This window comes from Rutidosis leptorrhynchoides, chromosome 11 (assembly GCF_046630445.1).
Source record: "Rutidosis leptorrhynchoides isolate AG116_Rl617_1_P2 chromosome 11, CSIRO_AGI_Rlap_v1, whole genome shotgun sequence".
In the NCBI taxonomy this organism is placed as follows: domain Eukaryota; kingdom Viridiplantae; phylum Streptophyta; class Magnoliopsida; order Asterales; family Asteraceae; genus Rutidosis; species Rutidosis leptorrhynchoides.
Window position 1 is genome coordinate 207,093,776 of NC_092343.1, and position 72,089 is coordinate 207,165,864.

General features: G+C 32.0%; 2 protein-coding genes across 3 annotated transcripts; both read right to left on the reverse strand.

Annotated features, from left to right (window-relative positions):
• Nucleotides 1-26,568: 26,568 nt before the first annotated feature.
• Nucleotides 26,569-33,647, reverse strand: LOC139877827 (uncharacterized). 2 transcript variants are annotated; one of them, XM_071865235.1, is made up of 14 exons: nucleotides 33,571-33,627; nucleotides 32,896-32,949; nucleotides 32,579-32,819; nucleotides 32,374-32,500; nucleotides 32,091-32,218; nucleotides 31,940-32,009; nucleotides 31,735-31,837; nucleotides 30,650-30,767; nucleotides 29,893-29,974; nucleotides 29,689-29,750; nucleotides 29,365-29,437; nucleotides 29,182-29,265; nucleotides 28,305-28,385; nucleotides 26,569-27,845 (listed from the first exon to the last, which is right to left on the reverse strand). In XM_071865235.1, exons 3-14 carry the CDS (start codon nucleotides 32,779-32,781, stop codon nucleotides 27,669-27,671), a joined length of 1,308 nt encoding a protein of 435 aa, XP_071721336.1. In that variant the 5' UTR covers nucleotides 32,782-32,819; nucleotides 32,896-32,949; nucleotides 33,571-33,627; the 3' UTR covers nucleotides 26,569-27,668. The 2 variants fall into 2 exon arrangements, with proteins under 2 accessions (XP_071721336.1, XP_071721335.1); XM_071865234.1 differs by lacking the exon at nucleotides 32,896-32,949 and having other exon boundaries at nucleotides 33,571-33,647.
• A 2,483-nt stretch (nucleotides 33,648-36,130) lies between these two features.
• LOC139877113 (uncharacterized) lies at nucleotides 36,131-43,257 on the reverse strand. Its single transcript, XM_071864531.1, has 12 exons — nucleotides 43,226-43,257; nucleotides 42,760-43,102; nucleotides 40,783-40,954; nucleotides 40,660-40,709; nucleotides 40,149-40,241; nucleotides 39,980-40,068; nucleotides 39,485-39,563; nucleotides 39,285-39,367; nucleotides 39,115-39,193; nucleotides 37,975-38,641; nucleotides 37,072-37,399; nucleotides 36,131-36,489 (listed from the first exon to the last, which is right to left on the reverse strand). Exons 1-12 carry the CDS (start codon nucleotides 43,255-43,257, stop codon nucleotides 36,357-36,359), a joined length of 2,148 nt encoding a protein of 715 aa, XP_071720632.1. The 3' UTR covers nucleotides 36,131-36,356.
• Between the last annotated feature and the right edge of the window lie 28,832 nt (nucleotides 43,258-72,089).

The following is a 72,089-nucleotide window of genomic DNA, read 5'->3' on the forward strand; positions in this document are numbered from 1 at the left end:
GGTGGATGTAAGTAGAATATTAAATGACTGTTGAATCAGATTTGAAGAATGTACAGTGTAACTTATTAATGTGAAATCTAAATATTCCTCGGGTATTACCTACCCGTTAAAATATTTTCACCAATAATAATTTGTACGAAATAATTTTTCAATTACAATCTTTATGAAAATATATATACATATATATTTTCTTCAGGTGTAATCATGGATTTAATGAGTTAATATGATATTAATCTCATTTGCTTTACCGTTAGAACTAGAATATATAATCTCTAAAACAATTAGAAATTACATAATCGTCATGTAGAACGAAGATAAATGATGTAGAACAATTCGTAGAACGATGATTAAACTCGAGGTACAGAATGAGACGTTGAGGCGTGTGATGTTGAAACTTGAGTTGTTGTGGTACTGGTATTGATGTTGCTGAAGCTGGTAAGTTTTGCACCATATTTTTCAAGGCTATAACTCAGGTGCGAAGCTCATTGACTTATTACTCCGGGATGATTATCGGTAGGAACGAGCGAATGAATAGGGTTTAGAATCTGAGTTATGATATAGTCGTGGCGAGATACTCTGGAAATGAGAGAGAGAATGATGTTTCGAATAGGTTCGCCGGTAAGGGCTGCAAGTTCATCGCCAAGAGGTGAATTCGGTTGGTGGAAAGGATCTCCTTCTTCTTGTCTCCATTGATTAAGTCGACTACGAACCCATCAGATGAATTGGTTGATTCATTCTGGTGGAAAGACAAACTTTCATTTCATCGAAAGTTGACGGCATGCATACCATTTCATAATATATCCAACTATAATTGACTTAATAATAATCTTGAAGAACTCAATGACTCGAATGCAACGTCTTTTGAAATATGTCATGAATGACTCCAAGTAATATCTCTAATATGAGTAAATGCACAGCGGAAGATTTCTTTCGTACCTGAGAATAAACATGCTTTAAAGTATCAACCAAAAGGTTGGTGAGTTCATTAGTTTATCATAATTGATCATTTCCATCATTTTAATAGACCACAAGATTTTCATTTCCATTTCTCATAAATATACGTCCCATACATAGAGACAAAAACAATCATTCATATGGATTGAACACCTGGTAACCGACATTAACAAGATGCATATAAGAATATCCCCATCATTCCGGGACATCCATCGGACATGATAAAAAAACATTGAAGTACTAAAGCATCCGCTACAACGGATGGGGTTTGTTGGGCCCAATAGATCTATCTTTAGGATTCGCGTCAATTAGGGGTGCACTAATTCTCAAAATTATTGATGTTCCCTAATTCTTAGATTACCAGGCTAAAAGGGACATATTCGGCTTCGATCCATTCAACCATATAATATATTTTCGATTACTTGTGTCTATTTTGTAAAACATTTAAAAAGCGCATGTATTCTCAGTCCCAAAAATATATATTGCAAAAGCATTTAAAAAGAGAGTAATGAAACTCACAATACTGTATTTTGTAGTAAAAATACATATGACGATATTGAACAAGTGCAGGGTTGGCCTCGGATTCACGAACCTATATCAATTGTATATATATATTAAAACATATAATCGTAACTGAACAAATTTATTTATTATATCTTAAATTATATATCTTGTATATTTAGTTTGTATATTTTTAAATTAGTTAATATTTATATAGTTTAATATTATATTAAAAATCAATAATTTGTTATATGTAAATATTTATGTAAACAATGTTATTAGGTTTAATATATAATGTATATGTAATATTAATATAGTTATAGTATATGTAATAAGTATATTTTTTATATACAAAATATTTATTTGTTAAAATGATAGTTTTGAAAATAATGATTTACTACTAATAATAATAATAATAATAATAATAATAATAATAATAATAATAATAATAATAATAATAATAATAATAATAATAATAATAATAATAATAATAATAATAACTTTATTAATAATGATAAAATGATATTATTAATAATGATATTTATGTTAATAATAATAATAATAATAATAATAATAATAATACTATTAATAATAAAAATGATACTAACACTAATGTTAATGAAAATGATAATAATTTGTATATTTTTCAAAATAATATTATTAATAATAATCGTAATCATAATAATGATCATAATACCTATGTTAATAATAATATTAATAATACTCCTAATACTTAATGATAATACTTAGTAATAACAATAATGATAATAATATTTAATTAAGTTAATGATGGTAACAATAATAATTATCTTATCCCTAATAACAATGATTAATAATAATAATAATAATAATAATAATAATAATAATAATAATAATAATAATAATAATAATAATAATAATAATAATAATAATAATAATAATAATAATAATAATAATAATAATAATAATAATAATAATAATAATAATAAGGTTAGAAAGGCTACCTTAATGTATAAGCCTTTTTAAAAAAAATAAACGCCTTTGTCCGGGCTCGAACCCACAACCTCCCGCTCTCCCACAAACACCTTTAACCATTGATCCATTTCTATCTTTCTGAATAAATCAAACCTTAATTACATATAACCCGTATGTAATCTGTTACACTTTCATTTTCTAAAACTATTTTCTTCATCCTAATCCATACATCTCGGCCCAACAACTTAAAACAAGTTTACGGCCCAATAGATCTAGTTCTCACGGCCCAATAAACCTACACTTCTAAGACAGCTTTAAAAGGAAAAAAAACTTGCAGAGTCCTTGTTTCGAACCCATGACCTCCTGTCTAGCAACCCACTACCAAACCAATGAACTATTCTATTTTTCCTGTTCTAATACACAACATAATTATATATAATCCGTTTTAAACTGTTTCTATTTCTTCTAAATTAAAACCCAGAACTATTCATTGTCTTTCTTACATATGAAGTGTTCATTATCATCATAACAAACCACCATCGACTCATCATCATAATCGAATCATTTTCATAATTATCGTTCTTATTCACTATCATATATCCTTATCAAAATCATAATTATTTCTAATCTCATTTATATATTATCACTATATCGAAATCATGTTATTGTTTAGCGATTACCATCTTCATAATCAATATCTAATTCACCTCGTTATCACAGTAATATCATAACAACAACATGATCTTATTATCATCGTTATAATAATGATCTTATCATACCCTCATCTTTTTCTGTTACCTTAAATACATGTATTGTTTGTCTTGACAAGCACCGAAGTAGGAGTACACTCACACCATTAGCGTATCGTCATTAATCATTGTAGTAATCTGAAAATAGGAATAAGGTATCGCTGTAGCAGCCGTAATAAAAAGTAGTTGCAGTTTCGTTTGAACCCAAAATAAAAGCAACACATATGGCGTATTAGCAGATAAAAGAGAAGATGTTTAGTGGTGATTAAGATGGGTTTGTGGTGGTTGCATTTTTCAACAACCGAAATGAAACAGAATAGGAGATAATTAACAATATGATGGTGGTTCGTGATGATTAAACTACAATCAAAAGGTTAGCTGCACATCAAGAAATCGAGGTTTTGTTGCAGGTGGTTTTTACGAAGAAGAAGAAGAATAAAGTGGAGAGAGAGGAGAGATGACGGATGGGGGTGGATTGGGGTGGTGAAGGGTGGTTGCCGGCGATGATGAGTGGCCGTGAGGTGAGTTGAGATTGAGGGTGAGGATGAAGAAATGTGATGGGTTTCATAATATGTAAGTATATGTATATATATTATAGATTAGGATAAAGGAACATAAATAGTACTCCTAAAATAATTCACATTCACTCACGGATTATTTACATAATATCCTGCCGACACTTTAACACGGGTATCATATCATGGTCCATTACTAAACATTTAATACATAAAAGTGTTCCTAAAAATCCCCAAATTTTTAAATTAAGTCCATTTATTTATTTTGGTTATTAAATGTTTGGAACCTGATCAAAAAGGTTCGTCTATATTTATTTTTAGTTCCAAGTAATGTGTACGGAGTATTAAAACTTAGCTCGAGGTATTTAAATATGTTTTTAGCAAACTTAGGATTGATAAAACTAAATTATGGACCAACGTTTAATTTCAACTTCTCATAAATTCGAGTTTAAACTTGTTTAATATTGATCATAAAAATTGACATGTCATTCGAGCTCAATCCCAACTCAAAATTAAATATTTTTAAAATTAATCAAATAGATTCTAAATATATTTTTAAATAAAACTAAAATTTATATGACTCATTTTCGGATCACCGTTTATTTTAAAAATCGTATAAGTTTGAATTTAACTTGCTTAATTAATCCTCGAATGATAAACGAGTGTTACAATTGTTTACTAAATGAATTCGAAATCAAGTTTATATATTCAATACACTTTATTTATGACACATTTTATTATATCATAAATCGTTTACATTTTTAATTCTATTAATTAAATTGTATTTTTTATTTTTTCAAAATATTATATATATACACTTATATTTATCAACAACAACAACAACAACAAAACCCAATACCACATCGGTGATGTATGGGAGAGGTGAGATGTAGACAATCATTCCTCTAACTGATAGAGAGATTGCTTCCGAGTGGACCTCCGACCAAAAAGTAGAAAATTTTTATTTTAAGAAATAAAATAGAATTAAAAAATTAAATTAAACAAAGAAATTAAATAAAATTGAATAAAAATAAAATAAAATAAAATAAAGACGCCATGAAAATGGTAAAAATCAAATTTTTATGGGTTTTAAATCCTGCCTGAAATACACTTATATATATATATATATATATATATATATATATATATATATATATATATATATATATATATATATATATATATATATATATATATATATATATATATATATATATATATATATATACACATATTTATTTATACACAATTGTTCGTGAATCGTTGGGAATAGTCGAAGGGTAATTGAGCATATGAACATAGTTTCAAAATTTTTGAGACTCAACATTACAGACTTTGCTTATCGTGTCGGATCATAATAAGATTGAGTTTAAATTTGGTCAGAAATTTTCGGGTCATCACATTAGATGAGTAATCTTAAGTTTCATACATGTCCAATGACTTAAAATGAACTTAAAACAAGAATTTTATTGACTAAAACACATAGATACAACTTAGGTTGAATCTGTCCAAAACAGATACTAAATGATCACGAGTTAAAAACTCACTTAGACTTTGAATATGAACTTAATAAATTGAACATATGTAAATATATATGTTATAAGCTTCCTGTAAAGTTTTCATAATTTTCATAAAGAAAAAGGTATTTTTCATTTTTATTTACTCACTATAAGTCTAGATTTCTATGAATTTGACATATGTCTAGTTTGGTTTGTATAAATAAAAAACTAGATAGATTCTAGAAATATATATTTGCATTCTTAAAAGGTACAAGTAAAGGAGTAATCAAGATTTTATTCACTAAAATCCATGTATTATTTTGGAAGAAAAAGCCATTTAGATTTGACCTAAAAAACTGTTGTAGTCAGATTTTGGTCTAAAACATCATCTCTAAAAACTAAGTAAATGGAAAGCTGGAGGTGAATCCTCTTAAACATGTGTTCATTTATGTCTTATAAAATTTATGTAAAAGCCCAAAGTCAAACAAATGAAATTTTCTATTTTTAAACATGCATGGAAGCTTACAAGGTAAATCTGGACAGTTCAGAGTACTTGTAAGAGATCATAATTTTGACCAACGTTTATTTCGAATCTAGAAGCTAACCTTATATGGTTGGAAACTAGACTCAATAACCTTTTCAGAGGTGGTAATCTCAAGTTAATTGAATGTCTAGATTGATAAAAACACATAGGCCAAAGTGATGGTAAAAATGGTCAAAACTGTCAACACTTAAACTATGAACTATATAATATTTGAAACCGAGAATCGAAATGGACATGTAAGATCACTTGAAACTGATCTTAGACCTAACCTAATTACTATATTAGATAGTATGACCTCTGACCTTATAATATTCATTAGTTCTCAAGCCCAGAACACAGCACACTATCTAAACCGACTACCGTGTACGCTTTGCACCACGTCATTTGTGAGTTCGAGTCCCATTTTTAATCAATCTTTTATACATATGGGATGAGAAAATAGTTGTTTACTATTTAACGTATTGGACTCGAGTACATATAACTATATTTTATGTTTGAGTAACAAAGGTCAATTTTTAGAAAGTCCGATTTTGATATCGTTAATTACTGGTTTGGTGAACGCGAATAATATGAATAGATCTATTTGAGAGTGACTCCTCACATCGGGATAGGCCTTTTAGGCTATCAGATGCATAATCTTCGACTATATGCACTTAGACCTTAAGTGATGCTTGTTTTCGGGTACTATTACGTCAACGTTCGATATCAAAAGCTCATAAACTAGAATAACTTTTCAACTGTTTTAAACTGAAATCTTGAGGTCCATTAACTTATGCATTATAACTAAACCTATGAACTCACCAATATTTACATTGACGTTTTTAAGTATTTTCTCAGGTACTTAGCTTTTTGGAGCATTTCAGGTCGGGCATCGTGGAGTATAAAAATTTATACGTCTTTTGTTTAAATCGTGTATTGATAGGCTAGGTTATGATGTATTTCTATTCGTACTATGGTTGTATTTGTACTTTTGTAACCATGATGTACCAAAACTAAAAACAGAGACCGTGATGTAATAAAATTTATGTTTCCGATGTTGACATTAACTATAACCTAGGACACTCTGTTAAAGTTCACACCACATCTTGGGAAATCGAGACGGGGGTCGTGACACATAGGATGATGATAAAGATAGTATCAGCCTCAAATCTTTATCTTCATTATCAACTTTGACTCAATAGCCTCCAGTTCTGAAACGATACCATTAAGAAATACTCAGATGATCTGAAGTTTTTGTACCACCATCCATACGCAAAGTATGACTTGTTCCTTGAGATACAACCGATTTGAGATGTCTTTGCCCTGGTACAACTGCTCCAGCTTATCCCAAAGCTCCCTAGACCTTGATAACTCGTGCACATTTGCAAATACATTCTTCGCAAGGCAGAACGAATCGCATTTTCCGTTCTCAGGACCATATCATCCCATTCTTCTTCATCGAACTTGCTGCAAGAATCATTCCTAGAAACAAAGGTGGGTTTACCTTTCAATGCCTTGTGTAACCCGGACTGAATCAACATATTCTTGACTTGAACTTGCCACATGCCAAAATTAATTCTCTCATCAAAATTCTTTACATCAAACCTCATTGGTCTGAACTTCGACATCGTATTCGTACCTTATAAAACAGTATTGTATACTAGAAGAATAATTCAATCGTATACAAACCAACCAACAGAAAATTCATTCCTGATGTGGAAGCTCGTATAAAGCCGCGACCACAGAGCATACTCTAAACCACTGAAACTCAAATACGTAATACGATCAATAAAAGTAATTTTTGATGTGGAAGCTCAGATAAAGCCACGACCACATAGCATACTCCGACCTTCTATAACTGAGACCCCCGCCAAACCTTACGCTCTGATACCAGTTTTTGAGAAAAATAGTATCACTAATTCTCAACACATGACCAATGAAAAAACAATAAAGAAATAAAGACATGGGAATGTAACGTAGAAACTCCAAGACTAGAGAAAAACTATGGCTCTCAAAAAGAGAAATTCATTATATCACACATTGAAACAGTGACATATACAACTCTTTTAAGCTAACTAACTCACTAAAGATCGATTTGATTAATACAACTCTCAAACAAAAGTAAGAAAGAAGTTAAAAAATAATTAAATACTTAAAGTATATTCATTGATACAATTTGAAAGTGAGACTTAGCCCTTCTTTTATAACTAGAAATTCACCTACAACTTCTTCCACTTACCTATGTGAGATAACTTTATTTTAAAAAAAAAAAAAATTCTCCTCATTTTTTCCATCCATAATCAACAATACCAATTTCTCTATCAAAAACTAAACCAACAGATATCAAAACTCAAAATAAAAACACAAAATCAGATTTAGAAGATTACAATACATATTTAAAACAACCAATTATTTAGATATGTTCCACTTCATCATTGTATACTGCAATATAAGAACGTAACATAATCAGTAGCTTCAAACTCTAAAAAACAAAAAATTACAATTAACAAAGTGTTAATTTGTAACAAAGTTAATAACTATATGTTAACTATTCACAAAAATTTACGAGATACCAAAGTCATTGTGTTTGACTTTGTTGAGTGAAACGGCTAAGAACGGCTCTGGAGTTCGATTGGCGGTAAGAACAACATATCTAGATTGTCGTAAGCAACCACCAAACACGCTGTCAAAATTAATTTCATCCGAACAATATCTAAAGTTCAATTTCCGGAACTTGATACTCTGGTGGTACCATACAAGAACGGGGTTGTTTTTTTTAATTATTTTTTCATACTATTTAATAGTTTTCAATATCATTTTTTTCAAGTCATTAAAAAAAATTAAAAAAAATGTTACAAAATAATTTTTACGGGCCTAACACGTAATCAATCACATATTGTATACATTAAGAGACATTTAAAAATTTATTATCAACAATAGTAATTTTTTTTTTTTTTAAGTATATAACTTACATCGTAGGTTTAACCAGTAAAAATTCTACAACTAAAGTTGGATTGTTCTCACTGTATGTACATTGTGCACCAAGACTTGTACAATGATCTTGTTAATGAAGCTCAAACTGTGACTACCCAAGTTTTTCACTTAAGGTTTGTATGTATGTATTTTTTTTATAGTTGGTATCCTATTCGCTTCTTGAGCTGTGTTTATGTATTTTATTTTATATATTCGCTATGCAAGCCATTTATATACGTAAATTTTATTTTATATGTAATTGAGTACGGTAAAACCTCTATAATTTAATACTCGATAAATTAATAATCTCAATAAAATTAATAATTTGTCCGGTCTCAATTTGGGACCAGTACAAAATTGGACCCCAATCGATAAAATAATAAGATAATAATTTTTTGAAATCTCAATGTAAATATATTGATCCCAACAAAATTATAAATTAATAATTACTAAAATATTCTAAAATTCTAGAATTTTCTAGTAAAAAATGGATCCATAATTGATGTGATTTTAAAAATTATCATTAAACATTTTATAGTTGAGACGACCCGTCCTAATCCATAAGGACGAATACAATAACATTTGGTTACATCGCGAGGTACTTGACCTCTATATGATACATTTTACAAACTTTGCATTCGTTTTTAAAAGACAAACTTTCATAGTTTCATTGCATCGAAAGTTGACAGGCATGCATACCATTTCATAATATATCAAACTATAATTGACTTAATAATAATCTTGATGGACTCAACGACTCGAATGCAACGTCTTTTGAAATATGTCATGAATGACTCCAAGTAATATCTCTAATATGAGCAAATGCACAGCGGAAGATTTCTTTCATACCTAAGAGTAAACATGCTTTAAAGTGTCAACCAAAAGGTTGGTGAGTTCATTAGTTTATCATAATCGATCATTTTCATCATTTTAATAGACCACAAGATCCTCATTTTTCATAAATATCATTACACTCGCAAGTGTATAAAATCCATTCGTATGATGAACACCTGGTAACCGACATTAACATAATGCATATAGAATATCCCCCGCATACTCGCAATTATGCCATAAATATTGGCAATCGTAATTACCATTTAAATCGAAGTACTAAAGCATTCCAAATTCCAGAATGGAGTTTGTTAGGCCCATAGATCTATCTTTAGGATTCTCGTCAATTAAGGGTCATTTCCCTAATTCTTAGGTTACCAGACTTGAAGGGGCGATATTCGGTATAGTAATCCAACCATACAATGTAGTTTCAAGTACTTGTGTCTATTTCGTCAAACATTTATAAAACAGCGCATGTATTCTCAGTCCCAAAAATGTATATTGCAAAAGCATTTAAAAAGGGATCAAATGAAACTCACTATAATGTATTTTGTAGTAAAAATACATATGACGACATTGAACAATGCAGGGTTGGCCTCGGATTCACGAACCTATATCATTTGTATATATATTAATACGTATAGTCGTAATCGAATAAACATATATTATTATTAGTGACGTAATTTATATATTTAATAATTTATAGGTTTCATTATTTATATATTTTCATTTTATATATATAATTGTTAGTATAGTTAAGTTATGTGTATTATATATATATATATATATATATATATATATATATATATATATATATATATATATATATATATATATATATATATAACCTTATTAATGTCCTTAAAACCTTTATTTTCATAATCAATATTATTTTAATAAATGACCTAGATATTACTTGTTAATACAAATAATGTTAGTTTTGATGATAATTAATAATTTTTGTAAAAATGATAATAATAATAATAAGATATTAGTAATGATCATAATAATAATATTATTAATAATAATATTTATTACCATCTTAAGAACTTAACGGTGTTATATCTATACTTACATATGTATAACTATTTTGTTTACGATATGCACGATCATAGTTATATCCTAATCAATATAAATCTTATATTTATCTACATACTTATCTTATTCAAGATCATAAGAGTTTTCATAATTTCCAAGTTTAGTTCATAAACGTATAGTACTTATTAATAATCATAATCATAATTGTACGACAATAATAATAATAACAATCTTAATACTAATGTTAATATTAACAATACTGCTACTTAATAATAATGCTATTAATAATAATAATAATATTAATAATAACAATAATAATAATAACAATCATATTTGTAATTATAATTTTTATAATAATAATAAATATCAACTAATACCTATATTTGTAATACTAATACTAATAATAATTATAATACTAATAATAATAATGATGTTAATACTAATAATATTAGAAATGATAACAATATAACTATCTTAATGATAATAAGTTTAATGACCATGTTATTAATAATAATGATAATAATTATTAATACAATATTACTAGTAAGTAATAATAATAACATAACAATAACAATAATAAAAATAATAATAATAACAATAATAATAATAATAATAGTAATAATAATAATAATAATAATAATAATAATAATAATAATAATAATAATAATAATAATAATAATAATTAATATTAATACATAATAATAATAATAATAATAATAATAATAATAATAGATAAATAAGACTACCTCAAAAAGTGCTTTTAAAAAAAAAGATGTCGCGAACCGGACTCGAACACCCGACCACTCCAACACCCACACTATCCTTAACCGTTGGGCCGTTGCCTGATTATCTGATTTATACCTCAGCTTAATTTATATAACCCGTATGATATTTATTCTATTTTCTTCTTCTTCTCCAAAAACAAATCAACGACCAGAGGTATTTCAATCATAGCAGCGAATTCATTAATTTGATTTAAGGCTTTTAAATTGAAACAGAATACTCGGTTGTGGTTTATATTGATTAAAAGAACAGAAAAAAAAATGTAACAGCATAGCAGAAGCTGTACGCGAGGAAGAAATTAAAATAAATTAAAACTCAACTTATGATTTCGATTTTTAGAGTGTTTTAAAAAAACTTCCTACATGAAAAAGATTAAAAAACCTTCCTAGAACCTTTCTGAGTCGTTAATTTAATTTAAAACATCAAAATAATTACGAATTTTGCTGAAGAACAATGGTTGAATTTTTTAGAACGAAACTTTGACTCAACAATTCTTGCTTGATATTAAAAATTGAGATACGATACTTTCCAGAAAGTTTATATAGAATATTTGGAATAGAACTACATTAATAGATTTTGAAATAAAGCAAAATTTCAGAGTTTTTGAAAAGTGATACAAGAACAGAGGTCACGAGCTGTAAACTTTAAATTAATTTTTGATTTTTGTTGTTTAAGATCGAATTGCACTATTAGAGCATTATATAGGTACTAATAGATATAATTACAGTTAATGGAGTGAAATTAACATTGGTTTGATAGCTTGATTGCTCGACACCATATATTCCCTCAGTACATAAATATATTAGAAAATAAAAAGGGGAAAATTATATCTAATAGAATTTGGAGTTGTTCAGTGATTGATTCCCTGATTGTACGAATTTAAAGACACAAAACATAATTTAATCCAGCTTGAAAACGATCGTAAACAGTCTACATAATTTTTCTGTATTTATTTATGCTTTTAATTGTATTTATAATTTCTTTTATATATTTAAAAATCTGTATCTATATTTAATTATATCAATATCTGTATTCAGTATCTATATAGGTATTTAATTATAACCTTTATATATATATATATATATATATATATATATATATATATATATATATATATATATATATATATATATATATATATAAGTGTTTATATATATTTGTATTTATAACCCTAATTGTATATCTCTTATTATTATTAATTATATGTATGGATTTATAATTTAATCTTACAAATGTAAATATAATAAGAATACTCTTTAATATAATAGTAATACAAATATAATAATAATAATAATAATAATAATAATAATAATAATAATAATAATAATAATAATAATAATAATAATAATAATATTACTAATGATAATGATAATAATTATTATGAAGTATATAACACTAATGTTAATTATAGCAATAATACTAAATATACTAATATTGATAATAATAACATTAATACTATTAATAATAATAATATACCTAACATTGACTTTAATAATGATAATAAACAAAATAGTTTTATTATTAATGATACTAATAATATTATTAGTTAACTTTACTGATAATATTAACAATAATAATATAATCATTTATGTTTATCTACTTTCATATATATATATATATATATATATATATATATATATATATATATATATATATATATACTTTATATAATAATAGTGATGATGCAAACATTAATATTAATATTAATATTAAATGAGAGTAAGGTTAATAATATTAATATAGCATTTACACTAAAAAAATTTAATTGAATTTAATATGTTATAATTTCAACTATATCATCTTTACCAAAATTATAATATATTGAATCTTTAGTATTTATTTACTATTTATATTTAACATTTCTCATGTATAGATTTTATATATATATATATATATATATATATATATATATATATATATATATATATATATATTCCTATGTGTATATATTTACATATTTATTTACACACAAATCGTTCGTGAATCGTCGGGCACAGTCAAAGGTCAATTGATTACATAAACATAAATTTCAAAATTTTTGAGACTTAACGTTACAGACTTTGCTTATCGTGTCGAATTCATATAAAGATTAAGTTTAAATTTGATCAAAAATTTCCGGGTCGTCACAATAGTGATCAATCACGATCTATGTATATTACAAGCTCATTAATGTGAATGTACATGGAAATTTTGAAGGTCTTTGTTCATGTTTTATTTAAATAGGTAAAGTGAACGTACATGTCAATTTCGAATATCGATCCATTAATTTCAGAATTGCTCACATGTATAATCCAATTTTTTAAATTAATAATTTATTAATTTATCGATATAATAATATTTTGCTAAATTAATAAAATATTTCAGTTCAAATATTATTAATTTATAGAGGTTTTAATGTATTTGGTTTGTGAGCCCTCTCTGTATGTATATTGATATACATAAATAATAAAAATAGATATAATTGTTGTGGGGATGTAATTCCAATTTGGTCATAAAGAAAATGACATCGAAAGGCTAAGTAAAAGTAATTTTTTTTTTTTAATCTATCGTGACTCAATTTAAAGTGGGGAGCCCTTTGAGATCCCAAATCTTTCATCATCCACTTGAAGTTATTATTGTCTTTGTCTTTTGTAGTTCAAATAGAATAAGAAGAATCTTCTCTTTTGTCTACCCTTGACCATTGACCACAAAGAAATCATATCATTGACTGCATTTGGGCATGAAATTGCATATGCTTGCCCTTGAGTTGGCCAACATGTGCTCTTAGTCCTTTATCTTTTCTAATCATGATTATATATATATTCTAGATGAAGCACTTTGTCTCCAGCAAAGTCCTTTAGAACATAACGAGTGGGAGTAAATTGCCTCGACGTGGTTCAGAACCCCGGAACCTGATATGTTGCCCCGTTCATGTCAGCGTTTCGATTAGAGTTTTGGCTCGACGTTTTTCCTCAAACGTTGTACATGATTACCCTGTGTTGTGTCATTTGTGTGTCATTGTATATTTTGTGAGTTATTGCGGCGTGTGGTTTTGTGTCTATCGAAAGGAATAAAAACAAAATAATAATAATAAACTAAGTTTAAATTTGGTTTTGACTTATTGAGTTCAGAAATGGGTATCCAAGATTTTAGTTAGGTTTAAGTATTTTTAATAAATTTAACAATCGAGTTAAATTTTCTAAAAATTAAAGAAAATAATACTCCGTAATATTTTAATAGTAACTTATATAAAAAGGTAACATACTTTTCATGTTTTTCTATTTTAGGTAATCTATTTTATTTGGATACAAAAAATGAGTCTTTTTCAAAAGTTAATCAAAAAGAGGGGTGTTCGTTAACTTTTGTTAACTTTCTCAGTTAACTATCAACTTCGCATAACATGTCAAGTCCTTTATCGACCAACATTTTTAACTCGAGATTTCGACGCGCGATTCCTACATGCGTTTCGATGCGCGTTTTTTGAGACGCGTTTTTACCAGAGTTTTCGACCAGCGTTCTGGAGACGCGTTTTCAACTCGTGCTTTTGAGGCACATTTTCGACTTTATTGCTACGTTGGTCTCTCTATTATACCCAATTTCGCTAACAACGTCCCTTGCTTTCTAATTTTAATTTTCGCATCCTTTGTTTTTCCTAATTTGGCAATCCACATCCCTCCGTCAATTTTATGTTAAAAAAGTCCGTTTACACTTGTCATGTGAAGGAAAATTCGTATTTTTACTCTTTTCTTCACTAAAAACAAAAACGAGAAACCACCGACGCAAAAAATTAAAAAATCTTTTAATGTACATATTTTTTATTTATATATTTATGATATAATTTTATTATTTTAAATACAAAAGAATATGTATCATCTTCATCAGTGATCCAATTTAAAAACCCAATATCAAATATCAAATAAGAAAATTAAAACAAACAAATCAGATTCTTCGGCTTAGCAATTAACCATCATCATAACTAAATAAATTATCATACAATATGTATACCCACACTAGTACACTATCACTTTTACTCAATCGGAGCTAACTAGATCAATCGGTACCAATTCTCAATTACAAAGATTCAAAAAAGAAAATAAATTACACACTAGATTCGGATCCACATCAGAAAGTAGAGGAAGGTGACGGTGGCGGCCGGATGTTACTGGAAACCACCACTCGATTTCCGATAAGGGTTTCGGACTATGTTCATAATGATTTTTGTTACCGGAAACCAGATTCAGTGTGGCTGCCGTTATCAGATTCAGGTTTGCTTGTTTTTAGATGCAAGTCGTCTTTAGAAGAAAACTCTGTATAACATATATTACAACTCCGTTTTTTGCTATGGAACTCCGACAACATGATACGAAATAAACTTGCAGTTTCCGGTGAAAGAACCCGATTTTTTACTGATTTCGTATTCTCTAGTGTAACATCCCAAAAATTGTTCCGGGTCCGAGCCGCGCTGCAGACCTCTGAGCCGCGCCGGGTTAACATGTGAACTGATGGTGAACTCTTTAGAAACTGTCGACATCACACGCCACGGGCCTCCTAGCCGCGCCGCGGGCTATAACTGCAACTAATGATTTTTCAGCATTTTAATAGGGGTTAAATGAGGGGCATTTGAGTCATTTCACATATGGACGGGTTTTGAGCCTCAAAACTGATACCAACCCCATCTTATCTTCATTTCACCTCATCTTATTCCACTCAAACACTCTCTTCTCATCTTAGAGAGAGAAACTCACTTCTAGAGAGAGGAAGCTCGATTTGGAGAAAAAGGAGCTTGATTCGGGTGAAAGCTCAAGTGTTAAAGTTGTTCATCTCGCTTCTAGCTACGTTTTGAGGGTAGTGGTAAGTCTCGAATTCGAGTTTCATTGTTTATGATTATTGTTCAATTTAGGGTTTTGAACTTGCATGTTCTTGAGAAAACCCATTTAGCTCTTTAATGGAAGTTTAAAGCTAGTAATTGGTGTTGCTGACCCTTGTTGGTGAATTTTGGGTTGGTTGATGATTTAACCATGTTTAAGACTTGTAATTGGGTTTAATCACTGGGTTTAGTGATTTTGAAAGTATTGGAACCCATTTGAGTGTATTTGGAAGACTAATTTTGAAATGGGTCAAAATTAGGGTTTATGAGTCAAATTGGGGAAAGACAAGTATTAATGCTTGTGTTTTGATTTAATTAGCATATTAGGACCATTTTTACTAGTGTTAGTGATTATTGGATAGTTTGGGCACGGTTTGTGCTTGGAAGTGCAATCGGGTCAAAATTGCACTAAGTGTCAATTTCGGTTGGTTTGTAATCCACCCTAATTGTGTTGTTTATTATGTGATAATTGGAATAGGTACTTTCCATTGACGTGTTGTGGATTATTCGGTTGCATTCATCAAGGCGCTAAGGTGAGTGTAATTGTATTATATGCGTATGTATGCATAGGATGGGTGCGGGTGGGGTAGGGTGAACCTCGGGCGTTCGGGTTCACTTTACATGTGTATGAGATGATGGACTCTATGAGTTTTGGGTCCATGTGGCACGTTTGTGTGTTTTGGGTTACCACCCTTGGGGTAGTGAATCTCGGGCGATACGGATTCACATTGACAAGTAGGTCAACCCTGTTGATGTTGATGACGTTGATGAGGCGTGTTGGGATGGTGAATCTTGTGTAGTTCAGATTCACGATGTCGTGTGTAGCTCCGACATTCCCATTTGTGTTGTCATGACTTAGGGCGTGCGTCTTGTGTAGTCCAGATCCACTCGGGCGTGTGTAGTTCCTCCGACCCTATAGTCATTTAGTTGAGGTGTGAGTCTTGTGTAGTTCAGATGAAACGTCCCGTTCATATTGATTATAAACGTTCCATATTAATTGATTTCGTCACGAGGTTTTGACCTCTATATGAGACGTTTTTCAAAGACTGCATTCATTTTTAAAACAACCATAACCTTTATTTTATCTATAAAGGTTTAAAAGCATTACGTAGATTATCAAATAATGATAATCTAAAATATACCGTTTACACATTACCATTACTTAATGGTTTACAATAAGAATATATTACATCAAAAATAAGTTTCTTGAATGCAGTTTTTATATAATATCATACAAGCATGGACTCCAAATCTTGTCCTTATTTTAGTATGCAACAGCGGAAGCTCTTAATAATCACCTGAGAATAAACATGCTTAAAACGTCAACAAAAATTTTGGTGAGTTATAGGTTTAACCTATATATTATCAAATCATAATATTAGACCACAAGATTTCATATTTCAATATACATCCCATACATAGAGATAAAAATCATTCATATGGTGAACACCTGGTAACCGACATTAACAAGATGCATATAAGAATATCCCCTATCATTCCGGAAAATCCTTCGGACATGATAAAAACGAATTCGAAGTACTAAAGCATCCAGTACTTTGGATGGGGTTCGTTAGGCCCAATAGATCTATCTTTAGGATTCGCGTCAATTAGTAGATAGGTTTACTAATTCTTAGGCTACCAAGCAAAAGGGGCATATTCGGCTTCGATCATTCACCCATATAATGTAGTTTCATTTACTTGTGTCTATTTCGTAAAACATTTATAAAACTGCATGTATTCTCATCCCAAAATATTAGATTTTAAAAATGGGACTATAACTCACTTTCACAGATTTTTACTTCGTTGGAAAGTAAGACTTGGCCACTGATCGATTCACGAACCTATCACAAATATGTACATATATATCAAAGTATGTTCAAAATATATTTACAACACTTTTAATACATTTTGATGTTTTAATTTTATTAAGTCAGATGTCCTCGTTAGTAACCTACAATTAGTTGTCCATAGTTAGATGTACAGAAATAAATTGATATATATTATCTTGAATCAATCCACGACCTAGTGTATACACGTCTCAGGCTAGATCACAACTCAAAGTATATATATATTTTTGGAATCAACCTCAACCCTGTATAGCTAACTCCAACATTACTGCATATAGAGTGTCTATGGTTGTTCCAAATAATATATATAGATAGGCCGATATGATATGTCAAAACATTTGCATACGTGTCTATGGTATCCCAAGATTACATAATATATTAGAATACATGTATAATACAATATAAGTTAGCTAGGATATGATTAATATAGATTTGTTACCAATTTTCACGTAGCTACAACAAGCAAAAATATCCAATCTTGTTTTACCCATAACTTCTTCGTTTTAAATCCGTTCTGAGTGTTTCAAGTTGCTATGGTTTCATATTGAACTTAAGTTTATGAATCTAAACAGAAAAAGTATAAGTATATAGTCGGAATTACAGGTTACAAGTCATTTTTGTAAAGGTAGTCATTTCAGTCGAAAGAACGACGTCTAGATGACTATTTTGGAAAACATACTTCCACTTTGAGTTTAACCATGATTTTTGGATATAGTTTCATGTTTATAAGAAAAATCATTTTCCCAGAAGAACAACTTTTAAATCAAAGTTTATCATAGTTTTTAATTAACTAACCCAAAACAACCCGCGGTGTTACTACGCCGGCGTATATCCGGTTTTACGGTATTTTTCGTGTTTTCAGGTTTTAAATTATTAAGTTAGCATATCATATAGATATAGAACATGTGTCTAGTTGATTTTAAAATTCAAGTTAGAAGGATTAACTTTTGTTTGCGAACAAGTTTAGAATTAACTAAACTATGTTCTAGTGATTTCAAGTTTAAACCTTCGAATAAGGTAGTTTTATATATATGCATCGAATGATGTTATGAACATCATTACTACCTCAAGTTTTGTGGATAAACCTACTGGAAATGTGAAAAATAGATCTAGCTTCAAAGGATCCTTGGATGGCTTGAAAGTTCTTGAAGTAGATTCATGACACGAAAACAAATTCAAGTAAGATTTCCACTCGAAATAAGATTGTTATAGTTATAGAAATTGAAACAAAGTTTGAATATGAGTATTATATTGTATTAGAAAGATATCTTACTGTAAATAAGAAAGATTTCTTGAGGTTGGATGATCACTTTACAAGATTGTAAGTAAGCTAGCAAACTTGGAAGTATTCTTGATTTTATGAAACTAGAACTTATAGAATTTATGAAGAACACTTAGAACTTGAAGATAGAACTTGAGAGAGATCAATTAGATGAATAAAATTGAAGAATGAAAGTGTTTGTAGGTATTTTTGATCGTTGGTATATGGATTAGATATAAAGGATGTGTAATTTTGTTTACATGTAAATAAGTCATGAATGATTACTAATATTTTTGTAATTTTATGAGATATTTCATGCTAGTTGCCAAATGATGGTTCCCACATGTGTTAGGTGACTCACATGGGCTGCTAAGAGCTGATCATTGGAGTGTATATACCAATAGTACATACATCTAAAAGCTGTCTATTGTACGAGTACGAATACAGGTGCATACGAGTAGAATTGTTGATGAAACTGAACGAGGATGTAATTGTAAGAATTTTTGTTAAGTAGAAGTATTTTGATAAGTGTCTTGAAGTCTTTCAAAAGTGTATGAATACATATTAAAACACTACATGTATATACATTTTAACTGAGTCGTTAAGTCATCGTTAGTCGTTACAAGTAAATGTTGTTTTGAAACCTTTAGGTTAACGATCTTGTTAAATGTTGTTAACCCATTGTTTATTATATCTAAAGAGATGTTAAATTATTACATTATTATGATATTATGATATATTAATATATCTTACTATGATATATATATATATACAGTTAAATGTTGTTACAACGATAATCGTTACATATATGTCTCGTTTCGAAATCATTAAGTTAGTAGTCTTGTTTTTACATATGTAGTTCATTGTTAATACACTTAATGACATGTTTACTTATCATTTATCATGATTAAACATAGTGTATCAATATCTTAATATGATTCATATGTATTTAGTAAGACGTTGTTATAACGATAATCGTTATATATATCGTTTCGAGTTTCTTAATTCAATAAACTCAATTTTATGTATATAACTCATTGTTAAAATACCTAATGAGATACTTACTTATCATAATATCATGTTAAATATATATATATAATCATATATATGTCATCATATAGTTTTTACAAGTTTTAACGTTCGTGAATCACCGGTCAACTTGGGTGGTCAATTGTCTATATGAAACCTATTTCAATTAATCAAGTCTTAACAAGTTTGATTGCTTAACATGTTGGAAACACTTAATCATGTAAATAACAATTTCATTTAATATATATAAACATGGAAAAGTTCGGGTCACTACATCAGATTCATAAGCATGTGTAGTTCGGCCATCCTCAGTCGTAGTCGGGAGGAAGGTAGTGAATCTCGTGAAGTTCAGATTCACTTAGGCATGTGTAGTTCAGCTAACCTTCATATGTTTAAGGTTAAGGGGTTAACCTTGTGTTTGGCTATATATCCGTGCATGTATATATATATATATATATATATATATATATATATATATATATATATATATATATATATATATATATATATATATATATATTGTTGTGTTGTAGCTAATCTTGCGGTTTTGGCATGGTGGTACGTTATGTATAGTTTTGCTTAGTTATACTTGAATTGTGGCATGTGTTTATTACTTGTGTTAGTGATCCGTGTTTATTTTATGCATATGTATGTATATAATACTGTTGCACTCACTAAGCGAGTAGCTTACTCTCTCGTTGTTTACATTTTTATAGATTTGCAAGACGGACATGGCAAGGGTAAGCGTGGGGACTAGTGGATTACCGCGTATGCTTTAGAAGACTTGCTTTTAGGTTGAAGACTTGCTTTTAGGTTGGACTTAGGATTGGGTAGTGCAATCACAATCACCATGCTCGGTTTTATGTAGAGTTAAACACCTTAGGTCGAAAGTGTCTTTTGGGTCACATTTAAACGGGTGGTTGTGCCCGCATCGTTGATTTAAAGCAAATTAAATTATGTATTATGTCGTTAAAATTAATTTGGGTCAATTGGCATTTGTGGTTGTTAAAAGTTGGGACTTGTATAATTATATTGGAATTTAGCATCAGGCCAAGGCCTAAGCTGCGCCGCCGCCCATGGGGGCGCGCCGCGGGTTAAAGAAGAAAAAGGGACCCGAGAGCATTTCAGTTCTTGACCATCAGCCACAGGTCTAAGCCGCGTCGCGGCTAGACTCCTCGCGCCGCGAGTCAATGCTTACAGGTCTGGTTAGCTTTATTAAAAAAAAATGTTTTGCGTTGTACATCGGGTTGGGGTCGTTTCATCTAGATCTTAACCGTGTTCTTCATATTTTTATTATTGATTTTTATTAGTAACAAAGAGAAATGGAACTCCATGTTCTTTAGATTTGAACAAATTGATGGCATATTCTTTAGATATGCACCAATGATTTCGTGTTCTTCACGGCATCAATTTCACAATAAATTCCGGCGTCGGTTTCATCATCATCGTTAAACAAAAATTAAAGATAAACTCAAATTTGATTTTCATTGGTTTTCATTTTTGAGACTCCTTCGAACCTCAATGTGGGTACTGAATTAGTCTTGTTTGTAAGTAAACATTTATTTATATAATTTATTATTTAGATTTAGAATTAAAAAATTGGTTAAAAATATATATTCGAGATCGTGTTTCAGATATTCTAAAATTGTAAAAATGCATAAGCGGATACATATGTATTTATAAGAATGAAGATGAAGATGATGGAGTTTTTAATTTATATGTATAATTAAAAATGAATAATATATAAATTATAAGAATTTTTGCACCAGTGGTCCCTCGCTTAGTCGCTTTTAGTGAAGATAAGAGTAAAAAACACGAATTTACCCTCACATTCAAGGCACATGACAAGGGTTAACAGACCTTTTTAACAGAAAGTTGACGGAGGGATGCAGATTGTCAAATTAGGAAAAACAAAGGATTCTGAAATCCAAATTAGAAAGCAAGGGATGCCATTAGCAAAATTGAGTATAATGAAGGGACCAACGGAGCAATAAAGTCCACATCTTCGAGGCGCATTTTCGCGCCGAAAAACACGCCTCGTAGACACACCTCATATATGCGCCTCGAAAACACACGCCGAAAAGCACGCCTCGTAAACCGCCTCGTAAACCGCCTCGAAAACGCGCGCTGAAATTCCGAGTTGAAAACACGCCTCCAGAACGCTAGTCGAAAACTCTGGTAAAAAACGCGCCTCGAAAACACGCCTCAAAAAACGCGCGTCAAAAACGCATGTAGGAATCGCGTGTCGGAAACGTGTATCGAAATCGCGAGTTGAAATTGTTGGTCGATAAAGGACATGACATGTTAAGCGAAGTTGACACTTAACTGAGAAAGTTAACGTCACCCCTCTTTTTGATTAACTTTTGAAAAAAGACTCATTTTTGTATATCCGAATGAAATATATTACCTAGAATATGAAAACAAGGAAAATATGTTACCTTTTTTATTTAATTTGCCCTATAATATAATCTCGTAAATATAACAAGCACTACCTGATAGTATACAACCAACGATCCTTCCTTAAAAGGTATGGGTGAAAGAATAGAGTTCTTTACGCTCATAATGACGTTGATAAAATACGTTGTGCTTTCCGGGAAACATCTGATCAAGCAGTGGCGGAGCTTGAACAGTTGTTTCGGAGGGGCCAAACATGATATATTATATCGAAATACTAACCGATTTTAGTGAAGAATATTAATTTTGAGTATGTTGGTGATATCTCCGAGAGGAATTGGCCTCTCCGGGACCAATGTCTCTTAATTTCAGGTAACAATCAAAATTAAATTTGTAGTCCTTTGAGTTACGAGCGTTTGAGTTTTTAAATCGACTAAATCCGAGTCCGTTTGAAGGAAATATAACAAAAACGTTGGCAATTCCCAAAGACTATTTTGGTCGTATCTCCCTCATACGGACTCCGTTTCAGTTGATTCAAAAGCCCAAACGTCCGTAACTCAGAGGGCTACAAATCTTCACTAGCTCCTCAAAATTTTGGAGGGGCGAGGGCCCCCTCCTTCCCTAAGAAAGCTCCGCCCCTGGAACCAAGCATGGACACCTTTTAAATCTAGGAATATGCTTCCCATTGGAGGTTTTAAACATTCGTATAGGGTATAAATTTATTTATTCTCGATTTTCACATGCCCTGAACTTGTTCTAAAAGAGTTGGAATCACTCCGGTTAAACTTTATTGGGGTGTTATTGAGGAGTCAAGAAAAATGTATTGGGTGAAATAGTCTATTCTAGCTTCTTATGTTAATGGAGGGCTAAACGTCGGGAGTATAAAAGCACTAAATTTGGCACTACGGCACTACTTGTTAAATGAAAATGGCGTTATTTATCGAGTCCTAATTCATTTTGGGTAATGGCTGTTAAAGCTCATGGCCATGTGTTTGAAGACACTAGCTACAGTGGAGTATGGGATAATATTGTAAAAAATAACAAATTGTTGATTGACAAGCAATATATGCCTCGTGATGCCTTCAAATTAAAGATTGGGAATGGAAGATCGACATCGTTTTGGCATGACCCATGGCTCGGTAATGATACTTTGTGCTCACGCTTCAATAGGTTGTACCACCAAGATGTGCGCAAGAGCGCAATGGTGGCAGATAAATATGTTGATGGTTCGTGGCATTGGATTTGGCAACGAGACAGCATCGGAGCTCGAAACTATGCGGCCTAATTAAATATATTGAATGGGGAGCTTCGAGACATATATGTTTCAGATGTGGAAGATTACTGGAAATGGACGTATTCTTCTGATGGTATTTTTTACATGAACAAAGCGCGTTCTTTGCTTGATGGTAAGCTTTTACCTTTGTCATCTATTAGTACATCGTGGTGTGGGTAAAGTAAACGTCTTTCTATGGCAATTTAATTTAGATAGTATTCGTCATCGGTTGAACTTATCGAAATGAGGATTGGAGATTGAGTCGATTGCTTGCGTATGTCATAACCATGGTGTAACAACCCAACCCGTAATCCATACGATAATAATTTTTTTTTATACAACACAATTACACGCCAAATGAATATGTAACCCATTTCACGAGTTCCATTTAAAACGCACAACAATTAATTGTTTACAAAAGGCACGAGGGCCACGAATAAAGTTTAGTACAAGTTTGACCCATTACAAATGATAGTTTATAAACCAAATGACGTTCCGAGCATGGTTTGGGACTAAACTACCCAAAACTAGGCCAACTTCCAAAAGCTCCAACATAACAACAACAAGGGACACCTAGTGCCCAACGACCCCCTTGCCCTTGTCCGCGCCTGCATCTAAAAAGGTAAACAACGAGAGGGGTAAGCAAAGCTTAGTGAGTAGAATAAATATATACATGCATATAAGACTTACCCACACGCATCCACGATATCATATAACGCACACAATCGCATAACATCTCAATAAATAAGCTAGTATCGTCAAACCGTACAACTAGCCACATTAATAGCATAAATATCATAATCATAAATCAAATGCTAGCATCATCAACTATAAACCATGGTTAACCAAAATTCTTCGCAAGGGGAATGACTTCGCGAAACAAGTCATCGATGTTCATAACAACCGTTAGCTCCCAAACCCGGCTATGGTATACTAACCCCCGAGGTGTTCCAAAAACGGCTATGGCATCACCCCCAAGTGTTCCCAAAAACGGCTATGGCATCACTTGATCAACATGTGAGTAAAACACGGCTATTACTCACAATCTTGTACACAAACACGGCTATGTGCACAAATAACACGGATAACAACGTGGGAGTAAAACATGGCTATTACTCGCCACTATATGCACAAACACGGCTATGTGCATAAGTAACAAACGTAGACAAAAACGACTATGTCTCGCAACTATGTCACAAAACGGCTATGTGACACCATCAATACGGCACATAAATCATATACATACATATATAGATATTCCACTCACCTCAAGTCTCTTGTGAAAGCTAACCGAGCTTGCAACCCTTCAATGTAACGTACCTATTACATTATGCATTTATTAACATACAATCTAGTTGAATTAAATGCCAACTTCTAACCCTTGAGCATTTAATGACCCGATTGCATTAAATGACTCAACTACTCAAAATCGCCCATTAATGACCATTCCTTGTCATAAATCACTAAAAGCTAGTGATTAGGGTCTATTAACATCAACTAACACAAACTTGGTGTATTTCATACCCATTTTACCCAATTAGGTCAACTTTGACTCATATGACCCATTTTAACTCTTACACTTGCAAGCTTAGTCAAACATGACCCAATTAACATCATTCAACTTTAAACAAGTGTTTTAATGATTACAACACCATTAACACTTACAAACCTCATTTCATTAGACCAAACCCTAGATTATGGTAATTAGGGTTTCCTTTCAACAATCTAACCCAAAATCCACCCATTTAACCCTCAAATGGGTCACACAAGTTCCATATGAACCAAACCCTAGCTTAAACTAATTAAAACTCAAAACTTAAAGTTGAGACTTACCAAAACTATCCTCTTGTAGCTAATAGCAAGGAGAACAACTTTAATTCTTGCTCCTAGGATTGATTCACAAAACTTCTTCTTCAAATCTCAAGTTTAAACCAAGTGGATTTTAAGTTTTGAGAGGAAATTATGAAAGAAAATGGAAAAGAAATGAGAAATATAGGATAAGTGGCTGATATTAAAAGCTCCCATCAGATCTACACGCAAAAAGACCAAATTGCCCCTAAAACCCTTTTTAATTTGAGCAGAAATCGGAGTCAGAACTGCAGAGGCGCCGCGGCGCGGCCCTTTTGTCGCGGCGCGACGTATAGAAGGAAAAACAACCCTTCTTAACTCAAGTTCTGATCTGGATTTGCTTTCTGTGTCGCGGCGCGATCCCGTTTGCCGCAGCGTTTGCCTTTTCCTGGTCACTTCGAAAGTTTAACATAAAACAAAGGTTCAAAAAACAAGCACATCATCTTTCACCCTTCCTGTGCACGTCTAAACCTCAGCCTTAAGTCTCACACGACTCGACGCCATCGCGACACATTCATAAACACGTTCACACACGCATTCAAACATATATATATATATATATATATATATATATATATATATATATATATATATATATATATATATATATATATATATATATATATATATATATATATATATATATATATATATACACATATACACTTATACGACAACTAACACCGTAGCTCATTTAATCACATAACGAACAAGTTTTAAGCGTACTATTGATTAAGTACGTACCTTTATACGCGCACGGGAAAACGGGGTGTTACACAATGGTGTTGAAAGTTCGCCTCGCGCCTTCTTTCAATGTCCGATGGTGTTGAAAGTCGATTGCTTGCGTATGTTATAACCATGGTGTTGAAAGTTCGCCTCGCGTCTTCTTGGGCCGAAATATTGAGTTGGGTTTGATACTGATTTCAGGGATCCGAAAACGAAGATGTGTGCGGACCATAGTTGCAGCAACCCTATGGGTCATTTGGCCATTCCGTAATTGTGTTACTGAACGATAAGTCTATAAAAAATTGTATGATCTTCAATTTTATTAGATTTTAATGTAATTTCAAATTGGAATTCTTGACTCATTTGCCCTTGGTAATGCTCTTCTAGCACTTTGCTATAGAGCTCGTTGTTTGTTAATATAATTTTTCCTTCAAAAAAAAATAAAAAAAAAATGAGTAAAGTTCACATTCATTCGACTCGTAAAGCTATCCCGTCCACATTAGCCTTTTCAAGCAAAACATCCGATCTTAACAAACTGTCTTATAATCATTATCTAACAACATTTATGTAACTTACCATATTTGCAAGTGCTAACAGTTATCATGTTAGTATAGTTTTCTGCATAGGTATTCACAGGATAAAGGAATTGTCTCATGAGCAAAAATACGTACTCAATCCCACAAAAGTAAAGTATGGGGAGGTAACATAGAACAAAGAGAAGTCATTTCTCCACCCAAAGTGAAACACCCCAAGTATAGAGAAAGTCATCTCTCTCAATGTTCTATGGATAGAGAGATTGCTTCCGAATGGACCTCCGGCCAATAAAGAAGTTAAAAAAAAATTAACAAAAAATAAAAGTGCGAGACGTCATGAAAACGGTATAATCAAATTTCCATAGGTTTTAGACCTGACTGAAAGTTTAATTTAGGCTCTAAACGACAGTCAAGTCGCCAATAAATCAACGCTTGCTGTTGACTCGATTAATAAAAATTACATTCCATTTTAGATAATTTCATGAGATTATGGGATTTACTTACCAAAAGAATATCACCTAGGGCACAAATATGAGGTTTAAGTAACTAATAATACTATATATAGGTCAAAATTTATAATGTGATAACAAACTAAGCATATAACAGCTCTTCTTCTTGTTCTTTATTAATTGTATAAGGCGACGGTAGCAGACTCTTTGAATCGGCAAATTTGTCTATGCAACTACTTAAATACGCATCACCAATGGTTGCGTCCAGAACTCTATCCGGTATTGCCATTAACGTCTCATCTATGAAAGATTCAAGAGTCTACAAAGATAACGAAACGCATAACTATATCAGATATACTTTCGGCCTGGTTTTGTTGATGCTAATTCCCGTGTTCATAGGTGAACGGGTCAAAAAATTTTGAATACATAAACAGAAACATAATTATAACTCATCATGTGCACTAGAGCGGCTCTAAGAGTAGATGTCACATGGGAACACATCAATCAGGATTATATATATGCCTTAAAGAAAATAAAATAAAAAATAAAAAACGGGTTTATATCAGTGGCGGATTATAGTGTATACCAAAGGGGGTATCCGCCCACCTGGATTTAACGGGGAAAAAAATTTTAAACTAAATTTTTTTTTTTTTACTAAAATATAAGGGTTTTTTTAGTGTTCACCCCTGCTGACAATGAAAAATTTATTAAATTTTTACATTCGCTCCATCTGTATCCGGGTTCAAGTTCCGCCACTAGTTTATATATTCTTTTTTACCTTGCAATGATGAAAAGCAGCATCAGCTTTGCGCTTCCAGACGCCATTTCCAGTCTCTCCCCAAAAAAGACCAAATAAAGGCTGCATCACCATGAAAGATCATTTGTGTATAGTATTTCAAAGATTAATAAATAGAGCGTGATTAAGTTCTCTGATGATATAAAGAGTATAAAGGTCTATCAATTACTAGCCTAATAGCGTTACAGCACAAATGTGAAACATGCATTTATATCACGGAGTATTACTATATCCATAACTGGAAATACTACTAAGTTAAGAATTTATTTTCTTGCCTTGACAACCCAGAATAAGTAACAAATGACAAAAGCAACATGAGTTAATATTGTCATTTTTGCCACAATGAAAATAGTGTTTTTAGGTATATTTCTTATTGATTAACTGTTCCCCATGCTTACTATTTTATACTTTTCACTAAGGTTGTAAAAGTCACGAGTCGGTCGGGACATTGGAGCGACGAGTTGATCGAGTCAGGTACAAGTCGGGGACGAATTCGGGTTGACCAACGTTGACTTTTAGTAATAAAAAAACTTAACATGTATATGTTACACATAAATATATCAAACACATAACATAAATATTTCAAACATAGATATATGGTACAAACTCTAATTCTAAAAAATATAAAAATATTTACCAAAATTTGACTTTGAACGACTTTGGCCGACTCAACCCGACTCGGACTGATTGAGCCCGAATTTGACCCGACTTTTTGTGTTGACCGAGCTTTAAGGCGTTTTGGGCAAGCCATGACGGCTAGTCCCGAAACCGACACGTTTACAACAGTGTTTTTCACCAACAATAAATAGTGATATAAACCCTTTTACCGAAAAGAATAAATAAATAATGATAGTCGTACCCGAACGAAATCCCGGAGACCTGGTTTACCATTTCTGTATGTTCCTAGGGCTGAATCAGCATAAACCTTGTACTTTTCAAGCACCTACAAATTATCGGGAAACAACTCAAACAAGTTCATAGGCATATGAATAAAAACAAAAAATAAAAATTACATCTATTGTAATACAATACTGCCACAAACCTGACGGCGAGTTATGCCACTAGGCGGTGCACCATAAATTACGGTATCAACATTTGCTAACATGGACCATGAACTGTCAAAGAATTGTACACAATTCAGTCAAAGTTATCAAACAACGCACCGTATAAAACTAGAGAAAAAACTAAATACACATTTTAAGCCACTACCCAACCTAAATATTTTGTGACAGATAATATATATCATTATGGATCAGTGATGTACTCCTCAAAAGTGAACAGCAATGAAGCAAGAATATAAAACAGCAATGAAGCAAGAATATAAAGTCAAAATGATTAGAATATTAGTTAAAAGTTAAATTATTACTTGTTATAAGCCGCACGCCCTACCATAACCCCATGCGCTCCTTCATTTTGTGCTGCACGTACCTAGTAATGAAGGAAAAAAAATAAAAATAAGTTTGTCAATTTAATACGATATCCAACATGAAAAAGAACAGTGACGTTAACACTTGAAAGTTGAAACATTATGAGAAGTAAGAAGGCAACGATGAAGTTATGGAATAATTACCTCATCAATGCTATTTATGCCACCATTAATTGTAAAACGAAGGTCGGGAAAATCACGTAGGAGGGCATAGTAGTACTCATATCTGCATCACCGAAGATCACAAGTCATGGATATCAATATATATCTTAAGGAATGAAAGTTAGGTTGTTATAACTTATAAATTATCTACACTCACTAGAGTCGACAATTTCAACCATTTGCCTAGGAGGGAAGATACTGCTTCGTACTCTATCTAGTCTACAACGAGTGAAACGGGTTAAACATCAAAACTGGGTCAAATAAGTCAAACATGTTGATAATCATCCAAAGTCTTTTTAAATGCTACTAAACCTACAAAATCGTTTCACGTTTTGTGGTTCATTCACAATTACCGAGATAGCATTTATCTTTGATCCAAATCGGTTAAAGAAGTAAGATCTTTTGATTCTATTCCTTTATTTTCTTTTGTTTTGCTTAAATATAGAGGTCGCAAAGTCTCATGTTGAAACTCTTGGCTCGCTAAGCCATAATTATTTTCTTCTAACTCCTTGCTTGAGTGTTGTTATAATTCCAATCAGCGTTAACAAAAAGTAGATTATTACTATAGCAATACAGCTCTACATAATTGTATTTAACAAAAAAAATAAAATAAAAACATCGTAAAATGTATTAAACGTCACCCATTAACACCCGTTACTTGACCCACAAATTTTTTCCACTTGTGTAGTCGTTAAATTTACAATTATGAGAATTAAACTAACTACAACTACCTACTTACCTCAAAGGGGGAATTTTCCTATTATCAGCAGGGCTAATTCCATTCAACAATGCCTTTCTGGAATGTATTACAAAATGCCTTGTTGGAGAATGAGAAGATACTTTGTATATAAAATCACCTGCAAATAAAAGTGAAAAGTTTAGAACAGTAACAAATCGAATGTAAAAGGTCATTCAAAAACCTAACAAACACATGAATCATATATTCATATATATTGTCAAAAATCTTCGTTTATGAAAGCTTTTTGTTAACTATAAGGTAGAAAAATAGTCCACAAAAGTCTGATACGTAATCCAATGATGTGTGTACCTCTAGGTAAGAAACAAGGCAGTAATTTAGCAAATAGTACAGAAAGCTAATAACCACTTAAGTAAGAAACTAGAGCTGGTTTATGGTTTTAGCTCATATCTCTAAAATACTAAGATGACATTCGAACCCAAACCAGTATGATTCAGTATTAAAGAAATCATTTTTGACCATTTAGTTACAAAAGGGTTATGTGGTTAATTTGGAAAAGAAGAAATCGTTCTATTCATGCAAATCAACAAGAATTTGAGGTGATAAATAATGAAGTCATCATCCTATCGTTGCAAAGAATAGTGTTTTATAATTTTAAAGATTCATCCTTTAAGTCTTGTTAAACTGTATTGTATCCTTCTGTTCTCGACTTCTAATCCATCTTGGGCTACTTTTTTAATTAATCTACTTCTTGGCTTTTCATACAAAAGAAAAAAATAAAAGAGTTACGGCATGCTATCCTTATAATCCAACTGGGAAAGTTAAATACAAATTTCTTAATATAAAACAAGCCCAAAAAATCAAACGTAAACCAAAGTATACTCTTAATACATAGAACCTCCTAATCTTATGCTACAATAAATAAATCATTGAGAAAACGTAACCTATGTCATCATACACCGACTACTTATAGAAATTCGAAAATCTGAAACAATGCATTTTTACCCATATTTCAGTACACCCATTCGACACCTCTATTAAATATGAAGTACGGTATTATTTGTCATCCATCAATATATTTATATTTGAAAAACAAATCAGAGAAGGAAAAAAGACGGATAACTTACAGAGTTCATTGTAAGAATCACGATCATCAACACCAATACGACACTTAACACTAACTGGAACATCTGTGTTAGCAGCAATGACGCACATAGCCTCAGCAACAAACTTCACTTGCAAAAACAAATCTAATCAAAATAACATTTAAACAGATAAACATGTTTTATGTTAGTTAAAAATTAATGTAGATATTAAAAGATGTTCCCTAACCTTTGGATCAAGCATAAGACTCACACCAAAACACCCGTGTCCTGCTACCTTTGGACTAGGACATCCACAACTACCCAAAGAAGAAATTTCAGTAGAGTAAATGGATGCAAAAATACAGAAATAGTAACAAGTTATATAAATTAGAACGCACTTTAAGTTAATCTCATCATAACCATAACTCTTTGCTAATCGAGTTGCTTTTGCCAGATTATCCAAATTACTCCCACCTATTTGAAGTACTATTGGATGCTGGTCAGGTGAAAAGGCTAAGAATCTGTCCTGAGCAATTAAAAACAACACGCGTGAAAGGTGCGTAATATGATTGTCATTTGTTATATATATCTTGTTTTGCATTACAACGCAAACATTGACTCAGTAACTTTCTACTCAAATCTTAAGGGAAAAATATGAAACCAGCTGAATGAATTGCGTACCAAATTGTTCTCCTGATAAACAATAGTTTCTGCAGCATACATTTCGGTCCAGAGCCATGCATGTTTTGATACAAGGCGAGCCATTGTCCTATAATGATTGTCGGTCCACTCCATCATTGGTGCAACACTATAAACAAGTTATCATAATATCAGTCAATAGAACCATAATAATCATTATTTAGGGCATAAAATTTATAAACTTTACCTGAACCAAGGAGGTAAATATTGATCTGCAACCATCTCAAAATTAGAAATTCGTTGGGGCTCATGATGATATGAATGAATCCTCCTCGATTTAGCAGTTGAAATCCCACAGACTGAACTTGAAGGCAATCTGCGACAGTTTTTTGGCGGAAAACAATACGTAGGTTTAAAAGATGAAAGCAAAGCATGTCCAGCAGACTTCATCGTCCTTCTATTTACACAGTAGCAGCTCTTTCATGAACCTATCAATTGGACGAAACTATATTTCAGATATATTTCCTAACATCCTAACATCAACAACAGTGTCTAAAATCTAACCGCTAATGAGTGCTGCTCAAATCTAACTACAATGTCTCCAATTTCTACGGTTAACTGCGAATTATACCAATCCGCTAGATAGTTACTATATACTCATACTCAAAACCATATATATATGCTCAATTTGTAAGCCATTTAGCTGAGCAGCTTCTTCTAATTCTCATTGTGTGATTATAAGTTATAACTTCTATGCAAACATGTTCATTTAAAAGTAAACCTAAACATAGAATATAGATGCACTTCATTTACAGCCAACAAAAGCTACTAATTTTCAAAATTATATATAATGATCATTCTATATCATTCCAATATATATATATATATATATATATATATATATATATATATATATATATATATATATATATATATATCAGCCATTACAGTACTTATAATGTAAAGTATTCATCATTTTTACGGACCGTTTTTGCAGTAATAACTAACGATTGAACAAATTTAACTACAACTTAATTCAGCTACTTTACTTAACACACGATTTTAGGAATCCAAGTTCAATAGAGTCCGAAGCAAAAAAAAAAAAAAAAATTATGATAACTGCAATTGGACTATAAGCATTTTACTCTACAAATTAAGTAACTATTCATGCAATAAACGAAATTAAAATTAGAGTAAATGTAATAGATAAATTCAAAATAAAAGGAATTAGGGTTTTACGTGCTGCAAATCAGTGGTGGTTGAATTTCAGCCTTAGTAGATAGAAAATTGTTGGCCGCAAAACAGGTTTTGAAGTTTTGGATGTGAAATTGAAGTGGATATAATTATTATTGTTGCATCTGGACCCCTGTATTATTAAGCCGTACCAATTACGACCCTTTTACTTCTCAGTAGATCAATTTATTTTATTTTTATAAATTGTTGAAATAGTTTTTTTTTTAATAGCATAATTTTTTTTTTTTAAGAGTAACTATAAACCAGGTAGGTTTTTCATATTCACATTAATTGAAATAGAGAAAATACTTTTATTCAGATATATGCAGCTTTACAAGGTTATTTCGTGAGAATTCTGATACAGTTTATTCGAAACTGCTAAATTCAATATAAAGATCTATTCAAGATGGTCAATATTCAAAGAAAATAGATTAGAAAAGACTTTTGGCTAAAATCAAATATCCATTCATCATATCCTTAATAAATAATAAGCCAAGTACACTTACATATACTAAAACAAATAAACTTGCTACGGAGTACTAATTGAATTAAGCCACGTAATCCAAAAACTACCACTAACATATGCACTAAAGAATTAATAGTTCATGCTCATGTGCATGCATGATACGTGTGTATGAATTGAAAACATGGATTGCTGGATATTTTGCTAACTTTGTGGATGTGGGACAAACAACATATTTTCGCCCATGAACGTACACCCATTCCTATATTAAATGTTATCACCTATACTTGTATCAATACCTACCGGTTGAAAATCAACCTTGTCAGCAAGGTTGGAGAATTCTTCCACGGTGGTTTTCGGGTGATCGTATGAACGGACACCCATTCTCAACAAACAACCACTACTTTTTGAACCACAAAATCAGCGGAATCTTCCAAGTTGCTTCATGTATAACCTTATGTTGTAGTTCATGTGGTAGTGGTCTGCCTCTCTTAGCGAGAAGTCAGGAGTTCGACTTCCGTGGGGTGCAGCATTGCACATAAGGTTGCCCCTTAACCCATGAATTTCACCCAAGGGTGCATTCCGCACATCGCGTTGTGGGGACAGTGCTGGAGGGGGGTTTTACTGCCCATGCTCTCGGATTGGGTTGGGTTTCCTTGTGTGAAGCAGTTGGAGGCGGGTTATGCAACGGCAGGAGATAAACGTGTTGGTGGTTTAGTCCCCCTAGTTGATCCTGAGTGTTAGTTCAAAAAAAATGTGGTTCATGTATAGTTTGAAGAACTATAAATTGTGGTGGTTTTTAGTTTTGACCATAGTCGACAACAATGGTAACAGGTGATAAGGAAAGAAGAAGAAAGCACACAACTTGTTGATCGGATGAGTTAAGTGATGGAGTTGGTTTTGTGGGCTCGGGAACAATGGGTACACTTTGGGCAATGAGGTTAGTTGATGGTTCCAAGGTGACTATATACCCAGAAAAATATCAGCGTATGTCACATACTTTCAAAAGGTATTATAATGTATGATATTGGTGACTGGTTACCTACGTGTGCAGCCCCTGGGGCTAACAGACAAATGATCTTGTAACCAAATATTCCACTTTATCCTACATTTGTTAACGCCCATTAGTTTCAGGGACTGCACACGCGAGTAACCGGTCATCGATAGCCTACATTAGAACACTTATTAAAAATATGTGACCTACATTGGTATTTTTTCTGAGTAAATAGCTTACATTAGAACAAAAATAAAAGAGCCATTTGATAGTTTTAACCCAAAAAAAATATTAGAAAGAGAAATGAATTTGTAACCAAATATTCCACTTTATCCTACACTTGTTATATCCATAATACAACAACAACAACAACAACAACAAAACCCAATAGCACATAAGTGGTGTATGGTAGAGGTGAGATGTAGACAATCATTCCCCTATCCGAGAATAAAGTCAAGTCATTTCTCCACCTAGATTGAAAACACTCTCAAAAGTAGAGAAAATCATCCCTCTCTCTATGATAGAGAGATTGCTTCCGAGTGGACCTCCGGCCAATAAGTAGGAAAAAGTTTTTTAAAAAATAAAATAAAATAAAAAATAAAATTGAGGCGCCATTAAAATGGTAAAATCAAATTTCCATGGGCATTAAATCCTGCCTGAAATTTAATTTAGGCTCTAAGAACAACCAGTCAAATGCGTTAAAAACAATGTTGTCGACTACATAAAATTTCCGAAAATTGAGATCGTTGAACACACTGGAATTTCTAAGCCTCTAAATGTTCCACATAGTAGCAAAAATGACCACCTTAGTACTCAGTAGTCAGTTCTAAGCCTCAAATCGACTTAGTACTCGAGGATTAATTCAGCTCGGTCTGTTTTCGCACCGTACTACCGATACCCATTTTAACCCAAACTTTCTGAGAACCATCAAACCACCTACTTTGCCACATCTACAAATATATCACAAAACCTATATTTATGTTATTGCATGCTATTCAGCTCATTAACCCTAATATGATCACATATGGTAAACAACCTATCATAGGATTAAGCAATTAATAAATAACATTAACATCAAATACCAAGAATGCATGTACATAACTCCCTGACAACAACTAAAACAACAGAAAACTAGAGAGCAAAATATCATCTTTTAGTACTACTCTTAACTAAACATTGAAACTGGACACATTCATACAATTACAATATAATGAAGATAACAAGCCTTGCAGTCTATTGAATTCTTTCTCCTTTCAGTTTCAAAATGCAAATATATTGATTTGTTACCAACATTAATCAATCCGTTAACAGCAAGCACATATCATATCATAGACCTCATTTTCTCTGCTTTTGTGAAACAAAACGAATTCCTTGTTTACCAAGATCAACATCCATAGCCTTTCCATCTTCTAAAGTAACAGATACGATAGTTGTGTCGTTAGAGAGCTTGATTACGGTTCCCTTATACCTGCAACAATCCAAAAATCAGATCCAAGAATCACGCTGGTGCTCATTAGAGTTCATCACTACTATCAAGAGATGCCACAACTGTAGCCAATTTTGAGATATTTAGTCCTCTGTATTTGTCAACCGAAAATTCTTTGGTTTTAGACAACGGCAACATGTTATATCAACTGAAAGACAAATTGTGGCAACAAAATGTCTTTTTCAGTAACCTTGAAGCAGCAATCTTTCAAAAAAAAAAATTATCTGTAATCAGATTTGACTCAAGCTATTTACAATTTACAATGCATAAAACCTCTTAAATCGTTTGATTCAACAATTTTAATTTTTGTTGTAGGGAACCTTGTCTTCATAATCATAATTAACGCATTAACCATCCAAAACGTTTAAAAATGAACATAAAATGTTTTGCTAGTCAATCCAACCTGGCCATGGCACATATCAATATCAACCCAAATTAAAAGCGACAAACTTTAAGCTAAAAATCCAGTGACACTTGACCCAACTCACCTGATACGTCAGCAGTGCAACTGTATTGCACTTCTACTTACAAAAATATACAGAAATCTATAAAAATGAAACTCACCAGGAATTATTTGAGGGCTGATGAACTTCAACCATCTTTCCAATTGCATGCTTTCCCAATTTCTGAATTATCCACTTTGCATCCATCATCTCACTCATCATATCTTTGTCTGATTTATTGATAGAAGATAGCCTCTTTCTTTTAGATCTTTGACCCTTCACAAAACCCTTATAGTCCTCCAACGGAGAAGCCAGAGAACTATGATCATTAGAATACGGATTCTTGAATTTGAGTCTCAACAAAGGCTTTAGTGCCTTTTGTGAGGAATTTGAAACCAAAGGTGGCCCGACAATATTATCATTCATATCACCCACGGATGCGTTTTCTCCTGTCATATCAAGCTCAAAAGTTCAATTTAGATGTATTTGAATGGATAATTCAGATGTAGGAGATAGTCAATATAAGTTCAACGTAAAGAATTATTAAAGTACACAAATTTTTTATGCATTAAAAGGTGTAGACGATCACAATTAAATATTTTTAGCAAGTGTCGCATAGTGGACAAGTCAAAACAGATTATTGCATGGCTTGAAATTAATCTGTCACGTTTGGTTAACCTAGGAACACTTGTCCAAAAAACTTATCATTTCTATAAATATAGTGAGCCAAATGTTATTATGATTATATTAGTTCAACAATATTCTAAGTTTTGAATATAAAAAATGCAACGAAGATACACTTCTGACGGCTCTTCTTTACCTAAATATTACATTTTCACCCATTTTAATGAACTTTTCATTAGTAAATGGGTCGAAATTGCAACTTCTACTCATGACAACATAGCAGTACAAAGGTTACCATATACCCTGAAACAGGATGCACTCAATGGTGATAGAAGTTCAATAAAAAAAACAGCAAGTTTATTACATTACAAAATTTACTAACAAACAAAAACAGACATACCGTTGGAAGTAGTCAAATTTTTCTCTGCGAAAGAGTTTGACGCATCAGACCTTGGAGAATTTGCTATACTTTTATTTCTGCTACCCAAGTGTATAACCAACTTTGGTCCTTTGGTGTTCTTGGATTTAATACTCTCTTTTCCTATGTCATCCACGGGGTCCACTCGATGTGGCCTATAGCTTTTCATATTGTCTGCCAACATTTTGCCATCTGTTTTCACAATCTTATGTTTCGGGATCTCTTGGTCAACTGGCATCACCCCATTGGTCAAACTTGCAGTATCAGGTCCTCCATTTCTATTCAACTGCTCATATTCATCTTTATAATCACCAGTGATGGATCCAAAAGATTGTGCATCAGTTGTACTAAACACACGTGCAGAAATTCCCTTTTCTTTACCATAGTTCTTGTTTGCAGATTTTTTTGCATATTCCTTATTCTTTTTGGGAGATTTATCTACTACCCCTTTTAAGGAGAACTTCAATGAATGTCCACATTCTTTCTTTACTGGAGGTCCATCATCTTCATCGTCAGAATAAGGTGAAATTGCAAATATTTCTTCTTGGGTTGGTAATTCAGCAGCGGCCCGTAGGCTAGCAATTAAACCCTTCTCAGCTTTGTCTCTCCTTCTCCAAAGCTCTTTAATAGCATCTTCATTATCCCTAATCTGAAAAGTACAAGACAGGTCAAATCAACAACATAAGATACCTATAAGAGGGAAGACGGGTGGGTCAGATGGGATTTGGGTACCAGAAAACGGGTTCAAGCTGACAGGTCACTTTTAGTGACAGTCCATAATGGTTAGTTTGGATTGACCCATAAACACTGCCTTTGTTTCTTTAAAATATTTAATATGTAATTAATGCGTAAAATTTTTTTATTGGGAAAACAGTATTAACACACTAATAATCTATACTTCTGAACTGCACGATTTAGGAGGTCATATGCGTCAAGAGTTTTGTGGACTGCTTTCAAGTTTCAACCCATTTAACACGTTCCCTATTAGCTATCTTATCTGATTATATGATTTGATGCATTCCCGTTTAAGACAAACCAAAATCAATATTAGAGCATTGGTAACTGGTTTGAAATTGTACCTCTAAACTGACCTTATTTTTGTAGATGTATGACTATTCGTACCTGGTAGCATTCTCCACGACATGTGGCACATGTGTACTCAAGGTGATTATTCACTTGAAATTGCATGTACTTCTCATCACTGAGAAATAATTCGTTAATATAAGAAACTATATTGTTGAAACTTGAAAATGCAATAGGTCTGTAAGAGCACAATGATGTTGGAAGCAAACCTAATTCCATCACAGTGACAGTGGACCCAACGCTGACAGATATCACAACAAACCATGGGTGTTGATTCAGAGTCTCTATACACCTGCAGTAATTTAAATCAATATATAAACATAAATGATAAATAATTGTGACTTGTGAGAGTATTAAGTGGGAAAAAACTAAACACTTTAGATAGTTAAATAAATAAAGAAATAAATACCAACAAACAAACAGGGCAATAGTTTCCCTTGACAAATAATCTTCCACAGGCATCACAGCAGGTATACCCTAGAAACCACCTTTAAAAGTTTGCATTGAAAATGAGCAACATGATACGTATCAGATTATTATTTATAAAATATGTTGAAAGTTTATAATTTCATATTTTATTTAGGGATTTTTTTTTAGTATTAAAAAGGTATTATTATAATATTAATTTAATTAAGGATGATCTTGGAGAGTAAGGGTTTATCTATATATAGGGCTTTATCATTTTTATTTTATTGTGTTGAGTATATGTGGTGATTGAATATCATCGGAGAATTATTAGTTTAAATCTCGAAAGTAAACTGTGATACAGTTGATAGATGTCTCGAATACCAATTATCTATGATACTTACTGTTTTATTAGTTTTTGTCATGATACAAGCAATTGCTTCGTATCACATCGTGATAAAATGTAACATAACCATATTGGTTTGCAAATGAGCATTACCTGAGACTCGAACCATTCCCAGGGACTGTAGATGCACAGCTGTGACACTTAGTATGCTTGGGGCACAAATAAGGTCCTCTACTAACATTCTGCAATATTCCGAAAGATTAAAAACATCATGAAATCTCTTTTACAATTAAAATGCCTGAGCTGAAAGGTTAGATGTTACCTTGTGTGGTGGGTGCTGACAATAACAGTGATATGCACCATCACACCTTTTACAAAACATGAGCTTGTTTGGATCACCTGTTCTTCGGCAAACCTATATAACAGTGCGATTCAAAAGTAAAACAATAACAGAAGACTAAAAGGTTTCCACCCAGATGGTTCTCAGTAGTTCATAAGACTACCTTCTCACACACACGGTATACTAAAAAATGCCCTCTTTCAAATTAATATATCTTGAGCCTTCAACTCATATCAAGTAACTTTTACTACATGATAATTAGATAGTTTACGAACCACAAATGTTGGATATCATATGGTACACTTAAGACTGTTTTCGGATTAGTGTTTTCAAATATCCAAATTTCAACTTAACTGATGAGAGCCATCCATAAAACTACTTAGTTCTAGAATAATATATGTAATAACTGCTATTAGCCTATTATTGCTTAAGACACAAGCTTTAGTGGTTAAATGAGTAAGTGACGTTCACAAATTTTTCATAAAAAACAAACCTCGCACACACGACATGAAGGACAGGTCCAAGAGCTCCAATGAAATAAATCTGCAATCATAAATTCAATGAGCAAGAGCAACATCCAACTGGAAAGGAATGTATTATTGGCAAGAAAGTGTACCTCTATCATGACCCCAAGATTTCAAACAACTCCTGTGATACTTCTTGTTACAACTTTTGCAGGACAGCATTTTCTTAGCTCTTTCACTTGTAACATGTTCACCAGAAAAGCAAAGGCGACACATCACTTTCCCATTAGAGAGACCTTCTCCAGCAACATCATTAGTGATGCCCTGCATAAAACATAGGAATGAAGTGAAGAAAACTGAAACATAAAGTTCTAACCTTTTGCTCCGCACGAATACTAAAAGAAATAAGTCCAGAAATAACGAGAAGTGTCGGTTAAATTTCTATTATCTACTCCATATATCTAGGGTTACAAGTAATATAATCTTAACCAGCAAACAAATGATGTTTTCCCTATTCAAGTTACCCGAGGAGAGTGAGTATTTTGACTCAGATATACATTATCCCGTAACCATATCCGACACTTTTCCTGGTCACCTCAAGATAAGCTTCTAGTGAAGTTTAAACCTGAGACCTCTTAAAAGGATACCGGGACATCAATAACTAGGCTATATTGTGATGGTTACAAGTGATATAAACCTCATTACTTGGATGATATTAACAGATGTTTCCAAATCTATGCATATAAGAATCAAAGAATATTAAGAGAAAACGGACAAGGGAATAATTGAACCTATGTATTACATATCACTTACTTTAGGAAAAGATGGGTCTAAAATGAAAGCACATTTTAAGTGCAGATAGTCTGCCACATCGAGTTAACACTCAAACTACAAAAGACGAACAACGCCTACTCTGTATTAATCACTAAGTGCGAATGATATAAAAAATAATTCCAAGTCTAAAACATAATCTAATGAATCGATTACAACATAAAATAAATGAAATAACAAAGGATACCATTTGATTGATAGGTATTCAGAATGTACATATCAAGTAATCAAGTTGAGAAAGAAATGGTTGAATCAACACTCTATATGAGCCACAAGATCTCTCCATTAATAAGTAGACTAAGATTTTAAATTGAAATTTCAAAGGTTTCTAAGTCCTACTAATAAGATAGATAGAAGGGGCTTTTCTTGTTTAGTAAAGTCTCGCTTTTTGATAGGAGTAGGTGCGGCAGGGCACTCTTCATTCGAAACTAATGAATGTCAAGTCGGGGCTTTCTGCCTTGTTATCAAAAAGGGGGTTGCGTCCTTATATGTTTGTTTGCTGGCACTGGTAGTCTAGTCATTATCAGTGGCAGATGTAGAATCTAAAAGATGGGATTACCGGTTTCATTTAAACCTAGCAAAGGGTGGGCCTATTTCCAATTCGTTTTGCCTGAGAGCTTGTTTGTGCAAGCTCATGTCTGTATTTCCGCACTTTCATCTCATTCCCTTCCTCCAATTACTTCATGGGTTGTAATTGCTATCTTATCTATACTAATATTAAAAAAAAAAAAAAAAAAAAAAAAAAAAGTTCAACCCGTTGCAGTGATCAAACTCATAAAACTCCTACACCATATAATCAAACACCGTTTCTCTCCCTTATCACGAAACATATTCTACATAAACATATATCGCACAGTCTTAAAACACACACACAAACACTTCCATACTCTTATCACCACTAGCATCACCTTCCACTGACACCAACCTGCCGCATCATGTGAGTATGATGATATTAGGTTCTAACTCGGTGATTATCAATAACTTGAGAGAAGCCTAATGCACAACCGTCCCAAATGACCCTGTAAACTCTTACGTCAAAAAGCCACGAACTATAGATACCATGTATAATTATATGCATACATACTTCTTAGTCACCAAAAGAATTACAGTCCAACCAAATCGAGTTTATAAAGATACACATTGTATTACAAATACTAGTTTTGCTGCCTCATGTTATAATCTATGCTACTGAATCAACATCTTATAAGCAACAACTCCAATTACACAAACAGATTTTATACCACTAAACTCCATAACAAAATCAATAAAATATAAAAACAGTTTTTCAATCTTATTACCTCAGCCTCTCCAGATTCAAACCGCCTCGCAAAATCCTCGGCCACAAACGACGCAGCAGCAGCTTGTTTCTGCAACACCACACGCTTTTTCTGCGCCGACAACATCTCCGCCGCAGCATCGCCATCAACAACCACCGCAGGTTTCACAACCACCGTCACCTGCGGCGGTGCAAGAGGTGGTGCAACAATTACCTTCGGAACAAGAACCTGAATAGTTCTCTTATCATCTTTAATCAACCACGGATCATCTAAAAACGCTTTCAATTTCGCAATTTCATCAACGAATTCATTTTTCCCCTTTTTGTTATGCGCAAACCCTAGCGAGCAGTAGCATATTCGACGACTAGAATCAAAAGGAAAAGAAAAAAAAACGGTAACGAGCGGGAACTATAGATATAGATATAGTGCAAGTATACATTAAAATAATTTAAAATAAAAAATTAAGAGTGAAAAACAGAAAGATTACCATGTAATTGGGCAGGCGACGTGAAAAGCCATGATAGCAAAGAAAATTTGGGGGACTTTTTTGACGAGATTTTATTTAAAGGTCGATTTTATTTTAATACAATTATTTATTATTATTTATTATAAATTTAAAATTAAACTAAGTTTAACTTAAAATATTTTAAATGTCTAAATTAAATTTGTTATAATACAAATTTAATGCAAGGATAAAAATTGCGCCTCATGAAACCCTAAAATCAAAACTTAAGGTTTCATTGTATACAAAAAATTACTGAAAAAATTTTATTAGATAAATATAGTATAATTTCTTTTGAGTTGAGTGTTGTAGGGAGTGTTAGGGATGGCAATGGATATATATATATCTATATTTAAAGAAACAATGTGTGAGAGAGAAACAAGAGTGAAGGTGAGGACCGAGAGTGTGAGGGCAGGCACGGCGGCGGCTAGGGAGCGGTACAACGGGGACTACAACTACGGTAACAAATGGTCAAACCGAAAGCATCTTACATCGTTTATGTTCTTCAACTTCCCAGAAGAGTGGAAGGTGGTGAATTTGTGGAAAACGTTCAAACCTCATGGAGCCGTGAGGGACGTCTACATTGCTAGTAGACGACTTCGACATGGTGCTCCCTTTGCATTTGTGCGTTTTGCAAATGTAAATGATGTTCCAAGCTTACTTGCAAACCTTCAAAGTGTTAAGTTCAATGGTGCTCCAATCCGGGTCTTCACGACAACGAAAAGGAAATCGGTTAAACAAGGAAAACAAGAATGGGAGAAGGGGAATAAGGCTGCATCATCTTGTTCACCAACTAAAAGCATGTTTCACGATGGTAGGCGTTTTAATGAGGTGGTAAGAAACCGAAAAGTGGATTTAAGGGACATGCTCAATTCAAAAAAATCGTTGGGTGCTGCTGGACATTCTTGTTCAGGAACACAATCTGAAAAGGAGGTTTTGATTGAAGATGAGCATTGTAATACCGAGGTCTTGAATAAGGCCATTATGTGTGAAGCCATTAACGGTGAAGTGTTAAAAAACTTTGAGTTAATTGCCAAAGAAGAAGGGATACAAGACATTGAGATCAAATTGCATGGGGGTCTCAGCATGCTGATTATTTTCGACAAGTTAGAGGCTGCAAAGGTTGTTTTAGAACGGCAGCAACATTCGCTAAGAAGATGGATTCATAAGGTTTCACGATGGGACGAAACTAACTGGCCTGACGGAAGAATGGCGTGGCTAACCATTACTGGGGTTCCAGTCCTTTGTTGGACAGAAGGAACGTTCGTATCGATTGCGGAGTGGTGGGGTATGATCTACGAGCTCGATAATTGTAAACTCATTGAGAATCAAAAGCTAACAAGTCGACAGGTATTTGTAAAGCTCTTCAAACCTGATGTTGTGAATGATACATTGAAGCTAAAAATAAAATCCAACACTTACTTCATTAATGTTAAGGAAGAAGAAATTACATGTCCAAATTTGGATTCTGAGAGTGAAGATTGCGACAGTACATATTGTAGTTCTGATTTTAGTTCGGAATATGTGGATTCTGATGAATTTTCAGGCAGTGACGGCGATGAAGCTGTCTCGGAAAAGGGTGACGAAGTGGCTAATGGCTCTGTAAATCCATGTTTGATTGAGGAAGATGATGAGATTGAGAATTCATCAAAAACTTCAGGCATTGAAAAGTCACTTAAAAAGTCCGACAACGGAACATCCGGAAAAATCAGCCGAAAAAATTGTACTGAGATGGAAGACGACCTTGAATCAAGGTGCATCGGGACCCACCAATTCTTTGGGGGAAAAAGACGAGGTAGTTGCAGAGTCTGTGGGACAAAGTAATGTTATTTTTTGTTCCAAAATAGATGGTGGTACAAAGGGTGTCGTTGAAGTGTCTGGTGCTACAGTATTAATGGTGTATCCTAGGGGATACACGCATAAAAATACCATTTTTATACAAAAAAATGGATCAAACAACAAAAAAGATAACAAAATTTGGCGGTTTTCGTTATTTGCCGCCCAGCGTCAAGCGTAAGCCCTGCAGGCAGCTTCTATGCATAAGCCCTTTAGCTCAGCGTGTGAACGGCACGCAGCCATGTCAGCACACGCCACCGACCTTCCGGATATTTCGTGTAACAGAACCACTCAGTAATTGACATGTATATCCCGAGAATTTCGGACATTCTACGCCTACAAATAGACCCCCTGGGTCACCACATTTCACATCATCCTGATCCGAACTTCAGTCAGAGAGAAGTACACTTTCTCTCTCACACAGTTCTTTCTCACTCTAAATGCACATTAGCCGCTTAGCAGCATTACGCTATACGGATCAATTTCAGATTAATCCTCAGATTGATTGAGGCCACCCCACGGATCATCCATCCGTGTTCTGGGTCTGCAGAGATTATTTCTCGAGGGCAAACAACAATCAACATTATACGCCACACGCTGAGCAACTATTATCTTGTACTGGTACCTTACAGCCGCTATACGGAAAATCGTACCAACAAATGGCGCCATCCGTCTCAAAGACCAGCAAAAACACCAAGAGCATGAAGGCAACTGAAACAACCTCAACAAAAACAGCACTCGAACCAGTCGATGAAAACATCATTGAGAATATACCAGTGGATCAGCTAACTCTAGAAGAAACTTCAATGGGGGAAGAGGACCAATTGAACACTGGTACCACAGATGACCAAGTGCACGAAACCATACCACGATTGAGAAAAACATTGATGGGAAGTTCTAGTGAAGGAATGTGGAAAGCGATGCGAGGAACGCACAATGTTTCTTTTAAGAAAACATCTGATATGAATGTTAAGCACAACAGCAAAGGAAAGTCAATTTCAAAATCACAATTATTCAAGTTATTCAATCAGTTGAATACTTTGGTTGATGATAATGAGAATCAACACAATGATGAAGGTTTTGTGGAAGATGATTGGAATTTTGGAGAAGAAGATGAGCAGTTCTTTATGACTGAGGAGAGGGCAGGAAAGTTATTAGACGGAATTTTAACCAAGACGGCACCATCAAGATATAACCAGAAATTAGCACAGCCCACCATCCGTGAAACGGCTGTGGATAATTTGTTTGCTTTGATTACTGGAGATGAAGCTATCAAACCGCCAGCAATGTCAGAGTCAACACAGTGTTTTATCCCTCGAATTGCAGATTATCCATTACCAAGAAATTTGGGAATTCCATCTATCGGTGTTTATGTTGGCACAACAGATCCAGAGGATTTTCTCACCATGTTTGAAGTTGTTATGAGATTACAGCATTGGGAAGACGAAACTGTGTGCCATATGTTTCCAATGGTACTGCAGAAAATGGCGAGAGAGTGGTTTGCTAGTTTGCCACCAAGGAGTATTACCAGTTTCCTTGATTTAAGGGAAAAATTTGTGATGCAATATCAAAGCCTACGAAGCTGTACGTTGTCACACCTTGATGCACATGAGATAATAATACACCAGAATGAATCACTGAGTGATTTCATGAAGCGTTATACCATTGAATGTCAAAAGATACCAGACATAACAGAATCTCAGGTTGTTTCTGGGTTTATATTTTGTCTTGATCAGTGACATTTTGCCAGATTAGTTCACGCATTACGTTATGATGTACCAAAAACATTGCATCAAGCATTGGTTATTGCTCAGAAGCACTTGCGAGCAGGAGAAATGGGATATCCAAGAATGGATAATTATCAAAGAAACTTCAGGCAGCAAGGCGGAGAACGGAACATGAATAAAAATTATCAGAGACAGTGTGGGTATGAAAACAATTATCAGAAGCAGCAACACGGTTGGAAGGGAAATAATCATCCAAATGACAATTATCACCAGCGAAAACCATTAGACAGACATCCACTCATCATGGCTTTAACCAAAACTCCAAAAGAAATCTTGTTCACAGAACCTGTTAAGGAAACCTTTTACCCTCCACCACCAATGGAAGAGCGTCAGGGACCACAGAGTGACAAGTGGTGTGATTTCTATGAAGCATATGGACACGACACTGATAACTGTAAGTCGTTGATGAGGGAAATCATCGCAAAGATTAAAGATGGAGAGTTAAACCATCTTTTACCAGGAAAAAAGTATCGAAGAAATGATCCAAACAAACGTTTTGCTTGGCAAGAAAAAGTGCGTCATGGCGGACGGCATGATTGGAACAGGAGAGAAGAAAGAAATGATGAAAGGGATCCAACCCCTGAAATGCACATCAAGGTTATATGGAATGAAGTGGAGGAAAATGAAACAGATGGAGAACGCAGGACGGAGAACTGGATGTATGCTCCAATCATATTTCACACCATTCCAAATTGGCGCCTGTCAGAGGAGCCTGTGGTCATCTCAGCTGTAATTGCAAATAGAAATATCACTCGAATCTATACTGACACATGTAGTGAAGTAAATATTTTATATTTGCATTGTTTTTAAGATTATCCGTTCAGCGTGAAGGATAGGCTTCGCTACACGAACTTGAAGATTGCTGGCATCACGGGCGAATCAATGAGAGCAGTTGGTAAAGTGAAACTGGATGACACATTGGGAACACACCCTTTAGTCCGAACAGAAATTGTGGACTTTACGGAGAACAGCATGCTAGCATTAACCGTGCAGAGCAGTTTGTTTATCATGTTTTTTATTTTCCATCAGTTCAGACAAAGCACAGTACACTTTTTGTAGTTTTCTAATTGGGATTGATCACCCCATATGAAGATGTTGCACAAAATGTTGTATGTGCGGCAATAGAATATCAATAAAATTTTAATTTTTCTCACGCAAAGCGTTACGCGTTACGAATGTAAAGCATAGCATTCATACCTACCCACATAAGGCAAGGCATTTTTATGCCCCCGATGGTAGAAGCTCTTGTGTCAACATTATAGATACAAGGGATCAGCTAGCGTAAAGTGTTTACTTCGCTAGAGGGCAGCGAGACAAAAATAAAGATCTCATAATGTCATGACATACAGAATGGTTTATCACAACGGCATAAATTCATTTATATTTTTGAAAGCAGAAAAATTAAATACAAGTATATTTTATAAGCCGCTGATAATGCTAAAAAGGAACATATATTTCATAGCAATATCCTTCCAATATGTAAAGCTTTTAGTTGCAATTGTTCAATTTTTATGTAATATTCGTTTAAATAAATAAGTGCAAAGACAAAAGAAGAAAATGACGATTTGAAGACGCAAATAACCAAAAAACTAAAAAGTACAAAGTACAATCCAAGTGGTTCAATTTATTGATGAGAAACGCCTAAAAATGACAAGAGTACAAGCCGTGAAATGCAAAGTACAAGATATCTAAGCGTACGAAAAGGCGTTCGAAAATTCGGAACTGAGACATAAACCGAGCATCAACGTACAACTCAACGGAGCTAAAATTACAAATCAACTATGCACAAGAATATAACATAATATATATATAATTATATAAAATTATATATTATTATATTATATATTATAATATTCAGCAGCCCACGTTTAACTCAATTTGGTGAGCTGGAATCCGAAGCTCCGCACTCGCGGAGCTGTAAGGCACAAAAGTACCACACTCGCGGAGCTGTACAGTTCAAAGTGGGCCTATAAAAGCTCACGCATTCTGCTCGAATTCTGCTACCTTTTTCTTTTCCTTTCTCATATCATATACGATATATATATATATATATATATATATATATATATATATATATATATATATATATATATATATATATATATATATATATTATAATTTTAATTTTAATTTAAGTTTAATAATAATTGGGTTATTGTAAGAATGTTTTACGGGTTTTAAATCGAAACTCTGTCCGTGTAACGCTACACTATAAATAATCATTGTAAGTTATGTTCTTTCTTTTTAAATTAATGTCTCGTAACTAAGTTATTATTATGCTTATTTAAGCCGAAGTAATCGTGATGTTGGGCTAAATATTAAGATTGGGTAATTGGGCTTTGGACCATAATTGGGGTTTGGACAAAAGACCGACACTTGTGAAAATTAGACTATGGGCTATTAATGGGCTTTATATTTATTTAACTGAATGATAGTTCGTTAATTTAATAACAGATTTACAATTTGAAGTATCTATAAATAACCACATACACTCGATCGGATACGATGGGCGGGATATTTATAAGTACTAATAATTGTCCATTTGACCGGACACGGGGATGGATTAATAGTCAATGGTCTTATTAAAACAGAGGTGGATTACATACAAGGAAAATTGGTGTAATTGTTAACAAAGTATTAAAACCTTGTTACAGTTTAAGTCCTCAATTAGTTGGAATATTTGACTTCGGGTATAAGGGTAATTTGACGAGGATACTCGCACTTTATAATTATGGCCGATGGACTGTTATGGACAAAAACCAAATAGACGTATCGAATAATCCAGGACAAAGGACAATTAACCCATGGTAATAAATTAAAATCAAAACGTCAAACATCATGATTACGGAAGTTTAAATAAGCATAATTCCTTTATTTTATATCTCATCGTACTTTCATTTATCGTCATTTTATTTATCGTACTTTAAATTATCGCAATTTTATTTTTACGCTTTATTTATATTTTTAATTATTGCACTTTTATTTGTTGTCATTTACTTTACTCTTTAAAATAAGTTATATTTATATTTAATATTTTGCATTAGGTTTTAACTGTGATATAAGTCTCAAAATCAAAAACCGGTCATTAAACGGTAAATCCCCCCAAAGTTACCTATAATTACTATATATTACTAAATCTAGTTTAACTACTTAATTAACTAATTTGACCTAGTAAGACACCCAATAATAGTGTCCATGAATCGACCTCCCGAACTTTACCTTAGCTATATTATTACACGATAGGTATATTTGCCTTTTGTGTTTTAGTTTAATTTAGGTGATTTCCTGTAGTAAATAAATATAAAACTGATAGCCGTTTCATACACACCCTCTAGAACACATCAAGTTTTTGGCGCCGCTGCCGGGGAAGCGAAAGCGAAACGCTATATTCTAAAAAAAAAAATTAGTTTTTAAGCTATTTTTGTAAAAATATATAAGTTTTAAAAAAAATATAAAAACATAAAAAAAGAAAAATATATATCTATATTTTTAAGTGTTAAATTAAAAAGTTTTTATTTTTTTTAGTTACAAAAACTAATAAGTAATTTTTTGTTAAAATATAAGTTATACTTAAATTATATTTTATAAAAATTAAAATCATAAAAAGAAATTAAAAAATCAAAATATAAAAAAAAAAATTGAAACTGCCGAACGATTTTTGAAACTGCAAGCAATTTGAACCTGCATCACTCCGCAGTCGCGGAGATATTTGGGCAGTAAAAATCTGCAGTCGCGGAGCTTTCTGACACGCCCAAACCTGGTACAGCATTTATTACGGGTTAGGTTTTAAATTAATTATTATTAATATTTAACCTAATTAGGGTTGTAATTAATTAATTAGTTTTTAAGTTTAGTTTTAATTAATAATATTAAGTGTAATTTTTATTATTAATTATATAAATTAATATCTTTTATAAAATAATAATATAAAAATATTTTTTTATAAAATTAAGTAATTTTATCATTTTTGTATCTTTTTATTATTTAGTACGTAGTTTATATTTATCGTTCGTAATTAGTTTTAAACTTAGTATTTTTGAGAATGCTAAAAACGAACATATATTTCATAGCATTATCCCTCAAAAAAGACAAGCTTTTAGTTGCAACTGTTCTATTTACAAGTGATATTCGTTTAAATAATAAAAGGTGAATACAAAAGACGGATTCGACGAATTGAAGACGCAAACGACCAAAAAGCTCAAAAGTACAAAATACAATCAATGAGGTTCCAATTATTGATAAGAAACGTCTCAAAATTACAAGAGTACAAGATTCAAAACGCAAAGTACAAGATATTAAATTGTACGCAAGGACGTTCGAAAATCCGAAACCGGGACCAGAGTCAACTCTCAACGCTCGATGCAACAGACTAAAAATTACAAGTCAACTATGCACATGAATATAATATAATATATAATTAATTCTTAAAATTAATATATATATTATATTATATTTAAAAACCATCGGCATATAAAAACAAAGACTTTTGAGTCTCCCCAGCTGGCCATGCGATCGCATGGCCTGGAGGAAGAAACTCCATGTGATCGCATGGTGCACAGTTCCAGCCCACATGCCTATAAAAATCGAGCTTTGGTGTAACACAAAACACATCTTTTTCTTCTCCTCATTCATACATAGTATATATTTATATTTATATTTTAATTTTAATTTTAATTTTAATTTATAATAATAAGGGTGTGTTAGCGAATGTTGTAAGGGTGTAAGTCAAAATTCTGTCCGTGTAACGCTACGCTATTTTTAATTATTGTAAGTTATGTTCAACCTTTTTACATTAATGTCTCGTAGCTAAGTTATTATTATGCTTATTTAATCCGAAGTAATCATGATGTTGGGCTAAAAATATTAAAATTGGATAATTGGGCTTTGTACCATAATTGGGGTTTGGACAAAAGAACGACACTTGTGGAAATTAGACTATGGGCTATTAATGGGCTTTATATTTGTTTAACTAAATGATAGTTTGTTAATTTTAATATAAAGATTTACAATTGAACGTCCCTATAAATAACCATATACACTCGATCGGATACGATGGGCAGGGTATTTATATGTACGGATAATCGTTCATTTAACCGGACACGGGAATGGATTAATAGTCACTAGAATTATTAAAACAGGGGTGAAATTATGTACAAGGACACTTGACATAATTGATAACAAAGTATTAAAACCTCGGGTTACACTCAGTCGACATCCTGGTGTAATTATTAAACAAAGTAATAAAACCTTGTTACAGTTTAAGTTCCCAATTAGTTGGAATATTTGACTTCGGGTATAAGGATAATTTGACGAGGACACTCGCACTTTATATTTATGACTGATGGATTGTTATGGACAAAACCAGACGGACATATTAAATAATCCAGGACAAAGGACAATTAACCCATGGGCATAAAACTAAAATCAACACGTCAAACATCATGATTACGGAAGTTTAAATATGCATAATTCTTTTATTTCATATTTAATTTAATTTATTTTATATTTAATTGCACTTCTAATTATCGCATTTTTATTTATTGTTATTGTATTTAATTGCACTTCTAATCATCGTACTTTTTAATTATCGCAAGTTTATTTTATCGCACTTTTATTATTCGCAATTTCATTATCGTTATTTACTTTACGCTTTAAATTAAGTCTTTTATTTATTTAATATTTTTCATTTGGTTTTAACTGCGACTAAAGTTTTAAAATCGACAAACCGGTCATTAAACGGTAAAAAACCCCCTTTATAATAATAATATTACTTATATATATATATATATATATATATATATATATATATATATATATATATATATATATATATATATATATATATATATATATATTTGTATTTTTATAAATTAAACTAATATAGCGTTAAGCTTTGATTAAAAGATTTTCCCTGTGGAACGAACCGGACTTACTAAAAACTACACTACTGTACGATTATGTACACTGCCTATAAGTGTTGTAGCAAGGTTTAAGTATATCCATTCTCTAAATAAATAAATATCTTGTGTAAAATTGTATCGTATTTAATAGTATTTTCTTATAAAATTTAATAGTATTTTATACCCCTTAGCTTTAACTATCAAGTATTTTTGGCGCCGCTGCCGGGGAACTTTCTTGCTTAAAAGTCGGAAGCGCAACGCTAAAAAGAAAAAAAAAATTATTTTTAGTTTACTTTTATTAAAATACGCTTTTGTAAAAATACGTTTTAAATATTCGAAAATATAAAAAGAAAACAAAAATATAAATATTTTTAAGAGTTTGTTAAATATTTAAGTTCTATAAAAGTTTCTTTATCTTTATTTTATAAAAATATAAGTTTTATTTAATTTATATAAATATATTACATAAATATATAAAACAGAAAATTCAAAACAGCAAAATAAAAAAAAAATTAAAAACACTCGGGCCTGCTACTGTAGCAGCCCGTAACCTGGTCCAAAACCTCAGCTCATGCGATCGCATGAGCTCGAAGGCATAAACTCATGCGATCGCATGAGAGTGTCTGACACGCCAACTGCAACCCTAAAACTGCATTAATTACGAGTATTATTATTATTATTTAATAAACCCTAATTAGGTTTTATTATTTAATTAGTTATTAGTTTTTAGATTTAATTTATATATTTAGTTTAATTAGTTTAATTAAATTTTAAAATTAATAATTTTATAAAATAAATAATATAAAAATAATATTTTTATAAAAATTGTACTTTTTACAACTTTTAGTATATTTTTATATTTTATTTTTTTTAATTGTTTTTAGCGTAATATTTGTATTTTTCGCTCATATTTAGTTTTAATTCATAGTTTTTGCCATAGTTATTTTTATTTCTAGATTTTTAGGCTTTGCCGTAAAATCCCTTAAGTGCTTTTTCTTTAGACTAAGATATAGGTGCTTTAGAATTTTGCGACGCCTTTTTAAGTTTTAGTTCCTTTTTAAGATATTGCCATTTGGGATACAGTTTTACTTGTAAGCTTTAATATTTTTAGACGCCTTTTACCTATGTATCAATTATCATTCCAATTAGTAATCTCAATTTGCGATTATGATTTTAAGTTAGTGATAGTAATAAGGTTGGGTTAGTCAAGTATTTGTAAGTTTTATAAGTCACTCTTTTTCTTTCTTATTTTTTCGATCTTTTCTTTTTCGACCTTTTTCGACGCGCTCTTTTTCTTTCTTATTTCTCGCCATTCTAGTTTTAGGACATAGATTTTTATTCTACTTCTTATCTAAATTTCTTAAAATTACGAAAATTTATTTTAAGTGGTTAAATTGATAGACATCAAAATTTTCTGGTTCGTAGTAATAGTTGGATTTGTACGTGGACCGGGTTATTGGAACCAAACAGTCCTCAATTATATTGAGACCAAACGAATCCTGCCCCTCTGCTGCATCTTTTGGCTATTCGAAACGTGGGCAAAATTAGAAAAGTCTATTAATTGGATAACTTATATAATTTTTCTTTCCTTTTAAAAACTAATAGGATATTCAGTGAATGCACCGAGCAAGACGTTCACCACCTTTTGTACGTTCACCACCTGTAACTAGATCAAGACATCTAGCAAATATTACCGCCGTTGATTTTTCTTTAGAATCGTCATCCAGTCGACCAAGTACTCCAATTCAAATTTGCGATAATCCATTTTTTGAACCCGACTTCACAATTGAGAATCCGGAGAATATTCAGGGACGATTCATAGATCCTGAACCATTAAATTTTCCTCCGGAACCACCAATCATTCAAACAGAGATTGTTGAGGAATGAACCATTAAATCAGAATCCTCTAGTGATTCCGATTCAACAAATTCAATTATGGAGAATCTGGAACCTTTAAGTATGGAAAACCGAATGAGAGCTAAACGTACTGGCCAAGGTCACGCAATTACTCATCCTGATATTAATGCGCCAGATTATGAAATCAAAGGATAAATTCTACACATGGTGACTAATCAATGCCAATTTAGTTGTGCGCCGAAGGAAGATCCAAATGAACATCTTCGTACCTTTAATAGGATCTGCACTCTATTTAAAATCCGAGAAGTGGAGGATGAACAGATATATCTCATGTTATTTCCCTGGACTTTAAAGGGAGAAGCCAAAGATTGGTTGGAATCGTTACCTGAAGGGGCGATCGATACATGGGACGTTTTAGTTGAAAAATTTCTTAAACAATTCTTTCCGGCATCTAAAGCCGTAAGACTTCAAGGAGAAATTGTTACGTTCACACAGAAACCGAATGAAACTCTATATGAGGCGTGGACAAGATTTGGAAAGTTATTAAGAGGATGTCCGCAACATGGTTTAGACACCTGTCAAATAGTACAAATATTCTACCAAGGATGTGACATCACTACAAGAAAATACATAGATATAGCAGCTGGTGTTTCCATTATGAAGAAAACCGAAACTGATGCTTACAAAATTATTGATAACACTGCTTCCCACTCACATGAGTGGCACCAAGAAAAAGATATCGTTAGATCATCTAAAGCAGCTAGAGCCGATTCTAGCCATGACTTAGATTCCATTTTCGCAAAGATAGATGCTGTGGAGAGACGAATGGAAAAGATGACTAAAGATATCCACTCAATACGAATTAGTTGTGAGCAGTGTGGAGAACCACATTTGACAAAAGATTGTCTCAGTATTGAATTAACAATGGAACAAAGAGAGAATATTTCATACATAAACCAAAGGCCTGGAAATAATTATCAGAATAATTATCAACCGCCAAGACCGATCTATAATCAAAATCAGAATTATAACCCAAATATTTCATACAACAACTAACAAGGTCCTAGCAATCAACAAGTATCTAACAATACTTACAACCAGCAAAGACCTAATTTTCAAAACAAACCACCACAACCCGATGATAAAAAGCCGAATTTAGAAGATATGATGACGAAGCTAGTTGAAACTCAAACGCAGTTTTTCACATCTCAAAAACAAACTAATGAACAAAATGCTCAAGCATTTAGAAATCAACAAGCTTCTATTCAAAACTTGGAACAATAAGTAAGTAACCTAGCAAGGTTAATAGGTGAAAGAAAACCGGGAAGTCTACCTAGTGATACAAATGCAAACCCCCAGAATGAAACAGCTAAAGCCATTACCACAAGAAGTGGTACAACACTTAAACCACCTGAAATACCTGTAACTTCTGATGAAGCTATTCCTACTCCACAAGAACCACAACCTGATCAAGATAAGGAAAAAGAACCGGTAGTTGAAAAGGTTAATGAAGATAACACAGTTAAGGCTAAACCTTATGTTAAACCATACCAACCACCACTTCCTTACCCGAGTAAAATGAAAAAAGAGAAACTTGAAGCCGAGCAATCCAAATTCTTGGATATGTTTAAATAGATAAATGTTAATATTCCTTTCATTGATGTGATTTCAGGAATGCCTAGATATGCTAAATTCTTGAAAGATCTAATCTCAAATAGAAAGAAAATGGAAGAACTCTCGACCGTTACTATGAATGCTAATTGTTCAGCAGTGCTGTTGAATAAGATACCAGAAAAACTATCTGATCCAGAAAGTTTCACAATTCCATGTTTTCTGGGTAGTCTTAGTTCAATAGAAGCATTGGCAGACTTAGGTGCTAGTATAAATTTGATGCCGTATTCACTATACACTAAACTAGACCTTGGAGAATTGAAACCAACCAGAATAAGTATACAACTAGCCGATCGATCAATAAAATATCCTAGAGGGATAATGGAGAATATGCTAGTTAAAGTTGGTACTTTAGTATTTTCAGTAGATTTTGTTGTTCTGGACATGGAAGAAGATTCTCAAGTTCCTCTCATATTAGGAAGACCATTCTTAAACACGGCTAAAGCAATGATAGACGTGTTTGGTAAGAAACTGAGCCTAAGTATAGAGGATGAGAGTGTTACCTTTTCAGTTGATAGAGCAATGCAACAACCGCAATCTGCAGATGATACATGTTATTATATTCAAACTATAGATTCACATGCAGAATTGTTGGAAGAATTTCCAGAATTACAAGGAACAGGAGAATGTTCTTTAGGAGAAGGAACTGAACCAATTGATGAAGCTGAAATGTTAGCTACACTAATAGCTAATGGATATGAACCAACAACAGAAGAAATTCAAATGCTAAAAGAAGAAGACAGATATCGATATAAATCATCGATAGAAGAACCTTCGAAATATGAGTTAAAGCCACTTCCAAACCATTTGGAATACGCTTATTTACATGGTGAATCTGAATTACCTGTAATAATATCGTCTTCTCTTACTGAAAATGAAAAATCTCAACTCATTTCTGTGTTGAAAGCTCATAAACCAGCCATTGCATGGAAGATTCATGATATTAAAGGAATAAGTCCTTCGTATTGCACACATAAAATCCTTATGGAAGAAGGTCATAAAACGTATTTGCAACGCCAACGAAAACTAAATCCTAATATGCAAGATGTAGTTAAAAAAGAAATTATTAAACTGCTAGATGCAGGTTTAATTTATCCAATCTCTGATAGTCCATGGGTAAGCCCAGTTCAATGCGTGCCTAAGAAGGGTGGCATGACAGTCATTACAAATGAAAAAAATGAGCTTATTCCTACTAGGACTGTAACAGGATGGCGTGTTTGTATTGATTATAGAAAATTAAATGATGCCACGAGAAAAGATCACTTTTCCTTACCTTTTATTGATCAAATGTTGGAAAGATTAGCCGGAAATAGTTACTATTGTTTTCTTGATGATTTTTCCGGATATTTTCAATTTCCAATAGCACCCGAAGATCAAGAGAAAACCACATTCACGTACCCTTATGGTACTTTTGCTTACAAACGCATGCCATTTGGACTTTGCAACGCCCCTGCAACCTTTCAAAGGTGTATGATGATGATTTTTCATGACATGATAGAAGAATGCATGGAAGTTTTCATGGATGACTTTTCAGTCTTCGGTGATACATTTGAATCATGTCTAGCTAATCTTGAACGAATGCTGATTAGATGCGAACAATCAAATCTAGTACTTAATTGGGAGAAATGCCATTTCATGGTTAAAGAAGGCATCGTTCTTGGACATAAAATTTCAAAAGAAGGAATTGAAGTGGATAGAGCTAAAGTAGATGTAATTGCTAAACTTCCACATCTCACTAATGTTAGAGGAGTTAGGAGTTTTCTACGGCATGCCAGTTTTTACCGACGTTTCATAAAAGATTTTTCTAAAATTGCCACTTCTATGAATAAACTCCTAGAAAAGGATGCTCCATTCATCTTTTCAGATGAATGTATCAAATCTTTTAATATTCTTAAAGAGAAACTCACTAATGCACCGATCATGATAACACCAAATTGTAATCTACCGTTTGAACTAATGTGCGATGCAAGTGATTTTGCAATGGGAGCCGTTTTAGGACAAAGGATTGAAAAACGATTTCAACCTATATATTATGCTAGTAAGACGTTACAAGGAGCATAAACGAACTATACAACTACTGAAAAAGAACTCCTTGCTATTGTCTTTGCTTTTGACAAATTTCGTTCATATCTCGTTCTTGCAAAAACGGTGGTCTATACCGACCATTCTGCTCTTAGATACCTATTTTCGAAACTAGATGCCAAACCAAGATTAATCCGTTGGATCTTACTCTTACAAGAGTTCGATATTGAAATCCGAGATAAAAGAGGAGCAGAAAATCTCGCCGCTGATCATCTTTCTCGTCTTGAAAATCCCGAATTAGAAGTTCTAAATGAATCGGCCATACAAGACAACTTTCCTGATGAATATCTATTGAAGATAGATTATACTGAAATTCCATGGTTTGCAGACTATGCAAACTACTTAGTATGTGGATTCCTTGAAAAAGGATTATCGTACCAAAAACGAAAGAAATTCTTCAGTGATATAAAACACTATTTCTGGGAAGATCCACATTTGTTTAAAAGTTGTCCCGATGGAATAATACGCCGATGTGTATTCGGAGATGAAGCTAGTAAAATTTTAAACCATTGTCACACAGGACCAACAGGAGGGCATTATGGGCCTCAACTAACAGCAAGAAAAGTTTATGATGCTGGATTCTATTGGCCTACAATTTACAAAGACGCTCACCTTCTTTGCAAATCCTGTGATGCTTGTCAAAGGACCGGAAAAATAAGTCAACGTGATGAAATGCCACAAAATGTCATTTAAGTATGTGAAGTATTTGACATTTGGGGTATTGACTTTATGGGTCCATTTCCAAAATCTCATAATAATCTCTATATTCTCGTAGCCATTGATTATGTATCTAAATGGGCGGAAGCACAAGCTCTCCCAACTAACGATGCACGAGTTGTAGTCAACTTTTTAAAACGTCTTTTTGCAAGGTTTGGAACACCGAAAGCTTTAATAAGTGATCGGGGTACTCATTTCTGTAATAATCAACTTGAGAAAATTCTTAAAAGATATGGAGTAACTCATAAAATCTCCACCGCATATCATCCACAAACAAGTGAACAAGTTGAAAATACCAATCGAGCTTTAAAACGTATTCTAGAGAAAACCGTAGGATCAAATCTGAAAGAATGGTCCATTAAATTGGAGGATGCACTCTGGGCTTTTAGAACAGCCTACAAAACTCCAATTGGAACCACACCTTTTAAACTCGTCTACGGAAAAGCATGTCATCTTCCAGTAGAAATTGAACACAAAGCATTTTCCCCTTTGAAGACATGTAATCTTGATTTACATGAAGCTGGACGTCTACGATTAAGTCAACTAAACGAATTAGAAGAATTAAGACATGAAGCATACGAAAATTTGTTAATCTATAAAGAAAGAACGAAGAAATGGCATGATAAAAGAATCAGAAGTTCAAAAGAATTTAAAGAAGGAGACAGAGTTCTTCTTTTCAATTCACGATTCAAGCTATTTCTTGGAAAATTGAAATCAAGATGGTCTGGACCATTCATAGTCAAAAGAGTTTTCCCATACGGAACGATAGAATTAATAAATTCAAATGGAATTGAATTTAAAGTTAATGGTCACAGAGTTAAACATTACATAGATAATCCGATGGAAGTCGACAACGAAGTTAATCACAATTTCAATACCACAGCTAACTAAGTGTGGGGAGAATCAAGTCTTTAAAGGATAATATGTATTTCTGTTAGAGTTAGATTTTCTGTTTTCGTGCAGTTCTCGAAAATGGAACCCGAATGGTCTTTCCCTAGCAGACCCTAAAGAACTAGTTTTCTCCCCCCATTCTGAATTTTTATTTTTTTTAGGTTTTTACGAAATGAAGACTGCCTGTGAACTAAACCATGGTCTAATGCTACACGCTTTGATCACTAAACGTAATAATGACACACTTCCGAGTGAAATAGTATCAGTAATCAGAGAAAGATTGGACGAAGTAAGAAAAGAATCCAGATGCGAAGATAATAAGTTACAATTTGGTAAAGAAAAATCAAAATCCGCAGTGAAAAGAAGAGCACGACACCTTGAAAGATGTCACAAATGCGGAAAATGGTCACATGGAGGTAAATATTCAAATAATCAAACCTATTCAAATACCGAATTTGTTACTTTATGCAGAGATGGACCGTTCATATGTTTAGAAGAAAAAACACTGAATGCTCGAGGTTACGCCTATGTAGCTATGGAAAACCAATTAAACCGACTATCTTATGAATGAGATAGATCATATAACTAAGAATACTATCTCACAGGTAAGTCTGTACAATTTTTAATTTTTTTTTAATTTTTATTTTTAACCTTTTGATAATAAACGCTAAATTGTTCGCTATAAAGTATTAAATTGGTATTGAATAAAATTAGGTTTGGCGACCGAAATTATTGATATCATACAAAAATTTATTACATCACTGCCAAATTTAACGTTTATTCTTAAGGTATAAATATCTTAAATCAATCAACCCAAAATATTTCAAAAATTTGTCATGAGTTAAATTAGGTCATGGAACCGAAATTACTTTACCGAAAAGAGGGGCGCATATTTTTGATAATATTTGATTGATTAAAGTGGGATAAAAGACCAAAAAGATTTTTTTTTCCATGTTTTTAAAATTAATATATAAATCTTAAATTGATATTGTAAACTTTTTAAATTAATATATTTAAAATTGTAAATATTTGAACAATTGATATTTTTAAGTTTGTATGTATAAAAACAAAAATATAATGTAAGTTTGGTGTGAATTTTTAATTTTTAAAAAAAATGTGAATTTTAAATTTTATGCATATTTTAAATTTAAGTTTGGTGTGAATTTAAAAAAAAAAAATTTACTTTATTTCGCTAAGTTAAAAATATGATTTTTAAAATTCGTCGTGAGTTGAAGACTAGGTCGTTGAACCGAAATTGCTTTACCCGAGGGAGGGACGAGAACTTTTATTATCATTATTTTTAATCTTATTGAATTAAAGTATGCCAAAAATATTAAAAAATCCAAAAATCTTTATTTTAAAACCGCGCTTTGATTTGACAAATTTTAAAAATTTTGTCAAGGGACAGACTAGGACAATGATCCGAAACGCCCTCGCTCCTAAAGGAAAACAAAATTTTTAGAATTTTATTAATTATATGTTTTAGAAGTTATAAGGTTTTGTAAAAAAAAAAAAAAAAAAAAAAAGGGCAAAACACTGTAGCCGGTGTAGGGACCCGTCCTAATCCATCTGGACGAAGTCCATATCGATTACAACGATTCACAAATAGTTGATTACATCGCGAGGTACTTGACCTCTATATGATACATTTTACAAACATTGCATTCGTTTTTAAAAGACAAACTTTCATTACATCGAATGTTGACAGGCATACATACCATTTCATAATATATCTAGCTATAATTGACTTAGTAATAATCTTGATGAACTCGACGACTCGAATGCAACGTCTTTTAAAATATGTCATGAATGACTCCAAGTAATATCCCTAAAATGAGCAAATGCACAGCGGAAGATTTCTTTTATACCTGAGAATAAACATGCTTTCAAGTGTCAACCAAAAGGTTGGTGAGTTCATTAGTTTAACATAAATAAACATTTCCATCATTTTAATAGACCACAAGATTTTCATTTCTCATAAATGTACGTCCCATGCATAGAGACAAAATTAATCATTCATATGGATTGAACACCTGGTAATCGACATTCACAATATGCATATAAGAATATCCCCATCATTTCGGGATCCTCCTTCAGACATGATATATATATTTCGAAGTACTAAAGTATCCGGTACTTTGGATGGGGCTTGTTGGGCCCGATAGATATATTTTTAGGATTCGCGTCAATTAGGGTGTCTGTTCCCTAATTCTTAGATTACCAGACTAAAAGGGGCATATTCGATTTCGATCATTCAACCATATAATGTAGTTTCAGTTACTTGTGTCTATTTCGTAAAACAGTTATAAAAGCAGCGCATGTATTCTCAGTCCCAAAAATATATATATTGTAAAAGCATTTAAAAAGGGAGCAAATGAAACTCACCATACTGTATTTTGTAGTAAAATACATATAACATCATTGAACAAGTGAAAAGTTGGCCTCGGATTCACGAACCTATATTATTTGTATATATTTATTTGTTGGTGAATATTTGTTCTAACAATTTAGGTTAAGTCATAGTGTACCACAATCCTAATGCTCGAGACTATATGCAAAAGTCAACAAAAGTCAATTTGACTCAAACTATTTTCCAAAATTTATACATGATTATTATATAGTTTAAATATCGTCGTTGTATATATATATTTTTTTTAATATTTTTAAAAGATTTATTAGTGTAAATAATATAATTCATGTATTAATAAGTAAAAATTTATATTAACATTTATATAATAACATATACTTATATATATTGAGTAATAAAATTTATGAAGTTTATTTGATATCATAAAGATAATATAATAGGTATTATTAATGTAATTTTATTACACATAGTAAAATATGTTTGTATCACATATTTATTTGATAAAATAATATCTATAATAATAGTAAGTAAAAGTTGTATTATTTTGTAATAATAATTATTATTATCCTATTAATAAAATATTAATATTTAAATTTACTAAGAATGATAATATGATAACATGATAATGATACTTTATTATTTACAATACTTCTTAATATTAACTTTAAAATAATAATTTTATTTAAAATGATAATAATAATAATATTTTATAATAACAATGACAAATGATAATTTTTATTAAAATGATAGTTTTCATACTAACGATACTTTTAATAATAATAGTAATAATAACAAAAAATAATTTCTAATGATAATACTTTTTATTTGATAATAATAATAATAATAATAATAATAATAATAATAATAATAATAATGATAATAATAATAATAATAATAATAATAATAATAATAATAATAATAATAATAATTAAGTAAAAACTAGAACGACGATAATAACGACGATAAAAATAATCATTTTTAATAATAATATCAAAAATTCAATTGACTATAACTTCTAATCCGTTCATCGAATCCATTCGACATTTAAATGAAAAGTTCTTAATTTTTCGCTAGCTTTCCAACGACATGCATATCTTATACCTTATCTCAATCGCAGGTGTAACTAATTCGAGATTCAACATAACCTAACTCAGGGCAACATCAAAAGTACAAGCATGCATAATCCTAAATATTCGAGCATTAGTCAGGGATACACTATTAGTATATAAAAATTAAATTATGAGTACTCACGTATCAATATTGAGATTCAATATTGCAGGAAAGGTACGTAAAAGCTACGGAGATGATAAACACTAGATTGACCTCACGAGCATACCCCCGAACATTATCCATAACCTCCATAGCTATAACCCATAATTTCCTTATCTCTATCCTACTCGAACACCGGATTTAAAATTACTCGCTCATGACCTCGTCGTAGTATTTTAGGTATAATACATAATAATAATAACACTTAATACTCCTAATAATAATATGATTAATATTAATAATATTAATTTTAATAATAATAATAAAAATAATTATTATTCATATATAGAGAGAGAGCTGCGAGAGATGGATGAATGAAATGATTTCAGAAACTGGTAAAACGTCGAGCTTTTAAGCATGTAACCACACCTAACACCTCATGTACAGTTCAATCATTTTGTTTCTTATGCCGACACTCTCGTTTTACTTGCATTATACCTACGTAAGATTTATATGTTAATTAATATTTATTATATTTAATCTTTAGAATTAATTAAATATTATATTATATTTACGCTCATGGTAAAAATATAATTTTTACAAAAATGACACGGTCGTGGTCTCACGACTCATGTACCACTTTCGGTTTTTCGAGCGCACTCTCGTACATTTAGAAAACTAGCCTTTTTCGTTATGCGACGTGTACTTTTAATAATAATTTGACTTTTTTATCAAAAAATTTACTTTGTGAAAATGTATCGTATAAAATTTGAGTGTTGTGGTCATTTGCTTCTATAAATCAATGACTCGTTGTTTACCAAAATATATTATTTTAAATTAGGACGTTTCATGACTAAGTAAAAATATATAGTTACATATTTAGAAATATAAGTTTGTATCCAAAATCTTTTATTTAATAGTATAACATTTAGTTTTTCAAAACTATTTATTTTTCAAAGTTTATTTTTATTTTGTTTAGAAAGATAGTTTAACGCGTAACGTTTTCAAGTTAATATATTTATACATAAACATATCTAATCATATACGTTCATTTAGTGGTTCGTGAATCATTGAAATTTAGTCGAGGTTAAATGCATATATGAATATAGTTTCAAATCCTTGAGACTTAACATAACAAACTTTGCTCATCGTGTCGGATTAATATAAAGATAAAGTTTAAATTTGGTCGGAAATTGCCGGGTCGTCACAGTACCTACCCGTTAAAGAAATTTCGTCCCGAAATTTGAGTGAGGTGGTCATGGCTAACAATAAAAATGTTTTCATGACGAATATGAGTTGATAAATTGAGTTTTATCATTATTGAGTAATATGGATAAAAATAATTCGATTATTCGAAGAGTACGAATGAAGCTATCACCAAAGAGTGAAATAGGAAAGTAAAGATTCATCTTAACTTTTGACAGAGTCAGGGCTGAATTCCGGAATTCAAGGGATTTAAAGGAAATCTTTGAAATCTAAAAGATTTGATTCTTTGGCGAATAAGGGAATTAAGATATCTATAATTAAATACGGTGATCTGTCTCGATTACTCCGTCTGATATTTCCATTATAAATTAAACTCTTCTGTTCCATTATTCTCACCATTCCTGTTCTTTCTTTCTTAGTTCGTACATCCAAAAGATTGTGAAAATACTTAATCCCATTCTAATCCTTGATATTTTCCTAATCATCATTTCTGTCATCCTTCTTTTCAATCTTCCACCAGAAAGATTTGGTTACTTCTATTATTACCTTGGGATGATACTATTCTTAATTCTACCGTGTCTTTATATTGCTATTCGTATTAATATCTACGGTTTGTAATCTCCGTGTTGTTATTGGGCTTTATATTTTCTCTTATATTTCGGAGCTCTTTGCCTTTTTATTATCCTCTCAACCTCTAGTAAAGCAAGTAACGGTCCAGAATTCGTAAATATGGAATTTCGAATGAACTCCAGGTTCTAAGCAAGAAAGAACGTGATCGCACGATTTGATTTGTCTAATTACCTGAATCACTAAGAATAGAACTATCAAGAATATTGTTTCTTGATATGTTCAGAAGTTAATCAGAATGAAAGAGTTATGTAACATGACACATGATGATGTTATAATCTGTGAATCATTTGTGAATCATTATGTTCCATTTAGAAACTCAGCATGACTTACTGTAATATAATCACGTTGATCAAGTGTCATTATATTATACTAACTCATGCATCAGTTCCCAACATTACTTCAATAACATTCATATTTTAATCTCGAAAGTTTACAAAATATAGAAACTAACAGTTTCTATATGATGTAACACTGATAACACAAAGAGATTAATGATTTCAGATAAGAATAATTATAAAAATATCTTCAGAAATATGGAGGGTATTTATAATGAAAGATACGATGATATCTTGGAATTTCTAATATCGATGGTTGATGAAGAAAGATTTTTCGCAAGATTTTAACATGAGTTCGGAGCAAGATATACGTTGAAGGTTTCATTGGATCCAGAATTACCTGGATTCCTTGAATATATAGTATGGTCCTTGTATTTGTCCTTGGTCTCCTTCGTGGTTAGCTCAATCCGTTTTCCAGTTCTAACTTTTCTGAGCTTTTCCAACATACTATTCTTTATCATCAAACTTTCGATGATTAAGGTCGTTTACGGTTGTCTACGGTTCCTGCTGCTTCATTCAGCTTTTTCAACATTCAGAGTATTGATTTATAGACTGAATGCTTTTCAGAATTTCAGAATGAAAGATCATAATTCTAAGAGATAAATGTTATACATATAACTATTGATGTAGGTATGTTGTGAGTTTTCAATGTACTGATTGCTGATTCCCAGTAATTGGTATGGTAGTTCTCATTACAAGATGCGGATGAGTATATGATAGGGTTTCAATGAATAAATATAATGATTTATCAGAGAGATTTAAGACAAGAATCAACGAGGTTACTGGTACGGCTGTTGGTAATATGGTGGAATATAAAAGGTTCCCCGGTAACAATAAAGAGCACGCATATATAACAAAGTTATAATAAGATTGTTTCGAACGAAAAGTCGAAGTTGACTTGCTGGAGCTGTGACAAAATTTGCTACTTTGAAAGGAAATCACCAAGTTATTTTGGGTAATAATAACACTAAAAGAATTAGCATAGATACGTGTTAAACGTTTAGTCAGGTTCCGAGTGTTTTCAGGTGTACAATTATATGACCAATCTTTTCTCCCGTAGATGAAGTGTGGTTGGTTCATTCTCTCGATTGAGGTGTTTTTCAAGAATCATGAAATGTTTGAACACAGATTGGAATCGCCAAGATACAAATGAGGTTTAAGATGAAATCAAGTGGCAAACTTGAAGAATTGTTTAGTTTCATATGTTATAATCTATATTTTAATTTATTTTAATTGTCCAATGTTGGTGGTCCTCAGTTGATAGTCCACAGTTAGCAATTCAATAATTCATATATAGTTTAATATACAATATTTGAATTAATTAATACGTATCGTGACCCGTGTACATGTCTCAGACTCGATCACAGCTCAAACTATATATATTATTGTAGAATCAACCTCAACCCTGTATAGAGAACTCGTTTATTACTGCATATAGAGTGTCTATGGTTATTCCAAATAATATATATAAATGCGTCGATATGATATGTCAAAACCTTGTATACGTGTCTCGATATTTAAAGTGTGTAAAATAAATAACATAAATTAAATAACGATAAATAAAATTGCGAGAATTAAAATTGCGATAAATAAAATGCGATAAATAATATGTAATACGGAATTAACAGTTAGCTAGGATCTTGTTAGCGTGGTTTCTTAACAAAATTTCATATTGTTAATTAGTCTGTTTCTAATCAATTTTTATTGTGTCAATTAATTCTTAATTATGCCACTTGTTGGATTCTGATAGGTCAAAATCCAAATATGAAATTGAATGTAAATGGTTATTTTGTGGTGAATAAATTCGTATATCGGTGAATGTAAGTAGAATAGTAAATGACTGTTGAATCAGGTTCGAAGAATGTACAGTGTACCTCATTAATGTGGAATCTAAATATTCCTCGGGTATTACCTACCCGTTAAAATATTTTTACCATTAAAAGTTTGTACAATAAAAATTTTAATTACAATCTTTATGGAAACATATATACATATATTTTTTCTTCAGACGTAATCATGGATTTAATGAGTCATTGTGATATTAAACTCATCAGATTTACAGCTAGAACTAGAGTATATAATCTCTAAAACATTAGAGATTACATAATCATCACGAAGGACGAAAATAGTTTATGTAGAACGATTCGTAGAATGATGATTATGCTTGAGGTATAGATTGCGAGGTTGAGACGTGTGATGATGTTGTTGTTGTTGGTACTGGTGCTGCTGCTGGTGCTGCTGATGGTGGTACTGTTGCTGTCGGTGCTACAAGTGTTGTTGGTGCTGAGATTGGTGATGATGTTGGTGTAGTAAGTATAGCTTGTAGATCAAGCACCATTCTTGTCAGGGTTTCTATCCTTCCCTCTATCATTTCTATCCATCCACTCATCTGATTCGATAGATCTTGATTATCAATTCGAAGTTCCCTAACTTCATCTAATATTCCCCTTCGATTGGTATTCGGAAGTAGAGGTTGAATATTTTCTGAGATTGCAGTAATGCGACCTTCGAGGTGGAAAACTTTAGCAAGAAGGGTGAATACAGTGTTGCGCATAGGTTCACCGGTGAGTACATCGTTTTCTCCGATGTTAGGAGGTAAATTGGGTTCGTGGTAGGGCTCGCCTTCTTCATTTCTCCATCGAGTGAGTAAGTCTCGGACCCACCCCCATCTCCTCCAGAAAGAAAAATAACTAAATGGTTGAGGCACTTCCGGTTCATTGACTTCGGAGTCTGCTTCAATATACATCTCGAAATCGCTTCCGGAACTAATAGAATCCAAGCTAGGTGTAGGATCCATCTCTCACGATCAGTTAAAGGGTTTTGATATGAAATGATTTTCGAATATCGAATGATATTCTAATTATATATAGGATATCTATACATACTTCCAAAGATCCCGTGAATTACGGAGAAAATTAAGAAAACGTGTCAGATAAAGTCTACAGTGACAGATACGCTAAGATATGGATTAGTAGATATGCTAAGATATGAATTTTGTCTATACACTATTCATGCAGTCAATACAGTAAAACGTGTCTAGACTAAGAATGATAAGCAGATGATTTCCGACTAGAAATGATAAGCAAAACTTTTGATATGCAGACACGGTCGAAGTCCAGACTCACTAAGGCATCCTAACGACTATCAGTTAGACACACTAATGCAAGACCTGGTTCACTAAGACCACCGCTCTGATACCAACTGTAGAGACCCGTCCTAATCCATCTGGACGAAGTCCATATCGATTACAACGATTCACAAATAGTTGATTACATCGCGAGGTACTTGACCCATATATGATACATTTTACAAACATTGCATTCGTTTTTAAAAGACAAACTTTCATTACATCGAATGTTGACATGCATACATACCATTTCATAATATATCTAGCTATAATTGACTTAGTAATAATCTCGATGAACTCGACGACTCGAATGCAACGTCTTTTAAAATATGTCATGAATGACTCCAAGTAATATCCCTAAAATGAGCAAATGCACAGCGAAAGATTTCTTTTGTACCTGAGAATAAACATGCTTTCAAGTGTCAACCAAAAGGTTGGTGAGTTCATTAGTTTAACATAAATAAACATTTCCATCATTTTAATAGACCACAAGATTTTCATTTCTCATAAATGTACGTCCCATGCATAGAGACAAAATTAATCATTCATATGGATTGAACACCTGGTAATCGACATTCACAATATGCATATAAAAATATCCCCATCATTCCGGGATCCTCCTTCGGACATGATAAATATATTTCGAAGTACTAAAGTATCTGGTACTTTGAATGGGGCTTGTTGGGCCCGATAGATATATTTTTAGGATTCGCGTCAATTAGGGTGTCTGTTCCCTAATTCTTAGATTACCAGACTAAAAGGGGCATATTCGATTTCGATCATTCAACCATATAATGTAGTTTCAGTTACTTGTGTCTATTTCGTAAAACAGTTATAAAAGCAACGCATGTATTCTCAGTCCCAAAAATATATATTGTAAATTGTAAAAGCATTTAAAAAGGGAGCAAATGAAACTCACCATACTGTATTTTGTAGTAAAATACATATAACGTCATTGAACAAGTGAAAAGTTGGCCTCGGATTCACGAACCTATATTATTTGTATATATTTATTTGTTGGTGAATATTTGTTCTAACAATTTAGGTTAAGTCATAGTGTACCACAATCCTAATGCTCGAGACTATATGCAAAAGTCAACAAAAGTCAATTTGACTCAAACTGTTTTCCAAAATTTATACATGATTATTATATAGTTTAAATATCATCGTTGTATATATATATATTTTTTAATATTTTTAAAAGATTTATTAGAGTAAATAATATAATTCATGTATTAATAAGTAAAATTTTATATTAACATTTATATAATAACATATACTTATATATATTGAGTAATAAAATTTATAAAGTTTATTTGATATCATAAAGATAATATAATAGGTATTATTAATGTAATTTTATTACACATAGTAAAATATGTTTGTATCACATATTTATTTGAAAATAATATCTATAATAATAGTAAGTAAAAGTTGTATTATTTTGTAATAATAATTATTATTATCCTATTAATAAAATATTAATATTTAAATTTACTAAGAATGATAATATGATAACATGATAATGATACTTTATTATTTACAATACTTCTTAATATTAACTTTAAAATAATAATTTTATTTAAAATGATAATAATAATAATATTTTATAATAACAATGACAAATGATAATTTTTGTTAAAATGATAGTTTTCATACTAACGATACTTTTAATAATAATAGTAATAATAACAAAAAATAATTTCTAATGATAATACTTTTTATTTGATAATAATAATAATAATAATAATAATAATAATAATAATAATAATAAGAATAATGATAATAATAATAATAATAATAATAATAATAATAATAATAATAATAATAATAATAATAATAATAATAATTAAGTAAAAACTAGAACGACGATAATAACGACGATAAAAATAATCATTTTTAATAATAATATCAAAAATTCAATTGACTATAACTTCTAATCCGTTCATCGAATCCATTCGACATCTAAATGAAAAGTTCTTAATTTTTCGCTAGCTTTCCAACGACATGCATATCTTATACCTTATCTCAATCGCAGGTGTAACTAATTCGAGATTCAACATAACCTAACTCAGGGCAACATCAAAAGTACAAGCATGCATAATCCTAAATATTCGAGCATTAGTCAGGGATACACTATTAGTATATAAAAATTAAATTATGAGTACTCACGTATCAATATTGAGATTCAATATTGCAGGAAAGGTACGTAAAAGCTACGGAGATGATAAACACTAGATTGACCTCACGAGCATACCCCCGAACATTATCCATAACCTCCATAGCTATAACCCATAATTTTCTTATCTCTATCCTACTCGAACACCGGATTTGAAATTACTCGCTCATGACCTCGTTGTAGTATTTTAGGTATAATACATAATAATAATAACACTTAATACTCCTAATAATAATATGATTAATATTAATAATATTAATTTTAATAATAATAAAAATAATTATTATTCATATATAGAGAGAGAGCTGCGAGAGATGGATGAATGAAATGATTTCAGAAACTGGTAAAAAGTCGAGCTTTTAAGCATGTAACCACACCTAACACCTCATGTACAGTTCAATCATTTTGTTTCTTATGCCGACACTCTCGTTTTACTTGCATTATACCTACGTAAGATTTATATGTTAATTAATATTTATTATATTTAATCTTTAGAATTAATTAAATATTATATTATATTTACGCTCATGGTAAAAATATAATTTTTACAAAAATGACACGGTCGTGGTCTCACGACTCATGTACCACTTTCGGTTTTTCGAGCGCACTCTCGTACATTTAGAAAACTAGCCTTTTTCGTTATGCGACGTGTACTTTTAATAATAATTTGACTTTTTTATCAAAAAATTTACTTTGTGGAAATGTATCTTATAAAATTTGAGTGTTGTGGTCATTTGCTTCTATAAATCAGTGACTCGTTGTTTACCAAAATATATTATTTTAAATTAGGACGTTTCATGACTAAGTAAAAATATATAGTTACATATTTAGAAATATAAGTTTGTATCCAAAATCTTTTATTTAATAGTATAACATTTAGTTTTTCAAAACTATTTATTTTTCAAAGTTTATTTTTATTTTGTTTAGAAAGATAGTTTAACGTGTAACGTTTTCAAGTTAATATATTTATACATAAACATATCTAATCATATACGTTCATTTAGTGGTTCGTGAATCATTGAAATTTAGTCGAGGTTAAATGCATATATGAATA

What these genes read in the sequence shown, in the direction of transcription:
- LOC139877113 (XM_071864531.1), bottom strand. Translation starts at nt 43,257, where the DNA reads ATGGCTTTTCACGTCGCCTGCCCAATTACATG. An exon ending in GTCAGCACCCACCACACAAG is followed by an intron (nt 40,069 to 40,148) that starts GTAACATCTAAC and finishes GGAATATTGCAG; the next exon opens with AATGTTAGTAGAGGACCTTA. An exon ending in TGTCACTGTGATGGAATTAG is followed by an intron (nt 39,194 to 39,284) that starts GTTTGCTTCCAA and finishes ATTATTTCTCAG; the next exon opens with TGATGAGAAGTACATGCAAT.
- LOC139877827 (XM_071865234.1), bottom strand. Translation starts at nt 32,781, where the DNA reads ATGAAGTCTGCTGGACATGCTTTGCTTTCATCTTTTAAACCTACGTAT. An exon ending in GGGCGTGCGGCTTATAACAA is followed by an intron (nt 29,438 to 29,688) that starts GTAATAATTTAA and finishes ATTCTTTGACAG; the next exon opens with TTCATGGTCCATGTTAGCAA. An exon ending in GTCTCCGGGATTTCGTTCGG is followed by an intron (nt 28,386 to 29,181) that starts GTACGACTATCA and finishes ATGGTGATGCAG; the next exon opens with CCTTTATTTGGTCTTTTTTG.